This window comes from Leuciscus leuciscus, assembly GCF_965113295.1.
Source record: "Leuciscus leuciscus genome assembly, chromosome: 4".
Classification (NCBI taxonomy): domain Eukaryota; kingdom Metazoa; phylum Chordata; class Actinopteri; order Cypriniformes; family Leuciscidae; genus Leuciscus; species Leuciscus leuciscus.
The window spans coordinates 43435607-43493471 of NC_138728.1; the positions used below are offsets into that span (position 1 = coordinate 43435607).

Below are 57865 nucleotides of genomic sequence, written 5' to 3' on the forward strand. Positions count from 1 at the left end.
TGATGCATAAACAGTATTAGAGCCATATTGAAAGAGCCATTTTGGACCAAATAAATAAATAAATAAATAAATCTGTCTGGACCCGCAAAAAATTAAAAGCCTTATATAAACCTTATAATAAAGGCAACACATGCTATAAGTGTCTATATTAGCTTTATTAGCCCCCTACTATCAAAAATGTAGGCTACAAATACATAATGAGCATTCATGATTAAATGTTTATTTTCCCTGCAGCGCATCAAAATTTCGAAAAAAACGCTGACGGCGACTGCCCTCACTGCGAGCTAGTTACTGCCTATGGTGACTCTGCGGACTCACCTGGCATCCTTCTCCGAGACTGCTCCTCCGCCCCCCAACCCGCAAAGCTCGCCGGTGCGCCCGCTTGCCTTGCCTGCTTGCCTTGCCTGCTTGGAGGATGATACCTGCTCTCCCTCTGTTCGAGCCGCGCAAACCGCGCCGTTCACAGGGGATGTCAGGAGCGGACGGTCACGGGGCTAGCTTTCTCTCTCCCTCTGTTCGAGCCGCGCAAACTGCGCCGTTCACAGGGGAGGCTGGAAGCGGACGGTCGGGGTTAGTTTTTCTTTACGTACAAGAAAGCTACCCTGCCCCTGCGCCCCATTCACGCGTCACTCACCGGCGGAAGGAGAAAAGAGTGTTTATAGTCCCGCCAAAGCTGGACTGACCTGAATTTTCTCACACATTTCTCAGTTCTCTGATCAGGCGACTGGAAATATAAATATTGCAGCGCCTGCAAGCAAACGCCGAAGATAACATGTTGACGCTCTTATATGCTCGTGCATCCTTTGTGTTCCCCCTGTGGCTCAGTGGCGGAATCTTTGGTTTTTCGCAGGAGAGACCCGTGTTCGAATCCCGGTCTAACGGCAGATTAATTATGCCTCCAATGCTTCGCTCTGTCAGTTCCCTGAAAGGCGACTGCAGATGTGCATTTTGCAGCCAACGAGCGCGTTGTACAACCCGCTCGCCTGCTCCCAAACACCGTTTCTATGGATCCCGTGCGTCACTGGCGAAAGGAGAAAAGAGTGTTTATGTCCCGCTGCGGCCGGGCCGAATTCTATTTCTCACACATTTCTCATTCCCCTCTGAAGTTCAGGCGACTGGAAATGTCAATACTGCAGTGAGCGAGCCTGTTGTAATGCACGCACGCCTGCAAACAAACGCCAGCATGTTGACGCTCTCTGATAATACTCGCGCTAACTAAATACCTGTGTCTTCCCCTGTGGCCCAGTGGCAGATTCTCAGGCTTTCGCGCGAGAGACCCATGTCCGATCCCGGGTCTACCGGCAGATAAAATTATGCCGTCAATGCTCGCTCTGTCAGTTCCCTGAAAAGGCGACTGCAGATGTGTATTTTTGCAGCCAACGAGCGCGTTGTACAACCCGCTCGCCTGCACCCAAGCACCGTTTCTATGGTTTCCGTGCGTCACTGGCGAAAGGAGAAAAGAGAGTGTTCCTAGTCCAGCTGCGGCTGGACCTACCTCCATTCTCAATCATTTCTCTGGAAATGTCAATATTGCAGTGGACGAGCCTATTGTAATACACGCACGCCTGCAAACAAACGCCAGCATGTTGACGCTCTCTGTTTCTATGGCAACTTCTCGCTCGTTCAGTTCCAGTAAATGCGACTGTTCCAGTATATTCTGCAGTAAACAAGTCGGCGACACAGCCCGCTTGCCTGCACACAAACGCCGCTTTTACGGCTACCCAGATAAATCCCATAAGAGTGTATTTTCTGGTGTTCCGGCCACGGCCGATGGTGTTATGAGTGTAGACAAAATGCTCACTGCCCAGTGCTCATTCCTACACAGAAACACAGCCCGTCACACAGGGCTCGCGCACATGAAATCGACCCAGATCGATTGCGCATTAAATGTGATAAATGTGCCCAGCGCCCACAAACACTACGTTCTGCATGTCTCAAGGTTTCTGTAAAACGAAACCAACATGCATTCACTCTGCTCAGGCGGACAATGCTCTCAGTGTTGTAAATGTGCCCGCTATCCCACGCCCACATTCACACATAGACATGACAGGTCTTACGGGACTCGCCCAGCCCTCCCCCTCTCGGTTGACCACCGCAGAGGAGTCGAGCGCGGGCAATCTGCCCGCTGTTATCAGCGCGCCCCCTGCCTCAAATGTCATAAGCGCGACGCTTATGTTGCAGCACACTGAAGCCCCTCTGTCGCTGAGCGACCAGAGCGCGCTTCGCATTCAACCCCTAGCCATTCGTGCAAACGCATAGGCAAGGCTACCCGGGGTTTCGAAGTGGGTGCTAGACATTATAGAAAGAGACTATTCGCTACAGTTCGGTCGACGCCCGCAACGCAAAGCGGCGCGAATCGATACTACGGTGAAAAAGGAAGTAGCACACCTACTTCGAGCCGAAATAGCGAAGTTACTGAGCAAAGGGGCTATAGAACTCTTATCACAAGCTCAGAGCGAAGGGGGCATGTACAGCAGATATGTACGACCAAGAAAATCCTCTCGCAAATTTGCCAAGGGGACTGATTCATGTCGATAGATCTGAAAGACGCTTATTTTCAAATACAAATAGCGTCACGTCACAGGTGATTTTTGAGATTCGCCTTCGAGGGTCAGGCATATCAGTACACAGTCCTGCCATTTGGCCTATCCCTGGCACCTCGCGCATTCACGATGTGCATGGATGCAGCGCTCGCACCCCTCAGGCTCCGAGGCATACGAGTGCTGAATTATTTGGACGATTGGCTGGTTCTAGCTCGATCACAGTCGGAGCTCATAGAACACAGGACCATATTACTCGATCACCTCGAGAATTTAGGTCTCACAGTCAATTGGGCGAAGAGTTCGCTGTCTCCCAGTCAGAAAAGGGCAGACCGTTATTCGGCCAGTGGTCAGAACGGGAGAAGCTTCTGCATATAAACTGCCTGGAAATGATGGCAGTCGACAACGCGCTGAGGCGCTTTTTGTCCCCAGATAAAAAGACACCACGTCTTGGTCCGTTCGGACAACATGTCAGTGGTGGCTTATATAAATCACCAAGGAGGTATCAGATCCAGAATCCTTCACAGGCTGACGGAACGCCTCCTGGTCTGGGCTCAGCACAATCTGCGCTCGAATGTGGGACCAGACAGACTGTCCAGAAACTATCTTCCGGCAGGAGAATGGTCTTTACACCCACAGACAGTCAAACTGCTATGGAAGACATTTGGCAGAGCGAAAATAGACCTATTTGCGTCTCAAGAGAACGCTCATTGTCAGGAATTTTTCTCCAAGAGCAGGGATGCGCTGGCTCACGTCTGGCCCCGCTGCCTGCTCTATGCGTTTCCCCCTGTCACGCTCCTACCCCAGGTGTTAGAGCGAATCAGGGAGAGCGGATGCCCGGTGCTACTCGTCGCCCCATTTTTTGGACAAACCAAGTCCTGATGCAGCTGACGAGCCTGATGCAGTTTCCAGTCCTGATGCAGCTGACGAGTACCGCCCCGTGGCCTATACCGGTGAGGAGGGATCTCCTCTCGCAGGCAAACGGCTCGATCTGGCATCCTTACCCGGAGCTTTGGTCCCTACATGTGTGGGCCATCAACGGGTACCCGTTAACCTCCCAGCGGGAGTGTTAAACACGATCACACAGGCTAGAGCTCCATCTATGAGGCGGCTCTATTCCTCAAAATGGTCTGTGTTCACTAGCTGGTGTACAGCGAGTGGCACTCACCCTCACGCTGTGGGGTGCCGGAGGTTCTCTCCTTTTTACAAGAGCTTCTGGATAAGGGCAGAACCCCATCCACGCTCAAAGTTAATGTGGCGGCCATAGCAGCGTTCGCTGAACCACCGCTTGGCCAGTCATTAGGAAGGAACGATCTGGTCATTCGCTTCCTTAGAGGAGCTAAGAGGCTGAACCCTCCCAGACCTCCCTCAGTTCCCATTTGGGACCTTTCCACGGTTCTGGAAGCCATGAAAGGTGCCCCATTCGAGCCAATACAGTCAATAGACCTGAAACTCTTGTCTTTCAAAACAGTGTTTCTTCTGGCTCTGGCTTCAGTGAAGCGCATAGGGGATTTGCAAGTGCTCTCAGTGAGCGCGACGTGTATGGAGTTTGGGCCTAATGACTCGAGAGTCATACTCAAACCAAAGCACGGATATGTTCCTAAATCCCTCAATACACCGTTTAGGGCACAGGTTATCTCCCTGTAGGCCCTGCCGGTATCTGAAGAGGAAGGGGACGCAGGCTTCCTTTGCCCGGTCAGGGCGTTAAGAGCATATGTGTCTCGCTCATCTGTTTTCAGACAGACGGAGCAGCTCTTTGTTTTGTTCAGCGGACGTTCTAAGGGACTAGCTGCATCAAAACAGAGTCTATCCAGATGGATAGTTGATGCTATAGCGCTAGCTTACACATCCAAGGGCCTGCAATGCCCGATAGGTGTCAAAGCGCACTCCACAAGAGGCATGGCCTCGTCGTGGGCTTGGTCCAGTGGGATTGCCTTGCAAGATATCTGTATGGCGGCAGGCTGGGCCTCCCCGTCTACATTTATAAGGTTTTATAACCTCGAGGTTCCCGCTTTACAAGCTGGGTTGCTCTCGGTTTAATTTTTCAGTATTGCCCGCCCGATGCTATCGGCTCAGGATGCTGAAACTGCTAGAGCGTCGATCACTGATCGTCTGTATACTTCTGTGGGCAGTGCGTAAGTCCCCCATATTTATCAGTCCAGGCCGAGCTCACCCTGGCTGTGTGGAACACTTGATATAATATGCTCTTATCAGAGCTCTATATTACAGGAATGATGCTATTCTAGCCCCTCTTCCTGGATTCTCTGTTAGTCCCTTGTGATTAGGCACTGTATGAGCCCCGGGCACCTGCCCTTGGAACTTTAGTGTTATGTCTCAAGCACGCACGGCGTTTTACACTGTGTTCCCCTAGCGTAAGATACTTACGCAAGTATGAGAGAACCTCTTGTAAGAGAACGTACTCGGTTACTAACGTAACCTCGGTTCTCTCTAGAAGAGGGAACGAGTACTTGCGTTTCTTGCCGTGCATGCGTCACGTTCTGATTCGCTTCAGCGATGAAAAAACTGACCAAACCAGCCTCTCTGGGCCGTATTTATAGCCCTAGCCCCACCCGCTTTCGGCGGGACATGACGTAAATTCATTCAAATCCAGACTCAAAACACATCTGTTTAACTATGCATTTACTGAATGAGCACTGTGCCACTGTTCGTCCGACTGTTTGTACTGTATTTTATTTTTTATTTTTCTAAACTGTTTTAATTATTCTTATTTCTTTTTATTATTTTAATTTCTTCTATGTAAAGCACTTTGAATTGCCATTGTGTATGAAATGTGCTATATAAATAAACTTGCCTTGCCCTTGCCTAAATGGCGCGAAGCACCCTCATTGGTTCTGACGTCATGAGGGGCCTCTATCGATAGGCTGGTGGAGTTGCCGCAGAACAGCCAATGGGCGTGCGAGCTGTCTCGCCCATGTCTGCATGCTGCTGCAATGCGTTTTACATTATTGCAAAATTAAGGATCATTTTTGGCTTCAATATCTCGAGGAAAAGAGGATTTCCCCTAGCGTAAGATACTTGTTCTTCTAGAGAGAACCGAGGTTACATTAGTAACCGAGTACGTTTTTATAAAGAGTTATATAAAAGTGAGCTTAAAACATAAAAAAAAGAACCTGAAGTTTCTATGGAGTCTAATCGAGATATTTGTGTTGTGATGCACTTTATGGAGCCTGGGAAAGCTCCAGGTATTGATAGTCCAGGTATAGATGGTCTTCTGGTTTTTTTTTTTAAGGCTTTCTTTGTCTGTGGTGGAGGAGGGCTTGCTTGAGGTTTTAAATGTTTTTTTTTTAAGGCCATTTGCCTTTGAACTGTCACAGAGCTGTTCTACCCTTCTATCAAAAAAAAAAAAATAGGGGGATTGGAGCAGGAGAGGTCTATTTTTGATAATATATCATTTGCAGCATCTGGACCAATCAGACACACAGTTATTCATTATAGTTAATGAATAATTCAGCAAACCCCCTCTTCCGACAAACAAACTATGTGAGAGTTCTGTGAACTACCCCCAAAAAGCAACTCGCATCCCAAAATGGCAGAACAGGCCTCTGGTTACCATAGCAGAAAAGCCATTTACGACCAAAAGGAATGTGGATAGAGTTAACTCTCACTCCATAATGCCCATAAAAAAGGACTCTTTCCTACTCATTCATAGAAAAACCTTCTATGAATAAACATGCATATCTCCTGGACATTGTGTGTATGATTATTACTGTCTTGTATAGTGTATTTTATATTGTTTTTGCATGCTTTATGATAGAACCACTAGTTAATGTAACCTTACCTATACCATTTTTGGTATCTTATGAATTTCTATTTTAATTATCCGAATGATCATTTATGTTATATGTTGATACCTATGCAACATATTAATATTACAAGAATCTTTAATAGTTTCTCCATCAACACCCAATCCAGTTACATATACAAAACAGCATGCTCTAAGACAAAGTTACCATTGGACTCACTGAACCCTGGAGGTGTGACCTCTACAGAAGTTAAAGGCCACTGTTGGAGTGATGTCCCTTCTCCTCTTCTTCATTCTTCTGATTGCTGTTCATGTGAAAAGTCTGGAGACACCCAGTCCAACCACCAGTCCTTTCCTCCAGAGTGGGAAGTAACTATTGTAACTATCGACAATGACTGAGTCAGGCTAACGTCGCAAGTTCATTATCATTTCTTCATTTAACACGGAAGAAATTGATTGCAATTTCAAAACCATGGACTTATTGAACAATTAAGACTTTCTCCTGAGACTGCATCTGGGCGCTCGTTCAACGGCTAAGGCATTACAAGTATCGTACACTGAACTAAACAGAGGTTTAGTATAAACTGTGGAATGGTTCTGTTCAGATGGTTAAATTACTTTTCCATAGCTTCATTAGTTTCTGTTTCGGATTAATTCACTTTCACTTTATGTGTGATTGTGTATATGTGTTTGTTTAGATTAGTTATGTGTTCATTATTTAGTTACATAAAACTTTTATGTACATTCATGCAAGTTGATTCTGGTCCCTGTTTGTCACTTTAACAATGCGATCATCACAGCTACATGCTATGAGTGTTATTTTTCTGTGGCCACAAAAAAATTATCTCTAAGAGTTGATAGATCATCAGTATTTGCAGGATTAACAGATTAATTGATTGTATTTTTTTATTTATTGTAATATTAATTCAGCTACAATAAGTCAATTCTATTAACTGAACTAAATATTAATAATTAATTATAACAAGTTCATATATTACAAGTACATTTATTATAACATTCCCCTTTTGAGCTAATTTGCTACACATTTATCTGTGATATTTTTGACCTTACTAAAATGAAATAGTTTGATGTTGGCCTAATCTTTTTAGATAGGGTAGAGCAATATCTTTTAACACTTAAGAAACTTTTGGCTACACAAAAGATTTTGTGGAAAATCCAGGTTCTAAATAATGCTTCTCTGTGGTATGTTCTTAAACACTATAAATCAAAGCCTCAGTAGGAACTCTAAATTCAATTTGTTTATCATAAAGTGATCGTATCTCTTCAGAAATTTTTACTAAACCGCTCAAATCATATAGATTAGTTTTACGATCTCTTTATGAACTTTTTAAAGCGTCAAAGTGGTAGTTGTGTAGCTGTCAAAGGAGGGACAGAAATCTCTCAGATTTCATCAAAAAGATCTTCATTTTTTGTTCCGAAGATGAAAGTCTGACGGGTTTGGAAATTTTTTTGACAGAATTTTCATTTTTGGTTGAACTAACCCTTTAATTGGTGAAAGGTAACAAAAAAGAGACATGAATATTTTTATATTATGAATACTTTATTCTTACAGATTATATTTTATTAAGCAATTAGTTGTTCAAAACAATCTATCCAGTTTCATTAAAGGGGGTGGTTGAATATGATTTCACTTTTCTAACCTTAGTTAGTGTGTAATGTTGCTGTTTGAGCATAAACAACATCTGCAAATTTACATGCTCAAAGTTCAAAGCAAAGGGAGATATTTGCTTTTAAAGAAATTGCTTTTTAAGGACTACAACAAACGGCTGGTAGGGACTACACAAGCTTCCTCCCGGGTTAGTGACATCACTAACCCTAAAATGTACATAAACCCCGCCCCCGGAACATGATTTCTAGATTATCAAAACAGAATAAGCTAATCAATGACTAGAAGATAACTACACATAAGTTACATAAATTCACCAACTAACCATTCAGAAATGTCCTGTTGCTTCTACATGTTGTCACTTCTTCTTGAGTCTTTCCATCTTTCTGACTCTGGTTTGAACATGAAAAGCCTAAAAGTTTTAGAAATTTCCAGTGCATGTGTGTGTGAGGTAAAAGGACACAAGCTCTTGAAGCTCCGCCCTCTGTGCCGGGGCAGCAGCTCATTTGCATTTAAAGGAACACACACAAAAACAGTTGCTCACCCTCAAAAAGTGACAATTTTAACATGCTATATAAAAATATCTGTGGGGTATTTTGAGCTAAAGCTTCATATACACACTCTGGGGACATCAAAGACTTATTTTACATCTTGTGAAAAGGGCATTATACCACCCCTTTAATGATTAGGCAACTTTCTTAACTATTATCTAGTCTAATAGTTATTGTTTACACATTTGTGACACGTAATTAATATCTAATCAAGTGATTTCTTTCTTTGCTTTAATGTTCCCTTTTGAATGAAAGAACTTTAGAGATAATGGACAGGAAATCACTGGAAAAACCTTTTTGTCCCACCTCAACTCTGTCGACTTTTAATATTCCATTTTTTTAAATTCACTGTATTGTGGAGGATTGTCTGCAGGATGGTGATACATGGCAGGGTTGTTGACCACAGATATCTGCAAGAAAAATTATATATGATCAGCTTCCTAGCGTAAAGACTACTTTTTTATTGATATTATGAAACAATTAATGCACCCATTACTTAATGATTTACACAATTCCAGTTCATATATAGTGACACTAAATTCAAATAATCCATTGTTTTGTGGAATTTCTTTGGGAGTAGGGTTTAAAGCTTCTCTTACCCCTGAGTTGTTAAGATCTTGATTGGGCCCAAAATCACAGGCCTGTGGAATTATAACTTGTGGAACAGACGACACCTTTGGAAAAATACACATGAAGAGTTTTATTTCAAGCATTTATATTGTCGCTCCAAGCAAAATTATGCTTTTTATTGCAATATAGTGCAATTTAGTAATAGGGGATTGTATGTATGTATTTAATGTAAATTCTAAACAATTTCTACTTATATTCCCTGATTTACTATACAGTGTGTTCATGCATAATATTTCCTACATAATTACGTACATAAATAAATCTATTTTGTGTTAGTTCAGTTACTTGTCAGCAGTGTGCAGCAGACACACCCATCTCAATTTCAATATCTCACTTATCCTTATCCCGAAAAAGACCATAAACATTACAGCTAACGTCTGAAGCAACAATTAATGCACATACATACATCTTAAAAACTGTTCATGTTTGACTGATACGCTGCAAATCGGGTGATTTTAGGTCAATGTTTTTGGCTGTAAGTCAATGATGCAGTAAAATATGCAGAATTGATTCATGGGGGCATAAAATCCTAGCCTGGTTCTACCAGACTTTCGTACATTTCATTTGTACAGAGAGTCTGGCCTCTCTCTATTGAGAAACGTTTACTTCCTTGTAGGCGGGTTCGCTGTTAAAGTTCAAAACTAGAGTCCAAATGAAAACAATTCCCCATCGTCCAAATTAAACAATTCCCCATCGTTAGTACACATTGATGGCCTAAGACACGAAACGAGCGGTTTGTGTGAGAAAACGAACAGTAACCTATTTATATCGTTTTTACCTCTCTGAGGGCGCGCGCATCCTGGTGTGTGACGTGTACGCAGACTGGTGCATAGATATATACACTAGAAGTCGCCTTGTCTACGGCAGTTCATTGGAACGAATGTCTTTAAGGCGACATCTAGTTTATATGTCTATGCCGCTGCGGTCGTTTCGGATCTGCCGCAAATGTTGTGTACAGTGATCACCGTCCAAAATGTCACAGTCATCGTGCACGCCGAGCTGCCCAGCACGAACTCCTAACTTTTCTGCCTCCTTCACTTGGTCCCTCCATTAGTGCAACAAGAGGGGAGACGACAACAACTGTCGGCTTTGCATCCCTATCGTTCGCCTTAGCTAACTCATTAGTGGAATCAAACTTTTCCCGAACCCCGTGGGGAGGAGGGTCACAACATCATGGCCACCAACAAAACTTAGCAAACATTGTTCTTGCTCCGGCTTTAACTTCTATATATTCGGCAGTTTTGCAACAACGGACCGAATAGCTTTTCTCACGTCTTTCTCCGCTGCCATTACTGAACTCCAACGCAAACTGACGCACTACATCAACGTCATCGTTCTCAGCCACTCCCTCTGTTCGCTGATTGGTCCTACAAAAAATTGGTTTCTGGAAACCTAAGAATATACAGCAGTCCCAGACGTAGTACTGAAGGAAAATGAAATTGAGCGGAAGTGCGTAGGAGGGCGCAGCCAGGCTAATAAAATCCATCAAACGGTAGAAATGACACATATAGTCAGTTGTGCTGTAATCTTAAATAACGTAATCTTTCTGTACTACTTTAAAATGAGCAGAAATCTAATGATCCATTGGCAAAATAACTGATAAAAATGATCTGTTGTGTCGTAGCAATATCCTTGAGGGCAGTGCTGTCAAATATTCCCATGTCAGTTTTCTCATTCTCCTCGATCTCACAGCTGCCTTTGACACTGTTTGCCACAACCACTTACTTTCTCGATTGGAGACCTTGCTTGGTATCACTGGTGTTCCACTGTCCTGGTTCAAATCATATCTCAGTGACAGACAACAGTTTGTTTCAATTGGGAATTTCAGATCTCCAAATTCACCCCTCTTACATGGTGTCCCCCAGGGTTCTGTCCTAGGTCCCCTGCTGTTCATAATTTACATCCTTCCCCTTGGCCAGATAATACAACATTATGGTCTCAATTACCATTGTTATGCAGACGACATTCAGATTTACATTCACACCAATCCCGCTCACACATATCATTATCCAATCTGGTTAGCTGCTTAAATGCCATTAACAACTGGATGATTAAACATTTTCTCAAACTCAATCAAGATAAGACAGAAGCTATTCTTATTTCCACCCCTAACATTCTAAAAAAAAACTTGAACATCTGCAGCTATCTATCCCTGGCTATTTCACTACAACTTCTGCTGAACTTAGAAATCTGGGCGTAATCTTTGATCCTACTCTTTCTTTTGAGTCACATAATTAAAAATATCACCAGAACATCTTTCTTCCATCTCAAAAGCATCTCCAAACTCCGCCCCTCCCTCAACTCATCTGCAGCAGAAACACTTATACATGCATTTATCACATCAAGGCTTGACTACTGCAATGCTCTATTTCTCGGCATCCCGGAAAAAAATCCTAAATAGGCTGCAGTATGTCCAAAATTCTGCTGCAAGGCTGCTCACCCACACCAGGCCCTGGGATCATATTACTCCTATCCTCCAGCAGTTGCATTGGCTTCCTGTCCACTACCGCATCCATTACAAAATCCTTCTCCTTGTTTATAAATCCCTACATAATTTGGCTCCATCCTACCTATCAGATCTCCTCACCCCATACCTGCAATCCCGCACCCTTCGCTCTAGTGATGCATGTCTCTTAGCAGTTCCTACATCTCGGCTTCGCTCCATGGGTGACAGGGCCTTTAGTGTGGCAGGTCCTAAAATGTGGAATGCCCTGCCGCTTGAGATGCGCCAAAGCACAAGTGTATCCATTTTTAAAACTAAGATAAAAACACATCTTTTTAGTTTAGCTTTTTTGTCAGCCCCCTGATTTTGATTGCACTGTCTTCACCTCGTGTTCAGTGCACTCATGTATGCCATTTGAGGGTGTTTATGTTTTCTCTGCATCTTGGCATTTTATGTACCGTGTACGTAATCTATGTCCCAAGCTGATTGTACTGTCTATACTGTCAGTGAATTCCATCATGGATGTAGCTGCATTGTGTTTTAGTTTTTTGTATGTTCTTTACTATACCAATTTGTACAGTGTCCTTGGGTACCTTGAAAGGTGCTTTTCTAAATAAAATGTATTATTATTTTATTATTAAATAGCGCAGCTGTGCACAAAGCGATCCAAGTTCGAGTCTCGACTCGAGGTTCAGGCTCTTGTTGCAAATTGTGACATGTTGCAAAGCATTCCCATCTCTTGTGTTTTTATTAATGATGTTCTCAGCGATAAGTTGACGTCGCTTAAAACAAATCTGAGGTCGTTCAACCCCTAATTCACTTAATTTACATTCACATAGCTCGAGAATTTTACATAAAAATAGTTTGTGGATTTGAACATTTAAAAGAGAAATTTAATAAATAAATATTTGTAGTGTTTGCCATAAAAATGAGTATTTTACCCAAATTTTTATTTCTATTCCAAAATATTCCGGTATTTATACCAAAGGCATTCTTTAAATCCCTAGATCGAATGATTTCAGATTTTATTTGGAACGGAGGCCCAGTAAGAATACAGAAACTTTTCCTTCAGCAACCCAAAAGATTAGGTGGATTTGCACTTCCATATTTCTTATTTTACTACTGGGCAGCAAACATTCATAGCATTTTATATTGGAGTCAGTCGCATTATGGTCTTTGTCACTGGGTGCCGGCATGGGTTGAAATAGAATGCGATTCTTGTAGCCGAGTCTCTTTACATGCTCTGTTATGTTCTTCTATTCCTATAAAATTTTCCCACTACTCTTCAAACCCTTTAGTTCTGCATAGTCTAAAAATTTGGCAACAATTTAGAAAACACTTTGGCTTTCAGAAAATGTCGGGTCTGTCTCCTATATATAAAAATCCTTCTTTTTTATCTTCTATTTCAGATGGAGCCTTCGCATTATGGTTTAGAAGGGGCATTGTAAATATTAATGATCTCTTCCACGATAATACTTTTGTTACTTTTTCATACCTATCAGACAAATTTAACCTTCCGAAAACTCACTTCTTTAGATACCTTCAGACTCGTGAATTCATAAGAAATAAATTCTCTCACTTTCCTCATGCACCTCAGAAACAAGAGATTGATCAAGTTTTAGAAATAAAAGTCTCTAAAGGTGCTGTTTCTAATATTTACAAAACAATTTTTTCATTTACTGCGCACTCAGATTTTTCACCCATGTCTAACATAAAGCAGAACTGGGAAACCGATATTAATCATGTTTTTACAGATGAAGAATGGTCAAAGGTCCTTCGTCGAGTTCATACCACTTCTATTTGTGCTCGTCACTCACTAATACAGTTTAAGCTGTTACACAGAATATACTGGACGACAGCTAAACTATCCAAAATTTACCCGGATCTCGATCCTACGTGTGACCGATGTCGACAAGCCCCGGCTACTCTTTTCCACACTTTTTGGCTTTGCCCAGCATTAACCTCTTTTTGGACTTCAATCTTCAAGTCAATCTCGAATGTTTTCATGTTAGATGTTGAACCCTGCCCCTTAGTGGCACTATTTGGTCTTAATCCCGCAAATGTATCTTTATCATCTTTACAGTCTAATGCTCTAGCTTTTTGCTTAATAATTGCCAAAAGGCTTATATTGTTGAACTGGAAAAATCCTCTTCCACCCAGCTACTCTTATTGGATGCACGACCTGTTGCAGTTTATTCAAATAGAAAAAATTAGATGTACCTTGATTGGCAGAACAGAACAATTTCATACGATTTGGCATCCTTTTCTTTTGCATTTTAAAAAATAATGTTTTTTCTATAAATAACCACTTACGAAACCATTCTTTTGCATTTGACCCTAGCTGTTTTTGTCCTCTCTCCCGCCCTTGTTTGTTTGAGAATCAGAGTACATAAAAAAAAGGGGAAATAAATTGTATTTGTTTTCTTGACAAATGGCTTTGATTGGTTAAAAAAGGTGTAAAGGTGTTGTAAGGTTTTTTTTTTTTTTTTTTTTTTTTTCCTTTCCTTCTTTAGTAATATTTACAGTCCTGCTGTATTTTACTTTTTTATTGATACCAGATTGTACATGCATACTACACTATTAGTATTTATACTTGTATTATTGGGTATTGTACTAGCATGTTTTGGAGCAAGCAGATATAATCCTTTTTACTTTTTTATTTGTTTTTTTATTTGTATTTATTTTATTTTATTTTATTTTATTTTTGAGTCAGAGAGTAAGAAATGCGCCTGTTTAATTTCATCTGTATATATTTTTTTATTATTATTGAGCAATATGTTGATACAAACTCTGTATTGTCTTTCATTTTCTCTCTGATTGGTAAAACACCAATAAAAAGAGTTAAACTAAATATTTGTAGTGTTTGTTGGTTCTTTTAAAGCGTGAACCCAAGTGTGAACACCCTTAAAAGTAACTATTTCCATTCTATATGTATATCTGAGGAGTTCAGCTGACAAACACAATTAAAAACCCTTGGCTTGACACATCACTCACCTGTGGAGAACAGCAGCAGGCGACTTTACAGGCAAATGCTGACAGAGACATGGAGATGATGCACTGAAGGCCGGCGAATATCAACAATACAACATTGATTCCCAAGAAGAGAGTCTGAGAGAGAATTCAACATTAGCACAAATAATAATGAGAAAAGAATTGATGATTAGCACTCACATCAGTACACAGGCTGTTCAGAATCTATCATCCTTGAGGTTCATATAGTAATTCAACATATTTATAGGTCAAACTGGACTGAGTTTATAATGAATGTATAATGCTTTCTTGCATTGTAAATGATCAGTAATAGCAAGAGATCTATAAACTACTTCTGAAATGTTGGGGAAAAGACTGGACAGATTATAGCTCGACTTTTGACAAGTGCTGACCACACAGTGATCTTATTGTGATTACTAAATAAATGTCAAGATAAAAGTTGGCGACATACCTTATACTTTACATCAATACAATCATCATCCCAGTGCGAGCAGTAACTGTACATCATCGGCCCTAGACCCAAAACTATTGAAAGTATGATAAAGGAAATGCCTGCAGTTATAGCACTGAAAATGTTCATTCCAAGTGAACCTTTCACCTGTAGGTAGAAAAAAATACATAAAATGGATTAATAAATTAACAAGAACTTTATGCCAAGTTCACACTGGTTTGTTTATGTTAGCTTATCCAGTACAGCGCGGAGCGGCTGCGATGTTAATTTGAACATGGCGGAAAAAGGCTTCCTGCTGACGAAAACCCTCTGTTAGTGGCAATAATCGTGCGGTACGTATCCACATATTGCGCAGTTGGCAAAGACATTACACTGTCTGTTGAAGCGTGTATTTGGACTCGTGTGAAACATTGAAATTTAGATGAATTGCATGTCATAGGTCAATTTCAAGCGATTGTGGAGTTATCATTTGCAGCTCAACATTTTCTGTATAAGAAAGTATTTAACATATCCCTGGTTTCACAGACAAGGCTTTTAGTCCAAGAAAAAGAAAAAAAAATACATGTTTGAGCTGTTTTAACTGAAAGCAACTTGCTCTGACAGATCTTAAAATGTATCAGTGTCATTGTTTTGTCTCGAGATGCACACCAGTAATATTTTATTTCAAAGGCATGTTCATATGCCCTAATTGAACTAAAAGCCTTATCCTGGCTTAATCTAAGCTCTGTCTGTGAAACCAGGCCTTACTATCCTTTTTATTTGTATTATTTGTGTGAACTGTTGGTCTTAAACTTTAATGTCAACACCTTAAGAAATACACTATGAGCCCAAAATGTTACACATTAATTTTTTCCACAACATTTTTTCCACATACTAGTTCCCTTTCAAGGGAACTCGCGTTGCGTCGAATTGACGCTATGGGGAACGCTTTGCGTGATGACGTCTTGAAGCACATGTAAAATCAGTCCAATGGTGTGGCGGAACGTCAGAGGCGGGTGACGTCACGTACCAGGAAGCTATAAAAGCCGGCCCGAAACAGAAAACGAAAGCTTTCTGAGTCTTCAGTTGCGCTCTGTGTGAAATCTGTCTGTATATTTGGTGTTGTCTGTCTATATCATATATATATATATTCAGTATGGCGAGCAAACAGCAGTTTAGAGTGTGTGTCCATCCCTGCCCGCGTTATTTAACGGGAGGTGATACTCACACTCTTTGTGTTGTTTGTTTGGGTGAGGAGCATGCCCAGTCAGCACTCGAGGGTGGTGACTGTGTGCATTGCGAGGCGCTTCCATTGCGTACGCTCCGATCCCGCTTGGCTCGGTTCAATCCCAATCACGTTCCCCAGGGCTTGGGTCCCGCCGCTGCCGAGGCACGGCGTCGATCTCAGACCTGGGGTTCACAAATGGATTTATCAGTGGATGTTGAGACGGGCTCTGCCTTATCTCAGCCTCCTTCTGATAGATCCAGTGCCTCTCATCAGGGTGTGGAAGCACGCGTTGCTGTTTCTTCCCCCCCGATGGAGGCACCAATACTGCAATTGTCCAGCTCTGAGGAGTTGGACATTGTTAGTATTGACGCTGAGTCTGAGGATTCGCCACCTCAGTCTCATGCGTTTGAGGAATTGCTTGACGTTATCACTAGAGCGGTCGAGCGATTATCTATTGAGTGGCCAGAAGATAGGCAGGGCGCTCGTTTGAAAAGCAAGCTCGACGAGCGTTTCCTGCCATCTCGTGCACAGCCTCAGCGCAGAAGCCTTCCGTTTTTCCCCGATCTCCACACCGAGGTGTCGAGATCGTGGGGGAAACCAGTGTCATATCGAGTGTATACTGCACAAACATCACACTATTCATCCATTCACAATTATAAAGAGCATGGTTATGGGGAAATGCCGAAGGTGGAAGAGACGCTTGCGAGCTATCTCTCTCCAGCAACGGCATCTTCTCTGAAGGCTCCTGCACTTCCATCCAAGCCAGTAAAATTTACATCTTCTCTGGTTCATAAAGCTTATGCCGCCGCCGGCCAAGCTGCAGCGTGTTTACATACAATGTCTATAATGCAAGCTTACCAGGCTGAATTATTGGGTGATTCTGAAGAGGGCGGGGGTATTAGTGCTGATACTGTGTCTGAACTGCGTGGAGCCACAGATTTGTCTCTCAGGGCCACCAAGGAGACGGCTAAATCCATCGGCCGCTCTATGGCAGCCCTGGTGGCCACTGAGAGGCATCTGTGGCTCAACTTAAGTGACATAAAGGACAAAGAAAAACATGTTCTTTTAGATGCACCAGTATCCACTCAAGGGTTATTTGGAGATGCAGTTAACAGTGCTGTAGCTAAATCACAAGAAGCTTCAAAACAGGCAGCTGCACTTCAGAAACTTCTCCCCCGCCGTTCTTTCATTGAGGCTGCTGAGCGGGAGCAGCCTCACTCATCTAAAAAGAGCGCTGAGCACCGTGCCACTCAGAAACAGAGCGTTTCTTCCCGTGCTCCCCCACAAAAATCTCGGGGACACGGAGGGCGCTCTCAAACCCAGTAGTCTTCGAGGGGTAAAACGGATCTGCGGACCGTTATTACCACCAATAAGGCTGCTGGGAAAAAGTCCTGATGTCTGAGGGCTCAGGACAAATGAGGGTAGTCCCCCCCGAAGCAGAGCGGTTAACACCTCTTTTCACGGTGCCCGTCTCTCTTCGGTGCCCTCAGGGGACCGTTCTGCCAACCCTGCCGCCTCCGGTGTTACAGGGCGCAGCGGTCTCCGGCGAGCACATATCTCAAGGTCCACCCGGAAACGTAGTGGCCTCGGGATGCCCGCCCCCTCTGAGGAGGGTGCTAGAGCAGTCTGTTCGGTCGTTCCCTGCCGGTGCGCCGTTACAGGGCGACGAACCGACTACTCAACAGCAACAAAATCCAGAAACCAGTCTCGAGAGGCTGGTACCTCTAGTAGAATCTTTGACAGCGTGGAAGCTACTGTCAAATGTTTCTCGTTGGGTCCTGCAGACCGTGGAAAAAGGATATCAGATACAATTCAAGTAACGCCCACCGCGGTTTATGGGGGTCCTGCCCACAGTGGTGGGCCCCGAGCAGGTTCTGGTTATGGAACAGGAAGTAAACACTCTGTTAGAGAAAGGGGCCATGGAATATGTACCTCCCTCCAACAGGGAAACCGGGTTTTACAGCCGGTACTTCATAGTTCCAAAGAAGGACGGGGGATTGCGTCCCATTTTAGATCTTCGAGTTCTGTATGAGTCAGTAATGCAGCTCAAGTTCAAAATGTTAACATTGAGATAATCGTGCCACAGATCAGGTCTGAGGACTGGTTTGTCACGATAGACCTCAAGGACGCATATTTCCATCCGTCCGTGTCATTGGAAGTTCCTGAGGTTTGCTTTCGGGGGCAAAGCATACCAATATCGAGTTCTTCCATTCGGCCTGGCTTTATCACCCCGCACTTTCACCAAATGCGTGGATGCAGCTCTGGCGCCTCTGCGCCTCCGGGGTATTCGCATCACGAACTACATCGACGATTGGTTGATTTTAGCTCAGTCGCATCAGATGGCGGTTCAACATCGAGATGTTGTTCTCGCCCATATGAAAGAGTTGGGGTTACGGCTGAACGCCAAGAAGAGTGTGCTTTCTCCATTTAGAGGACCACTTTTTTAGGCGTGGTTTGGGATTCAGTGTCGATGCAGGCGCGCCTGTCACCGCCACGCATAGATTCCATCCTGGCAGCTGTAAAAAGTGTAAAGCTAGGCCAGCTACTCACTGTCAAACAGTTCCAGAGACTGTTGGGTTTCATGGCAGCAGCTTCCAACGGGATACCTTTTGGACTGTTGCACATGAGGCCCCTGCAGTGGTGGCTCAGGACCAGGGGGTTTCCCCGAGGGGCAACCCATTTCACACAATCAAGGTCACGCGGCGATGCCTACGTGCATTGGTTATGTGGAAGGAACCTTGGTTCCTGTCCCAGGGCCCAGTGCTGGGAGCTCCTTGTCGTCGCAAACTGCTAACGACGGATGCTTCCCTCACGGGTTGGGGAGCGATCCTAGAGGGTCGCTCATCTCAAGGTCTGAGGGAAGACCATCATCGTTCCTGGCATATCTATCGCCTAGAGATGTTAGCTGTCTTCCGGGCTCTGAGGAGCTTTATCACAGGTCTCAGGGGACACCATGTGTTAGTGCATACGGACAACGCGTCGGTAGTCGCCTATATCAACCACCAAGGGGGTTTGCGCTCGCGCCCATTATCCAATCTGGCACGCCATATCCTCTTGTGGTCCCAGGGGAAGTTGCTGTCACTCAGAGCAGCCTACATCCCCGGGGTTCAGAATATAGGAGCAGACACTCTGTCGAGACAGGGGCCGAGGCCCGGGGAATGGAGGCTCCACCCCCGAGGTGGTGGAGCTGATATGGACGGAGTTTGGCCAAGTATAAGTGGATCTGTTTGCGTCTCGAGAGACGTCTCACTGTCCACTTTGGTTCTCCCTCACGCATCCAGCTCCTCTGGGACTGGATGCTATGGTACAGACGTGGCCGAGGCTACGTCTGTACACCTTTCCCCCAGTTGCTCTGCTCCCGGGAGTTCTGGAGAGAGTTCGCAGGGACCGGGTTTGCCTGCTTCTTATAGCCCCGCGCTGGCCGGGCAGAGTATGGTTTCCCGATCTTGTGTCCCTCCTCGACGGGTATCCTCTGGAGCTACCCGTCAGGAGGGACCTTCTGTCCCAAGCAGGGGGCTTGATTTTCACCCCCGACCGGAACTGTGGAACCTGTGGGCTTGGCCTCTGAGGGGGCCCAGCTCATAGAGTCAGGTCTCTCAACTGAGGTTGTTGAGACCATTCTACAGTCCAGAGCTCCCTCCACGAGGAAACTTTATGCCCTGAACTGGAGAGTATTCACCTCTTTGTGTAGTGACCGTCGGTTGGATCCAGTCAACTGCCCAATTGGTACAGTTCTGGAGTTCCTGCAGGACCGGTTCACTGCAGGTCTGACCCCGTCCACTTTAAAGGTTTATGTGGCGGCCGTAGGTGCTTACCACAGTCCTTTGGGTGGAATGTCTGTGGGGAAAGACCCTTTGGTATCTCGTTTCCCTCGTGGCACTTGGAGGCCTTCGGTCCTCCTCCCTTTCGAAATCGGACCAGGAGGCGAATAATTTGCTTTGCCCTGTTCGGGCATTAGACGCATATGTCCACAGAGCTGCCCTGTGGCGGAAAAGCGGTCAATTGTTTGTATGCTTTGGGTCCCCTAACAAGGGAGGTCCAGTGTCTAAGCAAAGGATGAGCAAGTGGGTGGTTGAGACTATCTCACTTGTTTACGAGGCGGCTGGGCAGCCTTCTCCTTGGGCTGTCCGGTCGCACTCAACTAGGAGTATGGCGGCCTCTAAGGCCCTTATATCAGGAGTATCTTTACAGGACGTTTGTGATGCGGCAGGCTGGTCCTCACCGCACACCTTCGTCAGGTTCTACTCTTTAGACCTAGACTCTACTCCAGGGTCTCAGGTTTTGTCTTCCTAGTGCTGCGCAATTGATTTCACACAGGACAGACATTTGTAGCTATGGTGGTGTTGGTATAGACGTTCCCCATAGCGTCAATTTGACGCAACGCGAGTTCCCTTGAAAGGGAACGCCTCGGTTACGACTGTAACCTCGGTTCCCTGAAGAGGGAACGAGCGTTGCGTCACCTTGCCATATCTCCTTCATGCCTGTCAGCACGCCTTCAGACTCTACGAAGCTTTCGTTTTCTGTTTCGGGCCGGCTTTTATAGCTTCCTGGTACGTGACGTCACCCGCCTCTGACGTTCCGCCACACCATTGGACTGATTTTACATGTGCTTCAAGACGTCATCACGCAAAGCGTTCCCCATAGCGTCAATTCGACGCAACGCTCGTTCCCTCTTCAGGGAACCGAGGTTACAGTCGTAACCGAGGCGTTTTCACACTACATACAAATATGTCAATTTTCTTAAGGTGGGCCATTCAAATTTGAGGTTATTAGTCACTGAAATGTGATTGGCTACTAGCATACATGTTTTGACCTTAGCCGAGTCATATTATAAGTTTTGTTTTGACATCCAACAAAGAAGATTCATATTCATTTTTAACTTTACCGATCCTCCAGTTACAGTGTTACAATTTCTGTTGTACCGGCTAGGTCCAACTTTGACACAATTTGGTGTGAATTCTTGATGTGTCCTTTAGTCTTTGTCTAATAAATTAAGTTTGTGCGCTGCGTTCAGGAGAAAAATGTAAATTTGTGGAAAATGAGCGTTGCTCAATGAGACAGTTTGATTCACTTATATTGGCACAATGCTTCGATTAATCAAAATTAGTTCGATAACTTTTTGCCAGCAACATCCCTAGCTGCAATGTGCAACATTTAGTGCAGATTGGACCAACGGCCTAGAAGTTAGAAAAAAAACAAACATATATATATATTTTAGAAAATTAAAACGACAGAAATGTTTATAGATGGGAATACATTCAGGATTCATGAAAAAATATATATATATTTTGTTTCTCGCCATTACTCAAGACAAGTTTGGGGTCTCTACGAATTACAGTCACTCATGCCTTTTTCACACTTTTTTTGGGGCAGAAAAATAAGGAAGAAGAAATCACTACAGAAAATCAGTACAAACACAACAGGGTTCCAGTGCCTCTGGTTAAACCCTGAAAAACAACAAGTGGTGTGTACATACCAAACACAAACTGGAGGGTGAATTCGGTTTGTTTTCTGCAGCAATGCAGAGTGAGCCGGCGATGATGTACTGAGAGCAGAGAGAAAGACACAAGTCAAGGCTTCTGCAGGAATACGTAACTTGTGTTATACAAGACAATACACTTTTTTGTATAATTGTGTTTCTTACAATGAGAGATCCCCAGAAAGGAATACCAATAAAGACAAAGATGGAATCTGCAAAAATTGTAGACACGATTCCCAACAGGAAAGTCCACAGACCAATCATTATCTGGACAATCTGTGAAGGATAAGAAAGTATTTTAAAGTAAACAGTATCACACTTTGGGGTACAATATTACATAAACAATATAAATTTATAACAGCTATAGTTAGGTACTCTCATTGCAAGTAATGGACAGATTTTTCTCATCCGTAAATCATTCTACTCTGTGACTGATCCAGTATAAATTTTTTTGCATTGTCACTTAAAAAAAATACAATAAAAAAAAAAAGTATTATCCTTTGTTTGGACTGATTTACTCTGAGCTTCTGCCTGCATAATGGACTACAACTTTGGGTTGTGTTATTAATAAACTGAGCTTTATTTACAACTGCTGTTGCTGAGTGCTGTCCACAACAAGTATTACCAAATCATAACACTCACATTGACATAAACACATAAGAATTATTTGGGATTATGAACAATTCCTCACCCCGAGGGCTTTTGGTTGGCCTTTCAGAAAAGGCTGAAGTCCATGAAGAGGTGAAACTCCTGCTAGCTGTTGTCCATAAACAGGCACAGGAACATTTGTCCCAGTTCCAGCTGCTGGTGTTTGTGTTGGTGGTTGAAACTGGATGACCAGCGTTGAGGAGGTCATGGGTATGACAGTGTGAGACATTCTTCTTTCTGAATCTGAAATTGACCTGTACAAAATTATAGTAAATCAAGACTAGATATGATTATGAAATAGATTTTATATGTAAATAAACTTTCCAGTTTATTTATTAAATCTTCATGTTGTTGAAACACTAGTTGTTTAGTAGTTATTAACTTTGGTTAAGTTATTGTCATCAACTAGAATTAGACCTTGAAACTGTAACATGATAGTAGTTGAACAAACTCAGGTTTATAGGATTAGTTTCGAGTTCACAAAACCAAACTTTCCAGTTTATTTATTAAATCTTCATGTTGTTGAAACACTAGTAGTTTAGTAGTTATTAACTTTGGTTAAATTATTGTCATCAACTAGAATTAGACCTTGAAACCGTAACATGATAGTAGTTGAACAAACTCAGGTTTATAGGATTAGTTTCGAGTTCACAAAACCAAACTTTCCAGTTTATTTATTAAATCTTCATGTTGTTGAAACACTAGTAGTTTAGTAGTTATTAACTTTGGTTAAATTATTGTCATCAACTAGAATTAGACCTTGAAACCGTAACATGATAGTAGTTGAACAAACTCAGGGTTACAGGATTAGTTTCGAGTTTACAAAACCAAACCAATCCAACCAGGCTTTGTTGGTACCATGACGCTGATCATCAACTTTCTCTGTCAACTCAGGCTTTGATCTTGAGTTTATGAGTTTAGGTGTGACATCAGAAGCGAACAGCCAATCACATGCTGAGAAACTGCGATTCACTTCTCTCTTCTCCAGAGTATACTGAGATTGAAAAATATTAAGAATTTAAAAAAAATTACAAAACAAGAAGAAAAGAGATGTTTATGAAAGATCTTGCTATATCAGTGCAAGTATAAGTTATGAAGTTTGTTTATATAGTTGATATAGGAATTGAACATTTAAGCTCGCATTTAGACATTTTCTACAGCTTTATCTATTGATTCTTATGCTTATTTATATACCTTTATATATTTATAATCATTTAAACTAAGTAATAATAAATCAAATAAAATTGTACATGTGTAATGGATTAAGGGAATAATAATTATAATTTGCTTTGTACTTTAATTTGGAGTAGAAACAGGCGGAGTGACTTTATTACATCAGACATTTGTCACTTTGCTCACAGCTGATTGGTCCAATTGTGTTTTGAGATCTCTTACCTGGAACAAAACATGCCCTAGATCAGGTTAACTGTGTGGAGTATAAGTTACTGTGGCGATGAACACTGCTGAAATCTGAGCCAAATGGTGTCTAAATTCAAGGATTGGTGCAAACTAAACTGAAACCTGGCTATCTCTCTAAACCGGCTTCACGGTCTAGGCCCGAGTTCACTCTTCTGAGATAAGCCGATGTAAGTAAGATGTCATAAGAGTAACTCCTGATACTGTTTCCCAGAATGAAAGGGGAAGCAGGCGGAGATCAGATGGTTAGGAGGGGTAAATATGCTTATGTTGTAGTTTACAACAAGTAATCTGCATACTGGTTTGGAAACAGCCATGAAAATGCCGCTGAATGATTTTGTATATTATTTGTATTGATACATTATTAATATATTATTTTGTACCAATATACACTAACGTTCAAAAGTTTGGGGTCAGTAATATTCTTTCTTTCTTTTGTTTTAAATAAATGAATAGGCTATTTCTGAAAAATCATGTGACACTGAAGACTGGAGTTATGGCTGTTGAAAATCGAGCTTTGCATCACAGAAATAAATTATATTTTTAAAGTATATTAAAATAGAAAACCATTATTTTAAATTGTAATAATATTTTTTTGTATTTTTGATCGTATTAATGCAGGCTTGATGCGCACAAGAGACTTCTTTTTTTTTTAAAAACATAGAAATAGTAATGTGTCCACATTTTTTACCAGTAGTAGGCTACTGTACTATTATACTATTGCTGCTTAATTATCAAAAATGTTAAAGTCCTTACGTCACCATTTTGCATGTTGTTGTCCGCATACACTTCACATAATAGGCCTATAGGTGGCGCCTGGGCTTCATTTAACCAACTATGATAGTTTGATCAAATGGTAAACAGTGTATCAATACATATGGTGCCTTCACGTGCTATGGAAAAGATGATATTTTCCACTCGTGAACTGGTATTTACCAGTGTGTTGTGTTCAAGTGCTTTTGTTGTCGTAATGTAGGTAAAAAAAAATTGGACTCACAGATCCAGACCTGTTATTTGGCTAAAACAATTTTAGATTGCTTAAGTCAGTAAATCATGGTGTCGCTGGCGTACACTACAGACAAAATACATTCACGTGAGTAAATTGCCTGACCGCTCATTACTAGGAGGCTCCTATTGACTGCTAGCTAGCATCTGCTCTGGGTAGGTAACACCAAACCATAACGGTATTTTTAAAACTGACACTGAGTGTTAACGCATTATATTACAATTGTTAATGACACAACATTGTATAGGCTACAAAAACTATCCGCTAACAGTTGCAAAAAACGTTTAGTTGTGTGCAATGCTTATTCACGACTCTTGCGTTGCTCTCCGCCATTTTGAAAAGGTCAAAGGTTATCTCATCTCGGCAACTCGTGCATCAAAATATTCTACGAGTTGCCCAGTGGAAAATACCACATGAGGGGGTGTTCATGTGCATTTTCCACGTCGGCTTTTGGTATTTACCATAATTACCATAGCACGTGAAGGCACCAATAGACTAAATAAAAAGTGACTTTAATACTACTTACTATTAATGCGACTCTTGGTGCTGGTTTTGTGCAGTGCTCTGTAGTCAATTAGCATCCATTGTTTAAACGACACAGATTTAGATCGCTTCATAAATGTAAATTCGTCTGTCCATCTAATTTTCAAACGATTTATGAATGACTGGAAAATTACCGCTCCACTTCACATTGTCCAATGAAATTTGAACTTGTTGTGCCAGATAACGGTTGTTTGGTGTATTATACATGACAAACAGGCTTCAATGAATTATGTAATATTTTAAAATATGTGGATTTTTAATTGAATCGAAACACTACCTTTTATTATTGAAAAAAAACATAATTTTTTTTTATGGTTTATTCCTTCCTGCCGTCGAGCCATCACTGAAATAACTATATTTGGCTCGACGGTGGAATACCTACATTTACACTAGTGCATTATGATTTTAAAACGCTTAACTTTTGCTACGGTCAAATTATAATCATAATTAATTACAATCAAATGCATTTTGTTTTATTGACCACAATATTATCATCATTGATATTTGTTTGAGAAGGGCACTTTTGATTCGTTTTGAAAAAGGGCAGGGGCTCGATCAAACAATTATGTCATTTGTCCGAGACAGCAAATTTGGGGTTCCAGGAGAACACGGCATCGGTGATCACAATCAAGAAGCGGAGGGATGGCTAGTCCTGCAAAGGTCCAAAAAGAGGGTGAAGACGCGGTGAAAGGATTTATCTATAACGTGTCACCCAGACGGCAGAGTAGGAACAGTTCTCCGTTCTTCACCACCGTGATTCAGAGCGCCAGACAGGAGTAACACAGAGTGGTCGTGTTCTCTATGGAGAATCAAGCCACCTTCACTCAAACAGAAAAGAACGGCAATGCAGTGAGGCTGCGCAAAGTCAGGCGCAGCATAAGTAAGCAGCCTAGTTCTTTTTACAGATCAGCCTCACTGATGGCATGTGTTGTGGTTCAGTGCTGGATCGCCAGGGGCTCGGTTTTAATTAAACTCTTTTGCTTGTTCCTATAGGCTTCTCTGATCCAGACGGCTTCGTCGTCTTGTGCTTTCGTGGGACGAGCGTGGAGGTGACCAGTCTGCCGTTTTTGCGGTGCGCGCCGCCGAGCTGCAGAACCATGACTATAGAGGAGGTGAAAGCCCTCGGTCCGAAGCAGAAGATGTGAATCGCAGAGCTGACATTTCCTGACCGCTCCTGTTTGTGGCCGCAATGGATAGAAAACTAATGTTGTGTTTTTGAATCAGAAGAATCAGAATCAGAATCAGAAAGAGCTTTATTGCCAAGTATGCTTGCGCATACGAGGAATTTGTCTTGGTGACAGTAGCTTCCAGTACACATACAATACAAAGTGACAAGACAAGTGACAAGTAACAGGTATAAATAAAAAATAAAATAAAAAAAAATAGAAAAAATAAAATAAAAAGATTATAAATTATAAATATATATAAAGTTATAAGGTGCTATAATGAAATGTCTGAGGGAAGTATTGCACATGTTTGTTCCACAGTAGGGGAACATTTAAGTGTTCATGAGGTAGATGGCCTGGGGAAAGAAACTTTTCCTGTGTCTGGTTGTTTTTGTGCTCGGTGCTCTGTAGCGTCGACCAGACGGTAACAGTTCAAACAGAGAGTGTGCTGGGTGTGACGGGTCCAGAGTGATTTTGCGAGCCCTTTTACTCACTCTGGATGAGTGCAGTACTTTGAGTGTGGGAAGGGTAGTGCCAGTGATTCGCTCAGCAGTCCGAACTATCCGCTGTAGTCTACGGAGGTCGGTTTTGGTAGCAGAGCCGAACCAGACGGTGATGGAAGTGCAGAGGATGGACTGGATGACAGCTGAGTAGAACTGTACGAGCAGCTCCTGTGGCAGGTTGAATTTCCTCAGCTGACGCAGGAAGTACAGTCTCTGTTGGGCTTTCTTCACAATAGAGTCTATGTGAGTGTCCCACTTCAGATCCTGAGAGATGGTGGTGCCCAGGAACCTGAATGACTCTACTGCAGTCACAGTGCTGTCCATGATGGTGAGTGAAGGGAGTGCAGGGGGGTTTCTCCTGAAGTCCACGATCATCTCCACTGTTTTGAGCGTGTTCAGCTCCAGGTTGTTATAACTGCACCAAAGAGCCAGCTGCTCCACCTCCTGTCTGTACGCAGACTCGTCACCGTTCCGGATGAGTCCGATAACAGTAGTGTCGTCTGCAAACTTCAGGAGCTTGACAGAGGTGTCTTTAGAGGTGCAGTCATTTGTGTACAGGGAGAAGAGCAGTGGTGAGAGAACACATCCCTGTGGAGCACCGGTGCTGATGGTGCGGCTGTCGGACGTGATTTTGCCCATTCTGACTAGCTGTTGTCTGTCTGTCAGAAAGCTGGTGATCCATTGACAGACGGAGCTAGGGACAGAGAGCTGGGTCAGTTTGGTCTGGAGCAGTGATGGGACGATGGTGTTGAAGGCAGAACTAAAGTCCACGAACAGAATCCTTGCATAGGTCCCTGGTTTGTCCAGATGTTGTAGGGTGTAATGCAGTCCCATATTGACCACATCATCCACAGACCGGTTTGCTCTGTAGGCAAACTGCAGGGGGTCCAGCAAGGGTCCAGTGATGTCCTTCAGATATGCTAACACCAGTCTTTCGAATGACTTCATGGCCACAGATGTTAAGGCAACAGGTCTGTAGTCATTGAGTCCTGTGATCTTTGGTTTCTTCGGGATTGGGATGATGGTGGAGCGTTTAAAGCAGAAAGGGACTTTGCACTGCTCCAGTGATCTGTTGAAGATCAGTGAGAAGATAGAGGCCAGCTGGTCAGCGCAGGTTTTCAGACAGGCTGGTGAAACACCGTCTGGGCCTGGTGCTTTCCTTCTCTTCTGTTTCCTGAAGATCTGACGCACATTATCCTCACTGATCTGAAGTGCAGGGAGGGAGGGGAGGGAGATGGCTGGAGGTGTTGATGGCTGTGTAGAGAGATGGTCAGGGCGGGTATGGGGTGTCTGATCGGGGGTCTCAAATCTACAGTAAAAGACATTCAGCTCGTTCGCAAGATGCTTGTTGCTGTCGATGCTGGGGGATGGTGTCTTGTAGTTGGTAATGTCTTTCAGGCCTTTCCACACTGATGCAGGGTCGTTGGAGGAAAACTGGTTTTCCAGCTTTTTGGCATAGCTCTTCTTAGCCACTTCAATCTCCTTTGTCAATGTGTTCCTGGCCTGATTATACAAGATCCTATCCCCACTCCTGTAGGCATCTTCTTTGACCTGACGAAGCTGTCTGAGTTTTGGTGTGAACCATGGTTTATCATTGTTGAATGATAAGTAAGTCCTGGTAGGGATGCATAAATCCTCACAGAAACTGATGTATGATGTTACAGTCTCTGTGAGCTCGTCCAGATCGCTGGCAGCAGCTTCAAAAACACTCCAGTCAGTGCATTCAAAACAGGCTTGTAAGACCTGCTCTGTGTCGTTGGTCCATCTCTTTACAGTCCTTATTACTGGCTTAGCAGTTTTAAGTTTTTGCCTGTAAGTTGGTAGAAGATGAACCAGGCAGTGATCGGAAAGTCCTAGAGCTGCTCTGGCGACGGAGCGATATGCATCCTTTGTTGTGGTGTAGCAATGGTCCAAAATATTATTGTCTCTGGTGGGGCATGTAATGTGCTGTTTGAATTTAGGCAGCTCACGTGTGAGTTTTGCCTGATTAAAGTCTCCGAGAATGATAAGAACAGAGTCCGGGTGTTGTTGTTCTGTTTCTGTGATCAGATCAGCCAGCTGTTGCAGCGCCGTACTCACGTGTGCTTGCGGTGGAATGTAAACACTGATGAGAACGAGCGAGGAAAACTCCCGCGGCGAGTAGAACGGCTTACAGTTAAGGAAAAGCACTTCCACATCAGGACAGCACATCTTCCTTAACACAGTTACATCAGTACACCACCTTCTGTTGATGTAAAAGCATGTCCCACCACCGCGCGTTTTACCCGTTGACTCCATATCGCGATCTGCTCTGAACAGCTGAAAGTCCGGTAGATGTAACGCGCTGTCCGGAATGGCTTCGTTCAGCCAGGTTTCCGTGAAACAAAGAGCAGCAGAGTTGGTAAAGTCCTTGTTTTTGCGTGAGAGCAGAAGTAGTTCGTCCATTTTGTTAGGGAGAGAGCGGACATTCGCCAGATGGATGCTAGGCAGCGCCGTTCTGAATCCGCGCTGCCTGAGCTTAACGAGTGTGCCGGCTCGCTTCCCACGCCTGCGCGTCTTATACTGTTTCCACAGTGCAGCGGCGCAACCGACGACAATGTTCCGCAAAACGCCAGAAGAATCAAAAACTGGTTGGTGATCAGTTGGTGTGCACTGCCGAATGTTCAGCAGTTCGTCCCTGGTATAACTGATAGCGTATGACAAACATAAAACAGGACAAACTAACAAAAACAGTGTAACAACTGGAGAGCTCAACACCGAGGCAGCCATCCGCGGCGCCATCTTGGATGTATAGTTTTGGGGTGTTTAGGTGGGAGAGATCCGCGGAAAGGTTCAACTTCATGGATCTGTGAGCAAAGTGGTGACGTCAACGACTTGGACTGTGAGCTTAAAGATGTGCGGATCTGCAACGGGACGGACTGTGAGCTTAAAGATGTGCGGATCTGCAACGGGACGGGCAAAATAAAGGTTACGCTGTGGGACAGGTTCATCAACTCGACGGAGGGTGGCAACTCGTACAATTTCAAGAACCTGTCTACGCGAGAGAGAGACGGGTGCATTTGCCTGTGTACTGGTTCGTCCAGCACCATAGAGCAGATCGCTGACCTGGAGGTGATGGAGGGAGAAGGTTGCGAGGAAGAGCAATCAACGGCACTTTTTCAGCGACAGGTGCGAGGGCTGCAAGCTGAAGCAGTCCCTGTGTTTCGCTGCCTCTTTTGGAGGGAAAGCTATTGTCTCCACTGGCAGCAGCGATGAGAGTGTAGTCCTGACCAGCTCGGCGCTGTCCACCTATCTGCGCGACGCCGGCCTCACCAGTTTGTTCAACGACGCGGAGGCGATAGGGGATCACTTTCTGCAGTCCCCCGTCTTCGACCTGAAAGTGAACCTGGATGGTTTCCTTCTGTCTATCGAGGCAGCTTGTGCGGAGCTTGAAGTTGGCTCGTCAGAGGCAGCGGCTCCTGCTCTCGGCGCGGGGGACAGTCAAGTCAAGTCATCTTCATTTATATAGTGATTTTAACAATGTAGATTGTTCCAAAGCGGCTTTACATTAATAATAAGAAATTAAAGTAACAGAGATTGTTTTGGCTTTATAGCAGCTCTAAAATAAAGTTATTGTCCAGCTAAAGTTAGTTTGATTGATTCACTTCTGTCGCAACGATCATTAGTTATTAACTTAGGGGCCGCTAATACGACACCGTTTTAACAGAAAACTCTTAAGTTCTTTCTGCGCAAACTTAAAAAATGCGAACCCGTGAGAACGCTGATGGCGTGCACATCCACATTACGAGTTCCGTCTATAGGGATGCGCGTTTGAATACATGTGCGCAGGCGTGTAGTCCTTCCCTACAAACCAACCCTCAACAAACTACTTGTCTGGATACAGAATTTGTATCGCTTATGCGTAGCCACGCGAACCTGAATTATCCCGACAATGCTTTATCTGTAGAGAGGTAAAGGGAGGGGAGGGAGGCCTTCACAGGAGAGAGACTAGTGACAATTCAGGACTGCGCTGTCGTCGTGTCCAGGCGCAGGTCCTTCATCAGGATACGGCCTGGATCCGGCGGACTGTGGTAAACCTCGGGATAAAAAGAGAGACTAATATTAGCGTAGATGCCATTCTTCTTATTATGTAACGAGTACATCAGGATTTACGGAAAGTGTTCCTGTTTCCGGCTGACCTGATCTATGCAGCCTAATATTGAATTATATAAATCTATAATGTGTTATGTGTATGCTAGGTCAAAGAGATGTGTTTTTAGTCTAGTTTTGAACTGACAGAGTGTGTCTGCCTCCCGGACAATGTTAGGAAGACTGTTGCAAAGTTTGGGTGCTAAATAGGAAAAGGATCTACCACCAGCAGTCGATTTTGATATTCTAGGTATTATCAACTGGCCGTAATTTTGAGATCGCAATAGACGTGAAGGACTATAATGCGTTAAGAGCTGGCTCAAGTACTGTGGAGCTAAACCATTTAGTGCTTTGTAGGTAATCAGGAATATTTGAACATTTATACGATGTTTAATAGGGAGCCAGTGCAGTGTTGACAGAACTGGGCTAATATGGTCATACTTCCTGGTTCTGGTAAGAACTCGAGCTGCTGCGTTTTGGACCAACTGTAATTTGTTTATTAAGAGTGCAGGGCAACCACCCCTAAGAGCATTACAATAATCTAGCCTTGAGGTCATGAACGCATGAACTCATTGTTCCGCATTTGTCAATGAGAGTATATGATGTAATTTAGATATATTTCTAAGATGGAAAAATGCGGTTTTACAGATGCTAGACACGTGACTTTCAAATGAAAGATTGGTATCAAAGAGCACACCCAGGTTCCTAACCGACGATGAAGACTTGACAGAGCAGCCATCAAGTGTTAGACTGTATTCTAAGTTATTACGTGAGGAAGTTTTTTGTCCAATAATTAGAATCTCAATTTTTTCAGAATTAAGAAGTAGGAAATTACTAGTCATCCAATTTTTTATATCAGCTATGCATTCCGTTAATTTTGTGAATTGGTAAGTTTCGTCGGGGCGTGAAGAAATACAGAGCTGAGTATCATCAGCATAACAGTGAAAGCTAATTCCATGTTTCCTAATGATATCTCCCAAGGGTAGCATGTACAGAGTGAACAGCAACGGTCCTAGTACTGAGCCTTGTGGTACGCCATACTGAACTTGTGATTGATGAGACATCTCTTCATTTACTGCTACAAACTGATAACGGTCAGATAAGTATGATTTAAACCATGCTAGTGCAATTCCACTAATGCCAACATAATTTTCGAGTCTATTTAAAAGAATGTTGTGGTCAATAGTATCATATGCAGCAGTAAGATCGAGTAACACTAATAGAGAGATACAACCACGATCGGATGATAAGAGCAAATCATATGCGACTCTTATGAGACTGAACTCAGACTCTGAGACTCTAATCCTGACTGAAAATCCTCGCAGATATAATTTCTTTTTTAAAAAGGAACATAGTTGTGAGGATACTGCCTTTTCTAGTATCTTTGACAGAAATGGTAGATTCGAGATTGGCCTGTAATTGACTAATTCTGTACGATCAAGTTGTGTTTTTTTAACAAGCGGTTTAATCATAGCCAGCTCAAACGTTTTTGGTACCTATCCCAATGACAAAGATGGATTAATGATATTAAGAAGAGGATCTATGACCTCTGGAAGCATCTCTTTCAGTAGGTTAGTCAATATAGGGTCTAATATACATGTTGTCGATTTAGATGATTTAACGAGTTTAGCAAATTCTTCCTTTTCTATGGCAATGAATGAATCAAATTTTTTCCTTAGGGAGAATACAATGCTCTCACTGATACGATACTGTAGTAGACGGTTGCATGGTTATAATTTTCTCCCTGATATTATCAATCTTATAAGTGAAGAAGTTCATAAAGTCATTACTGCTGTGCTGCTTGGAAACTTCTGGGCTTGAAGCTTTATTTTTCGTTAGTTTAGCCACTGTTTCAAATAAATACCTAGGGTTTTGTTTATTTTCTTATAATAGGGTTGAAAAATAAGCAGATCTAGCAGCTTTTAAGGCCTCTCTGTATGCAATCGAGCTCTCTTTCCATGAAATGCGAAAAACCTCTAGTTTTGTTTTCTTCCAGTTGCGCTCCATTTTTCTGGCTGCTCTCTTAAGGGCCTGAGTGTGCTCGTTGTACTACGGCGTAGGAGCAAAGGAGCAACTGTGTCTAAAGTGCTGGAAAAGAGAGAGTTTCTGTTGCAATATCGAGTTCTTCTAAGCTATCTGGGATGCTGAGATGATGAAACTGATCAGGAAGTTTATTAATAAAGCAATCTTTAGTGGCAGAAGTGATAGGTCTAACATATTTGTAACATGGGAGTCGGCTTTGCAGCCTTGGCTACAAGGAGTTTACACAAGACTAGATAATGATCTGAGATGTTATCGCTCTGCTGCAGAATTTCAACATCATCAACATTGATTCCGTGTCTAACAGTAATGCAGAGCTAACAGAGCAAGGCAACGCTGTGTCTGCTGGTTCGGAGGCTTGAAGTAGAGATGTTGTCGAGTTCAGCTTCATTACTGTTATATTTGTTCTTGTTTAACTACAAGTGTTTTGTGTTTATAAGGTTCAGCAAATGTTTAATAAATGTTTCCTTTTTCATTTGATCCTATTTGAATTGTCTCCTTATTTCACTGGAACAAAGGATTTCATATTAAATATTTATTAATAGATGTATTCTTAAATATTGTAAATAGGTCTAATGTGTGTGTGTATATATATATATATATATATATAGATAGATAGATAGATAGATAGATAGCATAGGTCTAAAAGATCAATAATCCATGGGAAGAAGTGCTTTATATTTATTAATTTAATTTATATTAATTTAAGTTATCAAAGTAGGCTAATCTATTTTTTTATATAAGTTATACGAGATTCAAGTCAATTTGAAAGTCTTTTTTATATAGTTAAATTTAGAAAAGACTTTAGAACTAGATTAAAGTTAAATATTAATGTAGTTTAAGGGCGTTTTTCCACTGGGTTCGTTTGCTGCGGTCCGAACCCGAGTGCGCTAGTTCCCGGCGCCCCCCGCAGCGTTGGTCTGGTTTCACACTCAATTAGTTGTATCGAACCCAGGTGCGTTTGCAGTGATCTTACGTCATCGCAAACGCACACGGAAAACGCATGGAGAATACAACTCGACTGAGCATAGCTGTAATTTGTCTGTTTTTTTGGTGCTATTATGCACAACATAGTGAGAGACAACTACGTTTATGTTCATTACATGGTGTAATTCAGCACATATCCAGGGGACGCCGTGTTTCTGCTGCTCGCAGAAGATTTTTCACTGATGCGACAGTGATACGCATGCGCGGGATACTATACTTCCTGAACAAGCACGTACCCGAGTCCGTGTTGCTTGCACATTAACGCGAACCACGCCACGGTTCGGGAGCAACCGAGCTCAGACCACCTCCTCCAGGTAGTCTCGGGTTCGGTACTCTAGTGCGCACCCGGGTCCGATGACAGCGTTCACATTAGCGATTTTTCATGCGAACCGTGCCCCGGTCCGCACTAAACTGCCAGTGTGAAAGCGATAAGTTGGAAAAGATAATCAAACACACCTGATTCAACTCATCAGCTCATTATCACAAGTTTGATTAGAGAGATAATGAAAACATACAGTGTTGGGGGTATTTTAGGAGCAGGGTTGGGAACACAACACAACACTGCTGTAGCACGTGCATAATGGCTTCGTCGGTTAAAAAACTTAAGTTTGAGGAAAGTAAAGATGTTAAAGATGTTATTTGTGGATATGTGCACAATGTTAGTCCAGTGAAAAAATCATGTCGGACTGGTAACAACTACTTTAATGCAGTTTTGCAAACCAGCCGGGATGACTTTCACAATGTCGTTGTTTTCGCGGCAGAAAAACTGACATCTTTTTTGCAAGCAAATAAGAACAAAAGACCAGTGAAACTACAACAAATCAAACGCTGTGTCAGTAAGTATCTATTTGGTTATGTAAATATTTACGCTTTTATGTAATGTTACTGTTTATTAATGTGTATTAATTTGGTTGTTTTCCCAGGTAGAGATGGCGGAGAATTTGATATCCAGTGCGGTGGCTCTACTGACATTTCTGTGGTGCTCAACCTTGGCTTTCCCATTAAAAACCCACTGGTGAAATATAAGACCATTGCTGATGTGAATGGCCCCAAAGCAGAACGTAAGAAGTTACTGATTTGTTTTGCTTTTAATTTAGTAGTAATTTAGTTGAGTAGGGTATATTGAGCGTTTGGTGTGGTTCTCAAACCTGTTCTGGAGGACCCCCAACACTGCACGTTTTCTTTGTCTCCCTAATCAAACACACCTGATTCAACTCATCAGCTCATTATCACATGGGTTAATGAGCTGATGAGTTGAATCAGGTGTGTCTGATTAGGGAGACAAAGAAAACGTGCAGTGTTGGGGGTCCTCCAGGACAGGTTTGAGATTGATTTATGTAAAAGTAAGCTATATAAATGGCTTCTTCTAGGTGGTTAACAGTGTTGGGAAAGGTTCTTTCAAAACGTATTGTTACAGAATACATGCCCCAAAATATAACTTGTAATGTATTGTGTATTCTTAATACTTGGATAACTTCCACATTGAATTGCATTTTATAAGTGTAGAAATGCGGTGGTGACACGTTCAATAAGTCTTGTTTTGTGTAAGTAAATAAGTCATTCAATTGTTTGAATAAAGTTGCTTGTTTGTAAAAAAAATTAAAAACATTTTTAAGTTGTAAATATATTTTATTCTGAAGCAATGTCAGTGTACTATCTTGTTAAATATGCACTTGTTTTTTTGTTTTGCAGAACATAAAACGTATGACTATGTCATAGAAGTTGTTTTTCTGTGTCTGTGTGTTTTTGTTAGGTAAATACAAATATTTTTTTGTGTTTCAGGTTCCTGCTGTCAAAGTGAAGGTGATTCATGTCAGTTCTGCGCCTAAAATGGTGGATATGAATGGTGTGTTTGTTGAGATGCAAACTTGTCATATAGCTGATCACACGGGTCACATAAAGATTCAGTTGTGGGAGAGGCAGCTGGGAGCATTGATCAGTGGTCAGTCGTACGACATCACAAATGTGTCCACCAGGGAGTTTGGTGGTGATCTTTTCCTCACCGCAACTTGAAGTACTGAGATGAACGAGGTGGCAGCTTTGTCTGATGTGAGTTTGGATGCTTCATCATTTGCAGTTGATGAGGGGGTGGGCAGAAAATTGACCGGTCATGTCACTGGCGCAGAGGTCACTGTACGGCGATGCTGTACAAAGTGCTCTGCCTGGCAGGCAGAGTTTGATGGCAAACAGAAATGTCACCGTTGGGAAAAGTGTGGGATGCTGCAGAGGATTGGCAGTTTTCAGGCCAATGTAACTGCCAAAGTCTCTTTGTCAGGAGATTTTGGCGAAGAGGATTTTAAAGTGCCCAATTCAGTCCTGACAAGTCATTTGAAGAAAGAGGGACTTCTTCAGCTACTGTCGGATAGACAGGACATTGAGGAACATTTGTTTGAGATGGGATTGTGCAGTTTCGAAATGCTGGATAACACAGTGGTTGCACTGGGGAAGGTGGAGAATGCTGTAAAGCCTGTGGACGAAGAGGAAAATTTGCTTGAAGTAATTGAAAATGAGAGCTGGTTTGCTGAAGGCGATAATTTGTTAAATGAGCCTATGCCAACAGCAAGTGAAAAGTAAAATTCACTGAGCAGGTTGATTTAATGTTAACTGATTTGTTTAATTAAAATGGGAAATAGGGTGATTTAATATTTCTGTGTTGATACCTAAGATATAGGTGAAGGTTTTTTGTTAGAATATTAAAGAATCCTTATGTTTGGAAAAATATTTTGTAACAGTTGAAGGTTTTATGTTGTGGTTTATTATTTTATTTGAAGTGGTAATTGTAATGCCTACTCTTTTTTTTTTTTTTGTCCATTTAAAACAGTTTGCATTCATTTAATGTACTTCTTTTTTTTTTTTTTTTACATTTGTTCTGAAAATGTGTAGAGATGCTAATTTTGTTTATGCAAGACAACTGATGTTCTTTGTAAAGTTTTAAATGGACATAATTGAAAATGTAACTTGTAGTGTCTTTTTTTTTTTTATTGGAAAGTTTGTTGGCTTTGTCATGTTATAACATTTAAGTGTTTAAATAAAATAATTCTTTAAATGTATTGAATTGGAATGTGTGTTTTTTTTTATGTTTGTTATGAAATACAATATTTGCCAGTAGTCAGCTTTAGAGTTGGCTGCTTTGATTTGTTTTTCAGCTGTTACATTTATAGGTTATCCAGAGCTGCAGTAGTTAACATTAAACGTATGTGTAACTTTAGAAATCATTCAACGTGTTTTTCTTTATTTGTATCTATATATTTTTTTAACTGACAGTGGCTGTTTGCACTAAACATTTTCTTAGTGATATATTGTATTTGCTTTAAAAATAGCAGTTCTTTGCAATATGTGCCAATAGTTGTTGGATGATTTTTATGCTTATAAATAGTGGCAGACATTACAGTAATTACTCACCCTCATACTGTTCCAACCGCGTAAGACCTTCGTTTATCTTCGGAACACAAATTAAGATATTTTTGATGAAATCTGAGTGCTGGATTCACTTCTCCATAGGCTGCTAGGTGGCCCAAACTTGCCCAGAAAAGTTATTAAAGAGATCGTTAATATAGTCCAAGTGATTACAGTGGCTCAATCTTAAGTATATCAAGCGACGAGAATACTTTTTGTGCGCAAAAACAAACAAAAATAACGACTTTATTCCACTATTCATTTCCTTCTCTCTGGGCCTCGTAGTGTTTTTGCGCAGCGCGTCTGTGTTACACGTCACCATGTAGGCTCACTATTGGCCGACACTGGTCATGTGTCTGACGTGTAACACAGACGCGCTACGCAAAAACACTACGAGGCCCAGAGAGAAGGAAATGAATAGTGGAATAAAGTCGTTATTTTTGTTTGTTTTTGCGCACAAAAAGTATTCTCGTCGCTTGATATACTTAAGATTGAGCCACTGTAGTCACTTGGACTATATTAACGATCTCTTTAATAACTTTTCTGGGCCAGCAAGTTTGGGCCACCTAGAAGCCTATGGAGAAGTGAATCCAGCACTCAGATTTCATCAAAAATATCTTAATTTGTGTTCCGAAGATGAACGAAGGTCTTACGCGGTTGGAACAACATGAGGATGAGTAATTACTGACAGAATTTTCATTTTTGGGTGAACTAACCCTTTAAGGCATTGTTTGAACTTGAGTTTATGTGTTGAAAGAAGTGGAAATCGTTTTAATAAAATTCATTATAAATGGTCAGATGTGTTCTGAGCTGGGCTATCCGCTGCACGCTGAGCAGTAAAGAATAATATTCTCAGATCAGTGCTAATCGTGGATTTACAGGTTTAAAATAAATGTGTAGCAATATTGTATTGGACTCACTGGTCGGCGTTTCATTACTTATAGAGTTCATTTCCAGTCATGTAATGTTCTGAATGAAATGTGAAGATTGTGTGAGTTTTACAAATATTCGATACACACATCATGTTTATTAGGCCGTTATATGTATTTAAATGTAACTTGATCTAGGTTTTTCGTACGAGCTTCAAAAATGGCGTACTTAAGCTGTAGTGTCTGTCTTTTGGAAGAGTATAGAGATTTTTAAAATAAGAAGGAAATGTAGGACGTGAATTCATTATTTGGATAGATTGAAAATATTGCCTAGCTGAGTGCTGGAGCTTCAGGAATTGAGTTGTTTTTCATGAGTTACAGCCTATTGCAATTGTAGTTATTTGTTTTTTTTCCTGAAGTATATTAGAGCAGCAGCTTTGAAAATATAACATTACCTGTACTATAATCTGCATCTTTATTGTTTTAAAAGGTTTCTGAGGCCACTGTGGATATTCTTGCAAAAGACTTGGGTAACACTTTACTTGAAGGGGTGTGCATAAGACTGACATGACACCTTCATAATCATGACATGCATACGGCAGCCACGGTCGGATGGTGCGTCTTATGTTGTTTTGTGGTGTTTGTTAACTCAGTGTCGTATCAAGATCTCCGGCGTTCTCTTACAAGAGAAGCGCTTTTAAACATCAGGCATACAACTCCAGCGAATTTACTTCCCACTTTCCTGCTCCCAGTGGCAGAATTAGTGGGCATTCTAGTCATAGCTGGTCTCGGCTGTGTACAAGCAAGGGAACGCCGGCGGAAAAGGGGAAAGCGAGGGGGTGTTCTTGTGCGGCTACGCGGACGTGGGAATCGCCCTGTGCTACCAAGCATCTTTCTCTCGAACGTTCGTTCATTGTGCAACAAAATGGATGAGCTCCAGCTGCTGATGGTGAAAAACAGAGACTTTCTAACAGCGTCTGTCCTATGTTTCTCTGAGACTTGGCTGGGCGATCTGATTCCGGATTCTTCGTTACAACTGGCCGGCTTTAGGTTGCTGAGAGCGGATCGGGTTACGGCTCTTTCTGGAAGGATGAAAGGCGGAGGTATTTGTTTTTATATCAACAGTAGCTGGTGTGTTGATATTACAGTGATTCAGCAACATTGTTCCTCAGACTTGGAATTTTTTTTATAAACTGTAAACCTTTTTACTCGCCTCGCGAGTTTGCGTCATTCATTTTGGTTGGTGTTTACATGGCACCGAGAGCTAACGTTAAAGGGATACTCCACCGATTTTTCATATTAAACTATGTTATTCCCTTAACTAAGACGAGTTGATACATACCTCTCTCGTCTCAGTGCGTGCACTCAATCGCTCTGTCTTGCGGCGAAACTTTGTTAGCACTTAGCTTAGCCCAGTTCATTCAATATGGGCCAAGCAGAGAAGCTACCAAACACCTCCACGTTTTCCCTATTTAAATACAGTTACTCGCGTAGTGTAACTCGACCTAGGACGGTGACACAAAACAAAACGTTGTGCTTTTCTAAGCGTGTAAAATGGATAACTATATTGTATGGCGGAATACCATAGCAAGTGCTTGTAAGCACTTCGACTTGGCGCAGTAATATCTTCACTCGTGAAAAATCCTCTCACCGGCCCCCGCTTCCTCTAGTGAAGATATTACTTACTGTTAAAGGTAATCTTAGCCATGATCTCCCCAAATATAGTCAATTTATTAAATGCCCTACAAGAGGAGATAACACTCTGGATCATTGCTACACTACAGTTAGTAAAGCCTACCATGCAGTCCCACGAGCAGCACTGGGTCACTCTGACCATGCCATGGTTCACCTGATTCCTGCTTACAGGCCGAAATTAAAACTCTGTAAACCTGCTGTAAAGACATCAAAACGGTGGACCAGTGAGGCCTTAGAAGACCTGCGGGCGTGCTTGGACTCTACTGACTGGGACATGTTCAGGTCTACTACCAATAGCCTGGATGAGCACACAGAGGCTGTAACGTCATACATCAGCTTCTGTGAAGACTGCTGTATTCCAACACGCACCAGAGTGATTTTTAATAACGATAAGCCCTGGTTCTCAAGTAAACTCAGAAGGTTGAGGGTGGAGAAAGAAGAAGCGTTTAGGAGTGGGGACAGAGTCATTTTTAGAGAGTCGAAAAACAGGTTCGAAAAAGCAGTGAAAGAGGCTAAACGACTGTATTCAGAGAGGCTTCAACAACAGTTCTCTGCTAACGACTCGGCTTCTGTCTGGAGGGGGTCCTGTCTGACAGGAAGCAGTGTGTTAAGCAGGGATCACATGTGTCTGACCTCCGCACCATCAGCACCGGCTCTCCACAGGGCTGCGTTCTCTCTCCTATGCTTTTCTCCCTATACACCAACAGCTGCACCTCCAGTCACCCGTCCGTCAAACTCTTGAAGTTTGCGGATGATACTACCATCATTGGGCTCATCTCCCACGGGGATGAGACTGACTACAGGAGGGACCTTAAATGTTGCACTGACTTAAATGATAAACTTTTTGACTCAATGCTGTAGTTTGCACTTGTATATGTGCATCGATGCCTTAAAAGGTATTCTTGGTGCTTTTTTGTGCTCCTATATCTTGTACTATATGGTATATGTTGTATGTTATATGTAGGCACCTTCCTGCCAAAGTAAATTCCTTGTCTGTATAAACATTCAGGGCGAATAAATGATTTCTGATTCTGATTCTGATGACATGACACATGTCATGAATATGAAGTAGGTTTTATGCATGTTTATGACAACTGTCATTAAGTGTCATTTGCACAATTATGACATTTTTATGCAAATATGACATTGTTTGAGATGTCTTTGTTATGACAACCTGGCATAAACAAATACACTTAATGACACTTGTAATAAAAATGCATAAAACCTCCTTCATATTTATGACATGTGTCATGCCATGATTATGGCTTCATTTTGAAAGTACTTTCGTGATAGCTCACATGGCAAAAAATGCCTTTCTTACTTGGTATTTTTGTCTTGTTTCCAGTCCAAATATCTAAAAATTCTTAAATCAAAATACATTTACTAGACAAGTAAAATGACACAAGATACTATGTAAAGAATTACTGTAAAGTATTTTCTTATTCTGAACCTTCTAGGGTTAGTTCACCCAAAGTCAACCTGAAGTGGTGGGTTTTCTTTTAAAAACGGTTTTCAGTCGGGGGACATTTTACAAATCTCACAAAATGAGGAGGATAAAGAGGCTGCAAGAACTAATAATGTGTATAGATGCTGTAATGGAAACGGTACAGAGAAGCGTATTGGTCCGAGAACGTTGCCAGCTGTGGTGAGAAAACGGTTCTGCAACTTTCGGGTGCGACAGTGGGCGGGGTTTTGTGTGACGTCCACCTGTGAATGCAGACACGATGGCTTGATAACATTCCAATCAGAAGTGCATTTACACTTGTCTTTGCAATGTGTATGTGGACAACATCCGGATACAGGTCGCATATGTTAATGCCAAGTGTAAACACAGCCATAGAGTGAGTTGCATTTTTTCCCTGCCATTCACGACTCTTCTCCAATGGCCTGTGTATAATAAAGTGTCCATTGGATGTGAAATTCAGAAACTTGGCAAATGAAGTAGAATAACGTGTATGCTCTGTTTGGTTTAGTTTTTCTTTTTTTCTTTTATTTATTCTGTTTTCCCTGTTACTGAGTGCCCTGTTGTTGTAAGTTGACCTTGTGTGTGTCAGTTTGTTCCCTTAGTTACTGATCACATTCACCTTTTGTTCATTTAGTTACCTCATATCATTCCTGTATTCTCCCGAGTATCAGTTTATTAAAGTCTATATGTTGAATTCTCTATCGTTGTGTTTACTGACCAGCAAAACATAAGTCATCTGGGAACTTTTTCTAATATTTTATGATTACTATGAATTCTGACATCCTACTCATTTCACATGCTGCTTTTCACCTACTATTAGGGTTGTCAACTTCAGAAAAGAAAAATGCGGGACAATCGTGGTTCTTTACAGGGACACTCAAAATATTTGTACTGTATCACACAGTATATGTCATTTCAGGTTCGTAACATTATGCACTAACGTTACATTTTAAAGAAATTAAAGAAAGTAATAGCATACTTTTCCCTCAGGAAGATTTCATGTTTTCTTGTATGGCTGGATGTTGGACTCATGAACAATAATCACGTTGTTTGAATTCACCAAAACTGATTTGCCGAAATCTAAACCCGGCCGGACAGTGAAAAGGATATGCCGTTAGCGCGAGTCCGGAACTCCGGATCGAACCGGGAGCGACCAGACAGCAGCGGATTCTGTTCGCAAATCATACAATAATTTGTCCCAAAAGAATAATAAATTGTCAATTTAGAGTTTGTTATTCGTATGGTCGTGAGTGTGGATTAAATAGACAGCGTAGCAGTCTATTTAATCGGGACAAGGGAGGTCCCATACGGGACAAATAAATTAGACCCAAAATACGGGACGTCCCGGCTAATTCGGGACAGGTGGCAACCCTACCTACTATATCACAGGGAGGTATGGTGTTACAGAGTCATAAAGAACTATCTTGAAAAAAAAAAAGAATCCTGCAACAGATGGTCTTTCAACAAATGTCCTGACAAACTTTAAAAACATGTAAAATGTGGGCTGAAAAAACTAAAGGAATGATGACTCTGCTCCATCTATATGATAGACCATTAGCTGGAGAAACTCCCAGGTAGGAAGACAATACTTTCAAGAAAGCCTTAAAGACAGTGTTCAACAAAGAGTCTGTTTCAATGGTGTTTCTGCAGGAGTGTTTGAGTGGTCTCCATCTGGCAAATATTCCACCATGATGGTTCCCACCTGTTAATTACACAGTCACTTAGTGCAATATAACTGGCATTCAAGTCATCAAGCCTATTTTGAATGTGACTTTACAGGCTATTCTCAAAGTGTTGTACTGGTTTGTCATTATATTTTTGAAGCAAGTTAACAAGCGCCACATAATTCCCACAGACACAGTTATCATAATTTTCCCCTTCTGAGTAATATTGCCAGATTGTGCAGTTTTGGGTTTGATTGTGTAGGTCAAAGGTCAAAAGTGGTTTGGGCAGGTGGACAAAAATCAGGCTGGATTGGGATCAGTTTAGTAATTTTTAACATTCACATTTTATAGGCAATTCTATTAACCGGTGCTGGGTGATTCAGAGCGAACCAAAGGGGACATTGCGCTGTCCCTTGAGAGGCGAAGAGGACACCTCTGCTTAGTCAAATATTTCCCAAATATGCTTGCAAGGATGCAAAGCACCCTAAGCGATAGGAACTTGTCCTTAACCTAAAGCAGAAAGAATAAGAATCTTATAATGTCTCAGAATTGACACATTATAAGATGTAACATATACATAAACACATCTAAAGAAAGATGAAACACTCACCTCAAATAATATTTGTTAATCTTTCTTTTTCCTCTTCTGAACAGTTGTTGAACAGCAGCTCTGAAATTTCTTTCACTTCTACCAGACGTGAGAATGAGAAGAATGACAGTCAGATACTCTTTATTCAGTCATTTCAAATCAAATCCTTCATTCTCAGGAATGCTGCTGAACTTGATCAGAAGTAGTTTTACTAGTTTGTGAAAATGTGCTTTGTATGACAAACGTGTATGAAATGTATCAACCCAAAATATTTATAGTGTTGTGTAATGCTTAACTGGATAGTTATGTTTTCACGGTAAAATGTGAACTTGCAAGATTAATAAAAACAGCTTAATTTTCTGTTTGTTAATATGTAACAGTTGTTGTTTTTTTAAAGGGGTCATCGGATGCAAAAATGTTTTGCATATAAATGTATCTTTGCAGTGTGTTGACACAACCACCGTACAATGAAAAAAATCCATTCATTCACTTTTTTAATCCTCAAAAAGCCTAAACGCACTCAATAACCAAGCCATTAATATGATGTAATATTGCTCATTCTCCGTCCACGACCACTGACGGACTATCCCGTATTATAATATTTCCTCAGCCATTTGTATACTGTCTGCCCAGGCAGTCTTGTGTCGACACCCCTGGAAGAGAGGGATGGGGTGCAGTTGCTCATCATTTAAAGAGACATGCACCGAAACGGGTCGCAGTGAACAGCTGTTTTTGAGGAGGTAAAAGGGTGTTGTTTTACACAACCATTGAGGAATTTTAACCAAAGTATGTTACAAACTTTACATGAAGACCCTAAAGAATCATACCAACTTGTGGAAAATGGGCATCCGATGACCCCTTTAAAGGTTGTGTTTGTGTTCTATATCATTACGTGATGTAAAAATGACTGTTGCTCAATTTGTATACTATGAGTGGTAATGCGCAATGGGTAAATAATGTTATTTTAACTGATTAAATACAAATGTATTATTGTGTTAAATGAGAAAAGCATCAAATAGACATTACAAAAAGTAGCTTTAGAAAGCCTGGTTTCTAAATTGGTTATTGGTTTTTAGCAGGAATAACATAAAATAACACATTAAAAAATTATAAATATTTTTTTAATTACTTAAGTTACTATAAATCTCTGGAAAACACAAGTGAATTGATGGTGGTTTGTCTTTCAAATCTTCAGGCATCTTCAGGGAATGAAAAGAAACTTCTGTGCAAGAGTTATGTCCCCCGGTGCAAGTGTCAAGTTATTGCGTACCAGACCTAGGATGAAGAACCATGTGCCGGCGGCAAAATGTCAGAATGTGCACAGGGTATATACAAAGAATTACAGTATTTCAAAATATCTGTCTTTGCGAGTATTCAGGCAAACATTATCTGTTATATCTTATGTAAACATTTGGTTATATGTTGGGAAAAATCTGATGATCTGATGTGTAACATTATATTAGATCCCTGCCCTACAGTAGGTCTTAATATAAAGGCTGTCTGTATATTAATCAAACAATTATGGTATTCACATTAAGAGTCAAATCACTCATAAAATATAAAATGGTTCAGTTGTAAAGAAAAAGATGCTGCCACTGAAAAACCGAAGAGAAAGCACATCCAGAATTGATGAGCTGCGTACTTTCCTTCCACACCAACAAAACCCAGAATTAAAAAGAAATAAAAAATTAGGCAACAATTGCCATGATTTAAAACAAAATTCTGATGTTGCATCTGAATTGGTATTTAGATATATTTACAGACCAAAATGGATTGGTAACCAAACATCTTTAAAATATCTTATTTATGTTCCATAAAAGAAAGAAATACAGGATTGAAACAGCATGAGGGTGAGTAAATGATGACAGAATTTTCCCTTTTGGGTGAGTTATCACATAAATATTTTAGTTTTTTTTAAAGGTGCCTTATGCATCTTGGAGCCACCTATAGGCAATTAGTTGAATTACACTGGTAACGGTTACTAACGGAGTTTGATTGACAGCTTTGCTTCCCAGTAGGCGGAGACACTTTTTGCTTGCATAGGGGATAAACAATATGCGTCTTTTGACCAACTTGCACAAGGCAAAATATAGCTAAAAATTCCGTGCAATTTATTACGTTTGGTCGACCAACCTGAACCCACAAAGCATATTTTTTACTTTCTCTTTTGCAGAGATCACAATGAATGTTTGCGAACATTAGGTTGTTACAATATTTTCCAGCAGCACATGGAATAAAGGAACGTCTGCTTGGACGTAATTTAGCTAGCTAACGTTTGCATAACGTTAGTTCTCATGTTGACCTACTCGCAGAAATAAATCCTACTCCTAAATCAATGTTATATATATTTTTTTTTTAATAAAGTAGGATCAGCTAACAAGAACAAATAATTTCGATATCTAGCAAAATAACAATCTAGCAGCAGTACATAGCTAGAGCACTCATTGACTAACTAGCTAACCTGATAAATGAGGTATTACATTACTGTACCTGTCCAATAGAAACGTGGCCAACTCTGCATCGCTCTTCAATCCAAATGCAAACTTCATCTGCCGCCATCTGACAAACGCCAAACGCAGATTTACTCTGGTTTTACTCCGGGCTTTATCCGATGCTCTCTTTGCATTGCTATATTTTCTTTTCTTATTTTTTTGGCAAGCTCCGTCGCTAGTAGGGCTTGCGTCCGCCATTACTTTAACAAAATATTGGGCGTGTTTGTAACTCTCAGTGTACCTGCCCTCAAAGCCTGTCATTGGCTATCACCTCACACACACCCTTACAAATGTACACGCCCCAAAACGTCCCGACTCCAATATATGCTGGCTACCAAGGCAGTGGGGGGAATGTCAGTTCTGACACTCTGCCAGATACTATGTTTTAACGTTAGCTGATGACATATAAGGGTTATTATTGGATATTTGATTATGGAACAAGTTGCATAAGGCACCTTTAATGAAATTATACTCTAAATAAGAAAATAAAACTGCCAGTAGGTGGCGGAAAATGTCTAAATGAGTAATTCATTGGGTCATTCATGCATTTGATTCGTTCAAATGGCTGATTCATTCAGGAATGAAGTAAATGGCTCTCTTCATCAATGGGCCAATGAATCATTGGTTCACCCGATTGATTCGCTCAAAATGCGGATCCATTCAGAAACGAAACATCGCCATTTGTTGCTCGGAGATGCACACTTCTGCTATGGCTTTTGTTGGCAAAATTGAGCAAAAATAGACAATATTGTGTGTAAAATAACACAATATTAACTTATTAATTTCATACAACAGTTCAATAAATAAGATCACATGTGCACTCATGCTATTTGGGACAAAATCAGCACTCATGTCACATTGCTGAAATATATTATATGATATAAATATGAGACAAAAACTCATACAGGGGATTTTTCCCTGATAGCTTGAATTTTAGGGTCATTCTAACTGCATTCTATAGGCTTCATCACGCAGTGAGTTGTTGCCCTGCTTCATGTTCGTCACCATCAACTGTATATAATGTAAGATGATCTACGTAGGTCTGAGGCGGAGCGGCTGCGTCACATCATTTTAATCACATTATTTTCATGATTGTGGAAAAGCTTCCTTGTGTATACAAAGACTTATTAATTTGTTTATATCAAAAATAATCTTTCTAGACTCACCAATTGTAACTTTGGAGAAAAAAAAAATTATTATAAAAGATGCATTATTGTTTCTTTATTGGTGGAGGTTCGAATTCCATCAATTCACCAGCCAGTTCATCCAATGAAGAAATAAAGTAAATTTGCTACTGAGAATCAGACGATTCTGCTTTTTAGTTATATATTAAACTTGTTTTTTGAATTTCCAGTCATTGTCATAAATTATTGCTTTAAATATAATGATAAAAGGTACTTGCCAGATCTCTCACGGTCTCAGATCCACTCAATGCTTCCCACTTCACCACATACATGACACAAGAAAAGAACAAAACAGGTGCAACTGGTTTTCAGGCTTAGTAATGAGATATAGGGTGTGAAGAATGAGCCAGTCATCTATACACACACAGAAACACAACAACTCAGTCGAACTAGTTCCGGGTTGATGACGCAAGACGCACAGCCGAAGTAACACAACAGACTCAAAAAGAACTGAATGATTCGGTTCAACCAGTGTGCAGAGGAGTCTAATGAGTGAGTTGACGATACTTATGTAAGCCTGAGACACGTACTGGAAATAATCTTATTATGACTATTAAATTACATTTTATATTATAAAACCAAGGAGATCAGGGAGTTTATAAGACTGGTCTATTCTTTCTATATACTATAGTCTATAGAAAACATTCGTGTTTGTGCATCAATATCTGTGTCAGGATCCTGTTATCTGTGTTATGTCTTTTATTTTGAAATTTGCCATCAATGTGTTTATGTTCATGTGTAGTTCTGTCCATGGTCTTTGCAGTTCTTTTGCTCTTTGTAATTAGTTCCAGGTGTTCCTTGTTATCATTGTGTCAGTTTGCTATTTGATCTTGGCTGTGTCCAATATCACCCCTTATACCCTTAAATAGGGCATTATTTGAGGAGACAGACATTTATAGTGGTGTCCGAAACCATAGTGGAAGATATTGAGGGCACTCATTCAATCCCACAATGCACCTCAATAACGAGTGTACAACTGATGTATGTTCAACCACCTATATATTTTGACTATTATGCTTATATCACACATAATTTAAGCAATTGTTATAACTAATGAATGGCTGATTAAAAGTGTGCCTTGCTTGGTATGAGTGTAAATCTCTGTTAACTCAAATTTTGGCTTGAAAGAAATCTGTGTAAAATGTATCGTATCCTTATAATAGAAATGTCCAAACTGTACTCTCTGCTTAGAGCCGGAAGTTAAGAGACCACAGATAACGTGTAATCTAGGGTGAGAGGAGGAGAAACAGCCACCTCTGAACTAAAGACAATACCTAATTGGTCAGAAGCTCTCAAAGAGACTGGACAGACTCATCAGGCTAAAATCTCAGGACTCTAACCAAATCTCAGATGAGCAGACAAATACGAGTAGACAAAAATCAGAGAAAATGCACTGCTTCATTCAAGCCATCTATACTCTCTTCTCACTCACTTTTCTTTTACCTAGTTTATTTTCTTTCCCTTGAGTCTCGTGTTCTAAGTTAAGTTTTGCCGGAAAGCCCGCCTCAAACTTCAACGTCAAACAGAGACTCAAACGCTTCCATTCATCCGCCAACACCACAACGTGATTGGCCACCCGGAACATCAATCCAGACACGACGAGAACGCCAGCCAATCAACAAACCCAGGAAACCCCCCTAAGAAACGATAGAATGATGGTTCGTTAAAATATATATATTTTAAATATTTTATATCGTTTGAATTTATAGATTATCAAGACAAAATATGCTAATCAATGACTAGAAGATAACTACACATAAGCTACATAAATCTAAAAGTTTAAAAAAAATTCAGTGCATGTCTGTGAGGTAATCGAAGCTGCTAACACAAACGAGTTCTTGAAGCTCCGCCCTCTGTGCCGGGAGCAGCAGCTCATTTGCATTGAAAGGGACAGACACAAAACGGTGCGTTTTTGCTCACCCTCAAAAAGTGACAACTTTAACATGCTATATGCAAATATCTGTGGGGTATTTTGAGCTAAAATTTCACATACACACTCGGGGAACATCAAAGACATATTTTACATCTTGTGAAAAGGGCATTATACCACCCCTTTATAATGGCAGCCGTCGCTGCACATGGGTTTGCCAGTTGAGAAGTGACCCACAATGTGAGTACAACGGCATTGAAGTAGAAAAAAAATAGAAGCAGAAGTAGTCACAAGAACCAATGCACATTAATTATTATGTGACGCAGTTGATTTTAACCACATTGGATTTAACTCTGATTGGTTTAATGACAAAACTATCCTTTATCTCTTCGTCACAACATGCATATTTCAATATTTACTCATCTTCAGTTAGTTATCAATCATATTTATTCTGTAAATTATTAATTGAACACATATGACTGATTACAGAGCAACAACGGTGTAACAAAACACTCACTTCCTCGAAATAAAAGTATGAAAATATGTTTCTTCCCCCGGATTTCACTAGAAAAGAAATTAAAACTTTTTTCTTAACACTCTATTACTCTCTTTTAAAATATTTACACTCTGAATCGTCTTTTTCCTCCGTTCTCTTTCTCGTTTTGTAAAATGGCCTTTTCTCAATCATTTCACTCGTCACGTAGAAACGCCCTCTAGTGGAGAATAGTAGTTACTACATTTTTCCTTCAAATTAAGAGTCTGTTAACTTCTTAAATTTAAAGGGGTTACACACAAAACCATGGAACTAAGCAAGTATTTATTCAATTTACTATTACACCGCCTAAACAAAAAAATAACCACACATCTAGTATATATGATGTTATTTTGCCAGCATCTAAATTGTGTGTGTGTGTCTGTGTAGTGTCTGTGTGTGTGTGTGTGTGTGTGTGTGTGTGTGTGTGTGTGTGTGTGTGTGTGTGTGTGTGTGTGTGTGTATTGGAGTAAACTGTTCATGGGTGTATACATCGATATCCTGTGACGTCACACATTAAAGACGGCGCCATCTTTAGGACCGCCCAGGGACCGGAAGTAAACAGTAAATATGCCTTCTATCTGCTGTGCCGTGGGCTGTGATAACAGCAAGTCAAAAAAAACGGGACATACGTTTTATAATATTCCTAAAAACACTGAAAGGAGACATAAATGGTTAGCTGCCATTAAAAGGGATCAGTGGACTCCGACAGAACACTCCAGACTGTGCAATGAACACTTTATTTCGGGTAAGTTAGCTAGCTAGCTATGTTAGCAACCCTACGATAAGATGTAAAGTTACAGGGAGGCTACACCAGGCACGTAACTGAAGTGTTCGTTCACGTTGCGTCTGCTGTAACCTTCTGCTATGATCAGTGAACTGACTACTACCGTAAGTAAAAAAAAAAAAAACTAGTTTTCTAAAACTATTTTTTGCGCGTCGCGAACGGAGCGTTTCACTTACCCGGTGTAGCCTTCCTGTTAGTGTCACACACTGTTCATTAATGTGTCACTCTATCTCATTCTACCCCTGTAGGTCAGAAGAGCGAGAATCCATTAAACCCCGACTATGTGCCAAGTTTGTTTGCTTATCTCACACCTGAGCAACGCAAAAGAAAAATAAATAGTTACAGCAAATTTGAGCAAGTGCAAGCTGTCAAAAGAAAGAGAAGGATGTGTGATGTTGGACCAGTGGCACCCTGTGACAACAGCAGCCATATGCAGATTGATGACTGTGGGTACACCTCAGCTCAGGAGGGTAATGTTAGAGGTCAGACAGCTGATCACAGCTACTGTAATTCTGCAGTCTATGCTGAGAGCAGTGTACCATGCTCCAATGAAGCCTGCCATGAAACTGTGAGGAGACTTACAGAAGAGTGTACTGCACTGAGGTCAGAGGTTTATCAGCTCAGGGAAAAGGTTAGCAAGTTATCCTTCAGCCAGGAAACCTTCAAGGACAATGATGACATGGTGCAGGACTTAACTGGCCTTCCATCCTTTGCCAAGCTGATGGTTGTCTTCACTTTTGTGTCAGAGTTCCTTAAGGTGGGACCTGGATTGAATCCCTTTCAAAGCTTTTTAATGACTCTAATGAGAATGAGACTGAATTTACCACTGCACTTCTTTTCATATATATTTCATGTGTCAAAGCCTACTGCAGGCCGAATTTTTAACAGTACGTTAAATGTCTTGCATGATAGGATGTCTGGATTCATACTGTGGCCCAGTAAGGAACAGATTCAAATTAGTTTACCCATGTGTTTCAAAAATAGTAGTTACAGAAATTGTACATCCATACTGCTTTGAAATTTTCATCGAGAGACCTAAAAACTTGAGAGCCCGAGCACAAACATACTCACAATATAAGCACCACAATACTGCCAAGTACTTGATATCAATAACTCCACAGGGAGTCATATCGTTTGTGTCTCGTGGCTGGGGAGGGCGAGCAAGTGACAGGCACATTACAGAGAACTGTGGCTACCTGGAAAATCTGTTACCTGGTGATTTGGTCCTAGCAGATCGAGGGTTCACAGTAGGAGATGCTGTGGGATTGTACAGTGCTCATCTCAAAATACCTGCCTTTACTAGAGGGAAAAAGCAACTGCATCCAAGTGAACTTGAGTATTCAAGGGGGCTAGCAGCTGTTCGAATTCATGTTGAACGAGTGATTGGTCTTGTGAGGAATAAGTACACAATTTTACAAAGCACAATACCCATTTCTCTCTGCCGGACTGCAACTCCAGGAGAGCTTACATCTCTGGACAAGATGGTCAGAGTGTGCTGTGCTCTGTGCAACATTTGCCAATCTGTTGTGCCCTCACAATAGCATGGGTGTCAGTAACATTGTTTTCCTTAGTGTCACAATGCTAAACAATTGTGTATAAATGTAATATATATTTGGATCTTTGTTTTTTATACAAGGCTGTTACTTAGTTACTTAGTTTCATGTAAAATTGTTTTATGTTTGTCTTGTTTACTTGTTTCTAAAACAAGTAGACTATCACAAATGTGTATATATTGATATTGGCTGAAATTACTTCTGAAATAAATTGTTATTCATTCAGTTACAACACTTTAGTGATGTTTATTGTACATTGTCACATTGCAGTAACAATACATGTGCAATTTATACATTCTATTAGGCAGTGTTGCAATGTAACAAAATACAAATACTATATATATATATATATATATATATATATATATATATATATATATATATATATATATATATTAGGGTGACCATACGTCCTGTTTAACCAGGACATATCTGGCCAGGATTTCGAGATCGCCCAAAATGCCCAGGATTCGGCTTTTGCTTTCTACAGTCACCATTCATTATGTTTACATTATTACATTATTTGACACTGACACGTACGTGCCAGCTTTGCAGGTCATGCATTCTGCTTCACACGGATCCCAATCGAGACGAAAACACAGAAATTTTCTTAGCAATGCTAGAACGCACATCAACCGATCACTTGTTTAGCGTTCATGTAAACACTACATTTAGATTCACCAATCGGAATTAATTCAGTCCTACTGAATCAAAAGGTGTGCATGTAAACAAAAAGAATGGCGACGAGAAAGCAAAAGCCGTATCCCGGATATTTTGGGCGATCTCGAAATCCCGGCCGGACATGTCCTGGAATATGGTCACCCTAATATATATATACACATATATATATATATACACATAAATATATACATATATATACACATATATATACACATTACATATATATTATACATACATATATATACATACACACACACTTCTATGGTAATACTAAACTTGTTTTCTGCACTCCACACATTTCCATGTCTTAGGCACCCTGGTCAGCTTAAGGCAGGTCTTGTGAAAGTGCTTTCGCCTACAATTTGCAGATGTGCAAATGATGACATCTGTGCCTGCAGGTTGACCACAGTAGCATCCCACTTCAGGCTGTTTTGTGGCTGTCGTGTATATGGGAGTAAGGCGTGGTGCTGTATACCATTTCCCCAGCAGCTCAGGGAGCACTCCAGTCTTGATGAAATTCACCACTTTGCCATAAGCATCGTGGAAGAAGACAGGATCATATGGAATTCGCTGGGTGAAAACTTCCTGTGGTGTCCACACCATGAAGTCACAGTAACTCACCTCTGCAATGTGCATTTGTGCCTGCACTTGATACATGTACTTGTGGAAATGTCTCAGTGCCATGACCCCATCCTCTCCTACGCCAAGACAGAATGAGGAATCCTTGCAGCTTTCAGTGAGGGAGCAGTTCCTGGTTTTGAAGGGGCATTTTATCTCTAAAACACCATCTCCATGGCAAGTGCAGGCTACCACACCATCAGGTGATGCTCCAATCCAGGGGAGTTCTGGGTTGATGATGAACCCTGATGCCCTCACCTGGAAGTCTTCATGATGGTCTTGCATCATAGCAACATAGCTTTCCCTTGCTCTGTCCTCATTTTGTTGACCCCATCTGACAAAGATTGGAATGTAAGCATGCAGGTATACAGTATGGTGCAAAATGTGAGAGCTTGTAGAATACGATGTGAGAACTTGCAGAACAAAAAATCTGTACTTGTAACTTGAAAATTTGCACTTGTAGAAATGTTTACACACCTGTCACAGGAAAAAAAAAATTCACAAATGTGTAGATTGATATGTACTGTACATAAACATGACAGCTGCAAACATGTAATGCAAAAGTCGAGGCGCACAGATTTGCCACTTTGTGATGCAAGCTCTCTTGACAGTGTTTTTTTTTTCTTTGTGTGAATTCAAATTCAGATCACGTGTGTGAATATTTTTTACAAGTGCAAATTTTAACATACAAGTTCAGATTTTTGTTCTGCAAGTTCTTACATTGTATTCTACAAGCTCTCACATTAAAATGTGAACATGTCTATCATTTACCAGGTGTTGCATTATGACAATTTAAAAAAAAAAACATTCATTTACTGGCTTATGAACAGCGGCTTCACAAACTTGCAAGCACTATTGTATACAAGCTGTAAGCCTTAGAACAAACTAGTCAAGTCAAGTATATTTGTATAGCGCTTTTCACAATACAGATTGTATCAAAGCAGCTTCACAGTATTAAATTAAAATAATACAACAAAGTTTGTTTCAAGAGGAATTTATTGATTGATAAAATTAAATTAAATATCCCCAAAATATCCCCAACTGAGCAAGCCAAAGGCAACAGTGGCAAGGAACCGAAAAACTCCATCAAGTGACCTAATGGTGTCCTAAAACTTCATCAGGTGACCTAATGGAGAAAAAAACCTTGGGCGAACCCAGGCTCAGTCGGGGGCCAGTTCTCCTCTGGCATTTATGAGCTAGAGGCCGGATTGTAGTTTGAACTGTAGGATTATATGAATGCCTGGCTGAAGAGATGAGACTTTAATCTAGTTTTAAACTGGGAGAGCGAGTCTGAGCAACGAACAGTATCAGGAAGACTATTCCAGAGTTTTGGAGCCAAATGTGAAAATGCTCTCCCTCCTTTGGTGGTTCTGGATATCCTAGGTATGACCAAAAGCCTTGAATTTAGTGATCTTAAGAGCGCGATGGATTATAGGGCGATAGAAGATCCGTTAAATAGACTGGAGCTCAGCCGTTTAGGGCTTTATAAGTCAGTAGCAATACCTTGTAATTAATACGGAACTTTATAGGTAACCAATGCAGTGATGATAAAATCGGTGTTATATGATCATATTTTCTTGATCTCGTAAGAACTCTAGCGGCGGCATTTTGGACTAACTGTAGCTTGTTTATTGAGGATGCAGGACAACCAGCTAATAAAGCATTACAGTAATCCAGTCTCGAGGTTTCTTAGCAATGTTTCTAAGGTGGAAAAAGGCTGTTTTTGTAACATATGAAATATGATTTTCAAAAGACAGGTTGCAATCAAGTATAACACCCAGGTCTTTTACTGTAGAGGATAAAGTAACAGGACATCCTATGATGTTAAAGTTGTATTGTGCGAGGTTTTGTGGGCGGTTTTTTGAACCGATAAGTATTACCTCTGTCTTGTCTGGATTTAATAAAAGAAAACTAGACCAATTAATCTTGCTTTATGCATGGTTGTCTTGCACAGTAGGTCTATGAATAGCTCTCCTATGAAACTGTTCTGTTATCGATGTACCTTGTTGCTTCAGTGGAGAACCGAGAAGCACGGGGATAGCAAATTCTTTTGATCAAGGATGCAGGTGTGCCTGCTCTGGCTGCCTCACTGAAAACTGACGCTGTGACTCTTCCTGCCCTCTGATCAAACCAAACTCTAGATTTACTTTGCTCCCTGGTCTCCTCCTCAACTATCAAACACTGGGGAAAAAGTTAGTGACACATGACTATTTAGAGATTAACTACCACTGAAGTGTATAGATTGACTAAAACTGATTACATTCAAGAAAATCATCCATAGGAATACTTTCAAAATGGAAAGGCTTATTTATTTCACCTGAACTGATACACTGAAATATTAAGAGTTGCACCAAAACAGCCTGATCATTATGTATATTACACTCCAATGCAATTGAAGTTGGTCAAACTAAAAGGAGAATGTTTATAATGTTTACCTGTTGCTTCGTTAGATGTAGATCATCAAAGACCTTGGTACTCTCAATCAGCAGCAAGGAAAAGTCCATCTCCAGCCAGGTGCTTGAGTACAATGTGGAAAGAGGAGCTGGCAAGTCCAGTTGAATCACCTTTGGGATGTACCTGTGATAGAGAAACAGAAACAAGACATTTTAAGTGACAATATATAGTGTCCAGACTATTTAAAGTGACAAAAGATCAAATGTACAGTTAAATATTCTAGTCCTGTAGTAATTACTCATCATAATTAGCCCATGTTTTTGTTTTCCCCTATCATAACTGAGATGAGTTGTAAAGTATTATGTGCAAGCCACAAAAGAGCTTTTCAGTCTCTCTGTGGAGCAGAGCATCTTACCTGTGGGAATGGCCCTCAATGACAGAGAGGATGGCACTCTTCTTTGGTTTGGACTCCTGCAATTCACTTTTATGAAGCGCCTCAAAGAATGCTTGGCAGTCTTTATCTGATGGTCTGATATCAGGACAACCAGGACCTTGATCTTCACGGCTTGAACATGGCTCTTGTTTATGAGAGAAACTGATGTTGCAGATCTCTTCATATGGGACCCCTCTGACAGAGTTCATACTTGTCTGAGCCCAAGCACAAGGCTTCTCGGTGCAAGCCTGCCCGTTTTTAACATCAGCAGCAGCCAACACAGAGTACAGAAGAGCTGCTGCATGAGAGCAGACCTCTCCTAGGCCTGCCTTACAGGTGCAATGAGCCATAAGCACTGTCCCGTCCTCTTGGACTGTGATCCAGGGATGTGTTGGGGTCACAGAAAGGTTTTGTGAATGCTTAACCTTAAGTATGAAACACAAATTGAGAATTATAAATTTAGCAATATAGCCAGATTACCAATGATGTTTAAGTTCAACATATAACATTGTCTAAGACTCCTAGCTATTTTCTACATTATGTTTTAGATTGGCAATTGTTAATTATTATCCTAGCATTGACCTAGCTTTGCCACCTAGCTAGCACCACTTAGCAAGTTAGTAGAGTAGCTAGTAGGGGTGTAACAATATATCGTGTCACAATATATCGCAATACAAAAATGCAACAATATGTATCGTAGATAGTTCACCCCCAAAAAAATGACCCTGTGAGCAAATTTACGTTTTCAGAGTCAGTACTACATTAAACTACAATATATTATGTTGAATATAATGTATAATAATTGGGGAATATTAGTGGGTCCTGATAATGCTTATGTTATACTTATACGTCTTATGTTACCAGTAAAAAGTGGCCTAAGTTACATTATTTTAAATATATCTAGCCAGTGACAGTGTGAAAGCATATTCATCTAAAATAATTCTATATTTTCAGGTTCAGAATCATGAATATATTTATTCTGGTGTCACCACTGTCCAAGCCTTTTCATTTACACCCACAATGTTATATCAAATTTAGCATTTAATCAACAGTAAATTTTTTCTTAACCTTTTATTATATGTCTTGGAGTATCGCAATAATATCGTATCGTGAGTTTAGTATCCTGATATGTATCGAATCGTGAAATTAGGGTATTGTTACACCCATATGTTACACCACTAGCTAGTAAAGTTAAGTAAACAAATATCTTACCTTTCCTGTAAACAAGAAAAGTTTCTTCATCTCCAGATGATAAACTCGAGGATCATTCACCCATCCTGATTTAAAATACAAGTACGCTTCAGTGCTCTTGTATGCCTTGAGGGACTCCCCGCTGTAAGGAGAAGGATTGTGGACGAGGTAGATGTAAATGTCGCCAAAAGACATGTTTGGCAAGTTAACGACAGATTTCAGCGGGGTCAGTAGTTGATTCGGAAGTAAATACGGATCAAAACCCAAAATATAAATTTTCTTGTAATTAGCGTTGCTTTTCTTTATCAGAGAGATGAGCGATTTTCGTCTGAGTAACGTTAGCACAGCCCGTTT

At 41.1% G+C, this 57865-nt stretch overlaps 2 protein-coding genes across 2 annotated transcripts; one reads left to right on the forward strand and one right to left on the reverse strand.

The window, feature by feature from the left end:
- Nucleotides 1–7843: 7843 nt before the first annotated feature.
- Nucleotides 7844–47827, reverse strand: LOC309496108 (membrane-spanning 4-domains subfamily A member 4A-like). The gene is made up of 9 exons (XM_082166101.1): nucleotides 47671–47827; nucleotides 43798–43875; nucleotides 22374–22584; nucleotides 21848–21958; nucleotides 21680–21748; nucleotides 14997–15143; nucleotides 14549–14662; nucleotides 9081–9155; nucleotides 7844–8891 (listed from the first exon to the last, which is right to left on the reverse strand). Exons 3-9 carry the CDS (start codon nucleotides 22557–22559, stop codon nucleotides 8805–8807), a joined length of 789 nt encoding a protein of 262 aa, XP_082022227.1. The 5' UTR covers nucleotides 22560–22584; nucleotides 43798–43875; nucleotides 47671–47827; the 3' UTR covers nucleotides 7844–8804.
- Nucleotides 24627–30797, forward strand: LOC309497944 (uncharacterized protein). The gene is made up of 3 exons (XM_082168340.1): nucleotides 24627–26175; nucleotides 26289–26420; nucleotides 29753–30797. Exons 1-3 carry the CDS (start codon nucleotides 26097–26099, stop codon nucleotides 30196–30198), a joined length of 657 nt encoding a protein of 218 aa, XP_082024466.1. The 5' UTR covers nucleotides 24627–26096; the 3' UTR covers nucleotides 30199–30797.
- Nucleotides 47828–57865: the final 10038 nt, after the last annotated feature.

What these genes read in the sequence shown, in the direction of transcription:
- LOC309496108 (XM_082166101.1), bottom strand. Translation starts at nt 22,559, where the DNA reads ATGTCTCACACTGTCATACCCATGACCTCCTCAACGCTGGTCATCCAG. An exon ending in GCCAACCAAAAGCCCTCGGG is followed by an intron (nt 21,959 to 22,373) that starts GTGAGGAATTGT and finishes TATCCTTCACAG; the next exon opens with ATTGTCCAGATAATGATTGG. An exon ending in AAGATCTTAACAACTCAGGG is followed by an intron (nt 8,892 to 9,080) that starts GTAAGAGAAGCT and finishes TTTTTCTTGCAG; the next exon opens with ATATCTGTGGTCAACAACCC.
- LOC309497944 (XM_082168340.1), top strand. Translation starts at nt 26,097, where the DNA reads ATGGAGAATCAAGCCACCTTCACTCAAACAGAAAAGAACGGCAATGCA. An exon ending in CAAAGTCAGGCGCAGCATAA is followed by an intron (nt 26,176 to 26,288) that starts GTAAGCAGCCTA and finishes TTGTTCCTATAG; the next exon opens with GCTTCTCTGATCCAGACGGC. An exon ending in AGAGGAGGTGAAAGCCCTCG is followed by an intron (nt 26,421 to 29,752) that starts GTCCGAAGCAGA and finishes TGGGGTGTTTAG; the next exon opens with GTGGGAGAGATCCGCGGAAA.